Genomic DNA, 72,089 nt, shown 5'->3' with positions numbered 1-72,089 from the left:
TCCTCCCTCACTGACAATACATTCCTCTCATGGAAGGTTCTGGATGAGTTCACTTATTAAAGGCCATAGAAAGTGTTTTGATCTAACAAGAGATATGTTTTGTGTAAAAATAAGACAAACTCACAAAAGTGTGTTTGAACTAAGCTATCTTTGGGACAGGTCAAAGTTAGATGGTTAAAAAAAAAAGGAACTTAATTTTTAAATCATTAACACATACTCCACTGCTTTTTCTCCTGTGCCTGTCTGGGACAAAAAAGAGAAGACTTACGTGCTTTTTAATGTTTTATGTGAGATTTAAGGGAACATAGCTTCCTCTCTCCCAAAGGTAGACATAGCTTGGACGATTGCTAAAATAAACAGTACACACTATGTGGCAAGGTTGTGGCATGCTCTTTTTTTAGGTGCCAAGATTTCAAAGGATAGCTTTACTTTCACCCCTTACTATTGTAGGATCTTGATTTTATTAAACTCTGAATATTGAATTTTGCTCCATGAGGTCTACACTATTAATGATCAGGCTAGGGAAAACAAGACATGGCCACCTCTGAAAAAAATCCAAAGTTACAAGGAACATTTTTCACTGGATTATTAAGGTTTTCCCTTCTCAACTGTAAAATGCAAACAATTGGGGAGTGTGGGTTGCTCTCCAGAGAGAAGGGAGCAGTCATCCCTGGTGAGGCTCCATCCTCAAAAACGGTATCCCCGCACCACATCTTGCTCCCATTACTACTCTCTTCAACTTATGCTGACAGCTAAAGTTCAGAGGTTGCTTTGTTTCCCTTGTAGTTGATGTTAGTTCAACATTAGTCTCTAAAGGTGGAGCAAGCATAGAAATTAGTGCATAGCAATAGGAGGACTTTGGCAGCCAAAAATAACACATGTTTTACACTTGGGGCAAGTATATAAATTAAAAATGGAAAAAGTGGGCAAAAGTGAGATAATTGGCTAATATAAATATCTGTCAAACCTGACTTTCTCACAGAGATTCAGACTGAGAAACAAATAAAATTGCTCACCACCACCACCCCCCAACTCACACGTGGTGTCTTTTAGAAAACCTCAGGGTCCTTTTATGAGTTTTGGCTCACAGAATCTGGCATGGAAGTGCGAAGGAGTTAAGGACTAAGGTTTCCTTAACTATTTTACGCCAAAAATTTGTTTCTAAGAAGAACTGAGAACACAGTATCTTCAACTTATTTAGAAATAACTACGGGCAGTTGATGAGAGCCTAAAAATCATGAGGACATTGCCTTTCAATATTTTGAGGGCCTGCAATCGAATCTGCTACTTAGATTAAATGGATCAGTTTGAGTTGACAACAGTAAATTATGAAAAGTTCACGATGAGTGAAAAAGTTCAAGTTCACTTTATGATTGATACTGAGGAACGAACCCGAAATAATTAGATGTGGCAAACAGCGGTTTGATAAAATCACAGTATACTTCTGTAATCAGGTGCTGAAATAGGTCAAAAGGCTACATCAGATCATCTTATCTTTATCAGCATGCTTTGAAAGCTTTTTGTACTGAATTTTCAGGTATTGTAGGAAAGCCGGTTTGAACTGTACTTCATTGAGATTGTATAACATGCACAGGATTAAGGGCTAAGCTTCTTTTCTAATTAGTCATAGAAAATATGCATTAGGTTTAAGAACATTGTTTCCCCATTAGAAAGATCTGGAACTTTTTTTAAAGGAAGTTTTCTTTTGAGGTTATGTGAGTGGGACTTGTGGGACTGCCTGCATAGTTATGGACTCCAAAATAGCAAAGAGATAACTAAACTGTTCTACATAAAGGGGGATAGAAATTTGACAGTGAAAGGAAACATTTTGAGAAGAAAAGATTATTGGAGAGAGAAGAGACTGAAGAATCTAGCAGTGACCAGACCCTGTTAAACAAACAAACAAAAAAAGCCAGTGAGAAATTTCTAGGACCACTGGTCCAAACCTATTTAACAGGGATGTATAACGGAACATTTAAACTTTTTGTAACAATTGGAACACAACATGGCCCTATCACAAATCCCTATGTGAATGGAGGTGATTGAAGAGTTCAGTAGCCAGAGTTCAGTTAAGTTTGAGTTTGAGAGTTCAACAGGTGCAGGAAATAGGAACTCTGGGTCCTGGGGACAGTATTTTATTTTCCTATTGCATTTTCTCTTTCACCGTGTTAATTGATTTCAAGTTTTTTTTTTCAAAATGTGTCAGAAAATACAAAATGTGTCCACAAAAAATAAAAAGTTGATATTTTGACTATTTTATGCATTTAATAACATTTTGAGCCCCTTTGTACATAAATGACATGGCTTTTATTTTAAACCTTTGTTACATGGTAATAAATTTACCATTATTGAGTTTTAGCAAAAAATACTCAAAACATACTAAGTGGAGTCATTTAAATTTAAGTATAACTAAATTAGAATCTCATGGCATTGATGACATAAAAAATGTATTACAAAATGTTACACAATATGGCATGCCAAACATCTTTGTTGTTGATAGTGCAAGCAACGGGAAAACATATCCGAACGTTGCAGCCAAAGAGATACGGGATAGTCGTTTTAAGTAGATTTTATGTAAAGCCAAGGTGTCTAGGTGGCCTCAGTTGATACTTGGGTTATTTAAAGTACGATGCTTCTATTTTTCACCCTTGTCAGAGGACCATCCAAGAGACCCCAGTCATGATGGGTTATAGGGGACATGACATATGACCATCATGCAATTCATACTTACATAGCATTAAGAGCTCATCAAAATAAATGGGGTTATTGCAGTAATCAGAGGAACTATCCAAGTTATCTTCACAAAATTGACAATTACAGTTGTTACTAAGATAATGAACTCAATTTTGAATAGATTTTAAATATTCTACCTTATCCCCAAGAAGATATTTCCCTAAATGTGTTCATGTTGTTTTAAAATTATTTTAAATGCCCAAAAAACCTTGGTGCTATCAAAAAATAAATAAGCAAATAAATAAATAAATAAATAAATGGTAAAGTGCCTGTAAAATGTGTGAGCAATATCAGAAAACCCTCAGGAATGTTTTTTTCTCCCTGGGGGACAACAAGTCCCTCAACAATGTGCCTGTGTATCCACCACATAACCGTATAAGAATATTTCTAAGATGACAGTACCTAGAAAGACCTGGCTTCCTTCATGTTCCCTCTGTAAAAAGACTTTCCAAGGAGTTCTAGGAAATATCTTATCCTGACAATGCCGTCTTTAGATACCTCAGAGACTATTAGGACCTTTCCTTATGAGAAAGTTGGCAAAAATTTGGACTGATTTAAACCAGTCAAAGATCAGCATAAAATAGAAAATGATCATATCATGGCACTAAAAATTATCAGAGACTTTCTTAAAATAAATTCCTATTTATTTTTAATCAGTTCTTCCTCGAGCTAGCTCATGTCCAATTGCCATACATGAGGCAAAGAATATCTTTTACCTAACACAAACCAGTATTTATATTTTATACCTTTTAGATCTAATTATTTATATTTATATAACTATTCATATAACTATTTATTTTTTATATCTTTTAGAATATCCTGGTGAAACAGGTGGAATTATTATTTTCTTACACTGTGAATGACAATTGAATTTGAACCTGAATGCAAGCACTAAATTGAGTTTTCTACTCCAGAATAGAATTTAAGAAATTATGACTGACCACTGCAAAGACTGAAATACTTTTGCGGGTAAAATCCCTGAAAACTATTCCATCTTTTAACTCCAGGAAGGACATGCTGAAGCATGTTTCAACTGTTTGAAATCCAGTATCTGCAGGTCTAATTTTTAGGAAATCTTATTGAGAATGTGGCTAATTTAAATATAACCATGTCTCTGTTATCCTTAATTTAGATTTGAGGCTTAATATTCACTAAAGACAAAAGTTGTATGCTACAATGCACGTTTAAAAATCCCCAAAATATTTGTTTACAGAGAAAGTCAGAAAACATTTATATGCAGAAATATCCTTAATATCTTATCTTAATTACTACATAATGATGAATTAATCTGAATTGATTCACTTTAAATCCTTCCTGAGACAACATGATCCAGCAAAAAAATAATAATAATTCTACATTTAGGTTCATTTTTAGCACATTGATTATATTATTAAAAAGAATAACACACCCTTTAAGGGATGACATACATTAAAAATTCAAGAATGTCTTGGGCTTTTAATTTTAAAACAATCCTGAATTATTTCCCACCCAGAGCTAGGATAAAGATTTGCTTGGGATTTGAAAAATGAGCTAAGGTTTTACTTGACATGGTCTTCTGTGTTCATTATTAATTAAACACACTTGCAAGGCACAATTTTTTTTTCATAAAAATTATCGCAATTACAATTAAATTTTTATATTAGTTAGAAATTAATTTGTTTAATGATAACCCCCTAAGCCATAAGATCTATTAAAAAATCATTAATATATGTTGAATGAATTAATTAATATTGCTTGGATGAGCATTTATTCTTGTATATAGAAGTTTTTCAAAATGAGAGATAGCCTTATTAGATGTCTCTATTTATTAATTTAGTAGACAGAACTTAAATCATGAAGAAAGCAATTTAAATTCTAAATATGAAGTTAAATTTAGTTTTTATTTTATTGCTACATTCATAAAATCAAAAGTTTTTGTCCATTTATTTGATAATTTTTTTATTGATCAAAACTAAGGCATTTTTTTCAGATCATTTAGCTCACTGAACATTTGTTTTCTTGAATATTTTTGACCCATACATTTCTGAACCTGACTGGTTTTTCAGTGAGTCTGTAACATTGCATATGAAACATTCCTCAGTTGTAACTATCAAATTACTTTAAATTATTTTCCTTGTCAAAAAAAGGTATCTTAGTGAATAAATTATAAGTACTTTTCTTACTTGTAAAACATAATTAATATTTAATTCCTAGAAATTATCATCAATTACAAAGCCATTTATTTACACGGTATTTGTTTTGCTAAATACTGTAATGACTGAATTTAATTACTATACTTCGCTATCAAATACTAAGTACCTCTATAAATTACATGTGAAGTTGCCACTTGTTTTGCAACTGGCAAATATAATTAGTAATGTAAAAAAATTTTTTTTACCTCTTTGAGTTTATATTTCAGATAGTTTCAAGAGGTATATATAATTGATAGTTAACAAAAATGTTAAGTAGTTGTAATAATTTTGTGAAAATTATTTTTAATCATTATTATTAGTTTCTAACACATTTGTAAATTCTCTAATACTGTCTCTTGCTGTAGAGGCAAAGTAAATTTTAATATTTATATAATTATTACAAATATGATATGTTCTTCATCAACATCTTTTTTTTTTAAGTTTGTTGGGGTGACAATTGTTAGTAAAGTTACATAGATTTCAGGTGTACAATTCTGTATTACATCATCTATAAATCCCATTGTGTGTTCACCACCCAGAGTCAGTTCTCCTTCCATCACTATATATTTGATCCCTTTATCCTCATCTACCACCTCCTACCCCCTTACCCTCTGGTAACCACTAAACTGTTGTCTGTGTCTATGAGTTTCTGTTTCTCATTTGTTTGTCTTGTTCTTTTGTTGTTTTTGGTTTATATACCACATATCAGTGAAATCATATGGTTCTCCGCTTTTTCTGTCTGACTTATTTCGCTTAGCATTATAATCTCAAGATCCATCGATGTTGTCACAAATGGTCCTATTTCATCTTTTCTTACCGCTGAATAGTATTCCATTGTGTATATATACCACAACTTCTTTATCCATTCATCTATCGAAGGACATTTTGGTTGTTTCCGTGTCTTGGCCACCGTAAACAAAGCTGCAATGAGCATTGGAGCACACGTGTCTTTATGGATAAATGTTTTCTGATTTTTTGGGTAGATACCCAGGAGAGGGATTGCTGGGTCCTATGGTAATTCTATTCGTAATTTTTTGAGGAACCTCCACACTGCCTTCCATAGTGGCTGCACCAGTCTGCATTCCCACCAACAGTGTATGAGGGTTCCTTTTTCTCCACAGCCTCTCCAACACTTGTTACTATTTGTCTTGTTGATGATAGCCATTCTGACTGGGGTGAGGTGATATCTCATTGTGGTTTTTATTTGCATTTCTCTGATGATTAGTGATGTTGAGCATTTTTCCATATGTCTGTTTGCCATTTGTATGTCCTCTTTGGAGAAACGTCTCTTTAGGTCCTCTGCCCATTTTTCAATTGGGTTGTTTGTTTTTTTGTTGTTGAGTTGCACGAGTTCCTTGTATATTTAGGATATTAGCCCCTTATCGGAGGCACTGCTTGCAAAAATCTTCTCCCATTCAGTTGGTTGCCTCTTTAGTTTGTCGATGGTTTCTTTTGCTGTGCAAAAGAAAAAATCTGAAAACATTTATCCATAAAGACACGTGTGCTCCAATGTTCATTGCAGCTTTGTTTACGGTGGCCAAGACATGGAAACAACCAAAATGTCCTTCGATAGATGAATGGATAAAGAAGTTGTGGTATATATACACAATGGAATACTATTCAGCGGTAAGAAAAGATGAAATAGGACCATTTGTGACAACATCGATGGATCTTGAGATTATAATGCTAAGCGAAATAAGTCAGACAGAAAAAGCGGAGAACCATATGATTTCACTGATATGTGGTATATAAACCAAAAACAACAAAAGAACAAGACAAACAAATGAGAAACAGAAACTCATAGACACAGACAACAGTTTAGTGGTTACCAGAGGGTAAGGGGGTAGGAGGTGGTAGATGAGTGTAAAGGGGATCAAATATATAGTGATGGAAGGAGAACTGACTCTGGGTGGTGAACACTCAATGGGATTTATAGATGATGTAATACAGAATTGTACACCTGAAATCTATGTAACTTTACTAACAATTGTCACCTCAATAAACTTTAATTAAAAAAACAAACAAACAAACAAAAAAACATCTAGTTCTGTTAGCTTTGCCCAAGGAAGTACTTTGACAGTAGTTTCCAAAGCAGATGACACTACTAAAAGTGTCACTTTTGTCAACTTACTTACCCTTTCAGTGTCTTATCTGTCAAATTGAGATAAAAATAATACCTACTCCATAGAGTGGACTTGAGTATTGAGTGAATGATTATTTGTAAGGCGTTTAATACAATGTCGGGTACATAGTTAAGTGTGAGATAAGTGCTTATAAAATAAAAGTAAATATCATCATGTCGAATAGAAGTACTTTCCTTTAGCAATGTTGACTTATTCCACTTTAATAAAGTAATTGTCTCATGTGGCAGATGCAACATAATCAGATGCCAAAGCTCAGGTTGACCTGCATGGCATTGTCTCTGAAAAATCCAGAATATATCTCATTTGTGTATGTTGACAAGCATTAAAAACTGAAAAGTTTTTCTTTTTTCTTGTCTTTCATGACAACACTCATTGACCTACGTGTTCTGGGTAAGAAAAGTGTAAATAAGGCCTGCAACAGAAAATGGTGGAAGTTTCAGAGGAGGAACATCTGAGTCATTTAGAGTTTATCAAGATGTAAGCAGCTCAGGTTTTACATAAAAATGACACCACTGATTAATATCGAGCAGGTTGGTTTTTCAGAATATATACTTCTAAACCATGGCTCCATTTGAAAAAACTCTATCTGTAAAAATGTTGTGAATGCTATGTGACACGCAATCTGGCCAAAATACAAATGCTATTTAGCCCAGTTACTTCACTATTATTATTGACTAAAATTTCATTGAAATGATTATTTCTCTTCCCCATGTCCAACAGAAGTCTGTATGGGCTCAGAAAATGTTATGGTTTATTAAATGATCTATTGTTCCATAATTGAAGATTTGCAGGTACTTTCACATATTAAAATGCCTCTAACCTTTAATGTACATTACATATCAAAAAGTATGTAAAATCTACTTCCTGGGATAGTCATAGAACATTCAGACAGGTTCAAATGCTCTTGAATGATAGATAGTAGAGAGCTTGAATTCACTGTCATTGAAGAAAACCTAATGAAATAATGCCCTAATGAAATAAGGCATTATTTAACACATATTGTTTTGTCTCTTTTTTATCACAATATCATGCAATGTGGATGCATATGCCACTACTTGCCAGTTATAACATCCATCTAAGCACAAAACCATAGCTGGGAGAATTGGGGATTGAGAAAATTTGTTTTTGCCAAGTGGCCCTAAGAAAGCCTACCTTGGATGTGAATAAAAAAGATATGTTACAGGAGTTGCAGAAAACAGCTTTGTCTAAAATTTCAGGAAACCACTTGTTTTGCTTTGTGTAGTACTTAGAATTATTTTTTATTATTGCAGTCATAAAGTGCTGAGCATTAGACTAAATTATTAAATGAGTGCTCTCATCTTGTTGTTAGGGGAGAGAAAAGAGAAAGAAGCCTTTGATGCAACGTCCCAGTTTGATCACTTGCTATGATCAAATAACACTAGTATTTCTTCAGTAAATTCTATTACTCATCACTTAATCTGTGGTATTCACTGAATTGATTAACACATGACTCATCACAAAACCAACAATCACTTTAATCTGATTAATTTATTCTTTTCACACACACTCACACAAAAAAGAACTGTCAGGAATTTAAGGAATACAATATCACTACATATGGAGCATATACAAAAATATACCTATATACTGAGCTGGATTTTAAATATGTATCAGGTTGGACCCTTTGAAATTGCCAGACGTGTAGGTCAAAAACAGTCAAATATCAGCAACTTCAGTTGGTTCAATCTAATATTTATAGATTTTAAACAGAAATTATCAGCTTTGTCTTCCAAATGATTTAAAATATGTAGTATACTTGAAATGAGAAATTTGAATTTTCATGAATAAAATAGAATGATTAATCAATAGAATAAAATAAAGACACAATCTGACATAATCTATCTAAAAGAAAACCCATTACCCAAATGGAAGAGGCTATATGATACATTAAAACACTAGATTGTTGTCTCATTTTTATTGCATTTGACCTATCCTCAACTAAAAAATTCTGTCCCACATATGACAAAGTAAGAGGAAAATAAGATGTAAAGGATCTAAAACAGCAAGACAGATAACCAAGAATATATAAAATGGGACTAATAAGTTATTTTTTTTCTCGTAACATTTATTTTGTATTTTGGTAATGGAAATGGATTTTTATTGTAAAACTTATTCTGTGTACTTCAGGTGAGTATAACCCTATACCCACTCCCTGCTGGGGGAATGGTATATGACCTAGGATTGACCAACCAGGGTCCTCTGATACCCTGACTAGTGGAATGGCATTGGAGACGTGTACATTACAGACATTGGGTTAACTTGACATGTAGACTCTTATAAAAAGAGTATCTCCTTCTGCTGGGATAGCACGCTGTAGGTACAATGTTAGTTTGAAACTGCTGGTGGTAAAATTTCCCACATGGAAGCCCCTTTGCCTGAGAGTGAAGCCAAGGAAAAAAAAGAGAGAGACCCCAGAAATATATTGATGTTGGGGTGAGGCAGTGATGAAGTAGATAATAGAATTCATTCCTTCACAGAAAAGCTTCTCACCTGAGGTATGGGGTGGAAGGAGAATGAAGGTGGGGCTGTGTCAAGTTGTCTCAAGCAGTAAGCATTGGCCATGGGGGTGGGAAGGAAGGAGATAGAATCTTGAAATGGACTGGGGACAACGATACTGAGAAAATGGCTGCGTGGGTCTCAAAGATGAACTTGCCCTACTTTATGATTTTTCTCAGGCCAGCCCTGCTTATGCAGCTGACAGGCATTTCTCTGAAAAATATTTATAATCTGAGTTGTTGTAGTTTAGGCACGTTCCACAGGGAAGTAAGAGAAGTAGGCAGAAAAGCCTGGGGTGCAGCTATCAGGAATGAGCCAATTATTTCTAACCAAAGGCTTTGAGGTTTGTTTCTACAGTTTCTATGTCCTAGCGATTAAAGTATCCTTTCAGTATCTAGCTGACTTACATTTCGAATATGTGAAATGATAGGGTTGAAATGGCTGACACATTGACTATGTCCTAGACTTTGTATTTGAGATGGGGATGTAAAAAATAAACATTAGGCATTGAAACAGCAACTGGAAAGACAACTTGAAGCTGAGCATGGACACTGGTAGAAAAAGATTTGACTTTGAAACAGTTTTTCAAAATTATGTTTCAGAATTAAATGGACATTTTAAAATATGGTGGTCAATGTTATATTGACAGTACATGTATGCTTAATGGTTAAAGTTTTAGTGTTGGGGCCGGGTTGACCTGTGTTCAAGTCTCCACTCTGTACCTTGATATCCTGGGCAGGTTTTTCGACCGCTCGGAACCAATATCCTTGTCTGAAAAGTAAAGTTAGTGATACTAAACTCCATGGTTGTGGTGAGAATTGAATGAGATAATGAATATAAAGTGCTTGGCACTTGAAAAGCGCTCAGTGCATTGTGGCTGTGACTTTTACTGCAGAATTAAAGAGACATGAAGAGAATATCTGGTGTAAGCTCTTGCCTTTGTACAATCTTATGTATACAATATTGAGTATACTGAACGTAGAAAATTGTTTCAACATCTTTGGTGATCAAGAGACTATGGCCGTGAGTCAGAATTCAATTTCTGTGAAGTCCAGAAATTCTTCCGTACATCAACCAACATTCTTTCTAAAATCTAAGCATCCTTTCACATTTTCTCTTGTTTGCGGGATGGTTGTGGGTAGGGAAACAGACTGATTATCTTCAATCTGATATATTTAAGCATTGTTATCATTTTCTCTCCTCTCTTCAAGTTAAGCAATCTTGAATTTTTAAAATGTTCTTATGCCTACCATTTCTTTTTGTTTTTCTTTTAGTGTTTTGACATGCTTGTAGCCTGTGCTTATGTACCAAATTGTGATGATGTTCTTCTGTAGAAATGGTGGGCAAATTCTACAAAAGGTTGTAGAATTTGCCCACCATTTATTGAAGTTTACTAAAGTTGAGGGGATATATTCTAGTAGCATCTATAATGGTTTTGATGTTTCAGTACAATAGAAGTAGAAAATATATACACTTACCCCCATTTCTCCTGTTCAGAAGAAGCAGCCTTTACAAAACCATAAACTAATAAATCAAGCTCACAAAAATAAAAAGTTTTGATTTGGAAGGAAGAACATTTGGGCATTAAAAAAATAACTAAGCAGAGAGCACAAGACCAGGACACACATACAAAAAAAATGGAAACTAAAATTAGTATTGAAGGAAATCTTGAAGCTTTATCTAATTGACCACAGTGCTATAATCCTCAATCAGAAATTGAGCTAAGCAAACCCTCAGACTACCAATTCCTGATTCAGCAACACTGAAAATTTTATTGATGGATCCTCTTGGCTTTGTTTCTCCTTTCCCTGCCACGGAGATCTTATTAATGGAAATTGCACATAAGTTTTCTTGACTTTGTGTCTACAGATTTATTCCTATGTCAGCAGGTAAGAACGGCAACTTCTTTGGAATCAAAAACAGCATTAAGAAAATATAATTCCCTGTTCCATAGCATCTAACAGAATTAGTATATTGCTGCTTTGAAAACTCAATGCCTAAGAAATTAGACAGTAGCTTCTTTCTGGTGGACTGACAAAAATCATGACTTAAACAGTGTATCTGCTGCTTTTGGCTAAACCTGAGAGAGAGAAAACTTTCTTGGAAAATGTGGAGAAATGGTATATGACTTTTCTCTCTGCCTTCTTCTGATAATACTAAGCAGCACATTGGACTGAGTGATAGTTAGAAGAGGGTATTATTTTCAACCAACTACGACGAAACATAACTTTAGCTCATGATTACCACAATTTCTCTGTTCTAGAAGCCTACAGTATATAGAGTAAGTCTTCAGTTGTCAACCCTAGGATATCCTCCTTCCTCCATTAGTTATTAGTAAGCCTAATCTCTTCAAATCATAAGCTATTGCTTAGCAAGACCAAATTAATTACAGTAGAATGAGACAGACACAAAGAGGAGGGACCAGGAACCTGAGTATAGAAGTGCCAAGTTCTAGAAGGAAGTAAAATTTGGAAAAGGAACATGGCACCTGAAGGAAAAATAACAATAGCTAATATTATTAAATACTTAAATAAAATGAAATTTTAGGCCCCAGTTATAACATGATTTTTAAAGAGAAATAAATAACTACCATTTATTAAATATATATTAAATAACATGTGTTTTGCCTATATTAATTGATTTAGTTACAACCATTTCATGAGGCTGACACAATTAATATTGCCCTCATTTTTTGCCAAATATACTGAGTCAAGGAAAGGAAACTAAATTGCCAAAGTCACCTTCTAGGACATGGTGGAATTAGAAGCCCAGAGTGTCTGAATGAAGAGCTTGTGCTATTACCTACAGACACTTGAGCATTAAGACAAGTGATGTTTGAAGGCTCGGAGGGGTATCCAGAAATGAGTGGGTCTGCTGCTCTAGTCAGGTAGGTCGTAGATGTTGATAAATGATTCAAAAGACAACCGGCCCCCAGGCCCTGGCAGTATTTAAGAGCATAATAGTAGCGTCAGAAAATTTAAGGAAGTCCCTAGTCTTACAGATAATTGGGGGATTTGAAATGGTTACTAAATGTGAGACTCAGGCACAGAAAATACACAGATCTAATGCCCTGAATTGAATAACAGGATGGAGACTGAGACTAAGAACCAAAAAAGAAACCACTGTCTCAAGGTCAAGGTTGAACTGGTAGCAAATGACTTGAGGCTAAGTTTGACACTGTTAGAGTGGTGTTTCTTAATTCCAACCTGTGCAGGGTGAAAACTGGCCCAGAGAAGGGTGGGGTGAAGGGTCTATTTCAGTCAAACAGCTCAGTATCCAGGGTGAGCATGGCCGTGCTGGCCTCATCATTTTGGGATGGGCAAGTTATCACAGAGGAGGCCAGAGGATTAGAGGAAAGCCAAAACTAGATCTCCAGCTGCTTTGAGGTTTATTATCTTATTTTCTGCCCAAGCAAAGTCTCACTGGAATGGCCCAGACCTGCTTGTGAATCACTGAGATAAAATGACTCAGGATACTCTATTTGACATTGATGGCTGGTTTCAAACAACACACCCACGCGTGGGAGCTTGGATTTTTTAGCTCTTCCATTTGATGTAGAGGCACCTATCCTGTTGGGGCTGTGCTTGATTTCCCAGATTTTATTGGCTTTCCTGACTGATTCTTTATGTCTCTATCTGTACCATTCAGTCCTTTGTCCGTTTAGAGCTTAGGTCACCACAGTCAGTGGTGGGTTTTAGCTTTTGGTAAATGAGAAACATCTCTGAATCTTTAAGGGGTACATTAAATGACAACATGGCTGCCATCTTCCCCATGCCACGCAGAGTTGGAAAATTGCTTCATAACGTTTTGCATTTCTTCTTGCATTTCTGTTTGGGTGAGCAGAGTCATCAGTAATCACATATCAGAATGAGTGTCTGAAAAACATTTGATGCCATAAGAAATGATTCTACTTATCCAGACATTGTGGATTCAGCAGTGAGGCAAATAAAATTTTTTCATCCCTCACCAACGCCATAGTGTAAGATCATAAAAGCAGTTTGTGCTCAAACCAGTTCTGTATCCAGCACATTACCGAAGCAGAAGAGATAATAGACAGCCTCTCAGCTATGCTATGAAAAATGGTATTTCGAACAGTAAGAAGATAACAAAAATCCATTAATATTATTACAACTACTACTGACTATTCAGGGATGGTTTCTGTGGTTATTAGGAGTCTAAAGAAGAAGGGAATACTATTTGCATTAAAGATTCATATACTATTTGCATTAAAATTTCAGTATAACTTTTCAGACAGTGAAGGTTGGTGTGAAAGTTTCCATGAATTATCATAGGAGGTTATGAAATGTTTTTTGGGTTTTTTTTTTTTTCCCAATAGTATCGTGATTAGATTAGTTGCGCATGGATGTAGAATTGCAGAGGTCACCTCTGCCCTACTAGTGTTATATAATGGATAAGGGAAAACTGGCACCATTCAGATAATCATCGAAGTCTCCTCTCTGGTCTTTAGGACTTGCCTCTTCTCCAAACTTTATATGGGGGAAAAATAGGGTGATTGAGGAATATTCCTTAATCTGAAAAAGAAATACAATGAAAACTGTTAAAAGGGGTATGTTAAGAATTACTTATGAAAATTTCCCAGTAGAGTATCTGATACAATGTGTATGCTCAATAGATCTGTTTATGATTTTTGTCCTGTATAAAGGCAATTTAGTGCATATATTTAAGAACATGAAATTTGGAATCAAACAGGCAGGTGTCAATTTTATTGTTTGTTCCAGCCCTGTGAGCAAGTTACATAATTTCTTTAGGTTCAAATCACCACATATGTGTACTCAAAATGGAAATAATAGCACCTAACTGTTAGGGAGGATAAAAATGAGAACATTTCTGTAAAGCTCTTAGTGTAATACCTAGGATATGGTAAATGCTCATCAAATAGTACCTACTTTATTGTTAGCCTTATTTAAGAAAGTTTCTTTTTTTGTAGAATTATGAGTCAGTTCTGATATGTCACTGTGAAAACATGCTTGTGGGGACATTTCTTAGGTTGGACACCACCCAAAATTAGTAGAGGTAGTTTCAGATTTTTGTGTTCTTTACTTCTCAAAGCCACACAAATGTTATAGGCACAAGTCATAATCTGGTCTTCAAACCTACTTCCGTAGCATTCCAGCTGTGTGATTCTGGGCAAGTTTCTCAATCTTTATGTACCTCAAAGTCTCCATATGTAAAATGGGATAACACTAGGAACCCTATAGATGAACTGAAAGGACCGCAAAAGATTAACTTTCTGAAGAGCTTACTTAGCACGGTGCCTGGTACAAGGTTGTATGAGCTGTTATAGTTATCGACCAACGTGACTTCATTTTTGGAAGCTGCTCCTTGAAGAGGCTTTCAAAAAATTTAACTGTGAGAGTTTTTAAAAGATGGTTAAAAATAGAATATATTTTTCTTCTCAAACTGCCACTCTCTTAATGTATGTTACGTTTTTTTAGATCGTCACGTTTTACAATTATATCCCTATATTCTTTCTTCTGTGGCATGTCCCTTTGTGTTTGCCTCTCAGCAACGTAAAACTGAAACTGGTCTCAATGTGAAGTTTACCCTCTAATCAAAGTGCCAGTTCCCTTCAAAAATCCTTTGTGTGTGTGAGAGAGGTTTACAATCACAAAAGACTGGGACCCTTTCTGCCTTTAGATGTAGTAAAGGAGCACTCGACAAAACTGTGTTTTAAAAGACAGTATTGAGATTTAAATTATTAAAAATTCAAAGATGCTCTTTTCAAAAGCTGAAACCACGAAAGCCTCAGGCCAATCTAGACTTGGTAAACTGCAGCCAGCCACGCTGGCCAGTGGTATTACTGTGGATGAGTTAAAGGAGGAATCTCCCCCAAGCAATGGTAGCTCTCAGGAGGGGGCCTGCCCTTCACAATTTAAGCTCTTTGAAGCCGCATTTCCTTCAAGCAATGAGAAGTCTTTGTGGTGATGGGAAACATACATTTATAATTATAGAAGAACATAGTGTACACTAGACATGGTAGAAAAGAATGCAAGGGTTTGAAGGGAAGTCTTGATATACACACAGCCTCACTCACGCAGAGTCTTTCCTGAAACATTGGGTATTTCAACTTGTACCTAATTAAAATGGCCAGGAGGCAGCATTCCTGCATGGCCTCTTCTCTTTCCAGCTCCCATTTGGCCCTGAACCCACCATTCTAGCATGGTACTATAGTGTGCTTTGTGTAAATCCAATTCCCAAAATAAGATGTATAAAAGTCATGAAATAATTTCAAAATGACATAAATATATATTCACTTATATAGCATCTGAGAAATGGAGCAAAATGGAATTATGCCTATAATATTTTTAACTCCTGTAAGCAGAGCTTGAATTGATTAGCTCATCCTACCTGAATCATTATTTTTTAATATACATGTAGAAATCAACCCTGATATCCCTAATTTTTATATTCAAACATCCTTGGATATGGAGTAAGAGATACTCGTGTTCGATTGATGGAATGAGAAAAAGGCAAAATGAGCAGAGATGTCAGAAGAAATGATTCTAGTTAATTTATTAAAACATTAAGTTAGTTCTATATTTCTTTAATAATTATTATAAATAAGTATACATTGTACTTTGAAATCTCAGTGGAGAATATACAAAAAGATAAACTAAATAATGAAAAATGTAAGTAAAGCTTTCACAATGGACTTTAAATATAAAATAGATGGGGGGAAAAAAGAATTCCACAACTTATCCCACAGTGGGAAGACCAAAGTAAAAGAAAAAACCCCCAGAAAATTCTAAGAATTTTCAGTTGGATGTCATGTTGTCGGTAAACTACTAGAGATACAACATATTTCTAAAGCTTTCATTTCTAAGCTGATAATCAACTCCAATCTATTCAACAACAATAACAACAACAAACCTCTACAATTTTATATTAATGGTTGGTCATCATTACACAAATGGTGTAATAAAAGTGTGGGCTTTGAAGTCAATTAAACCTGAGGTATATATTCTGGATTATTACTCACTAGCTGCATGAATTTTAGCAACTACCTAACCTTTCTGAGCTTTGTAAATTCCTATGTACATAAAAGCTATCACAAAGCATATGTGACATTAAAATATCATAATGATCCACATAAAAGCATAACTCATGTACTGGAATATAGGGTAGTTGGCACTTCAATGTTTGTTCTGTCTTCTCTTTCTCTCTCTCTCTCTCTCTCTCTCTCTCTCTCTCTCTCTCTCGTTTGTTTCTTTTTTCTAAAATGTGAATATACTCTGAAGAGTAGAGAATCCTCTCACCATGAGAGCCACCCTAGGTCATTTGAAAGGCCATTCTTTTTTTTTAGCCATACATTTCTTTATCTCTTCTTTCATGTGTGCATGTGCATTTGTGCATGTGTGCACATGCACACACACCCAACAAACTGTTTCTGTGTGTCTCCTTGCCGTTCATGGGTAAGCTAAGTTTGGGGCACAGCAGAGTTGGTTTTGTGTATAAATTGTTCTAAACTTCAGTAGGTGGTGACAATATTTAATCCTGGCTCTAATAGCCTTTGTAGGCCACAGGAGGTAGAACTCAGAGATAATGAAGCAAGTGATTAATTGAATGACAACATTATTATATTCATATATTTCAATTTCATTATGATGAAGTAGGTGGCACATTTGACTAGAAATTTTGACTAGATTCAATCCTTGACAATACTATTGATTTATTATATGACTATAACAGGGATGTGTCAATTTCTTATCCAAAATAGAAGTCACAGAATCGTGTCTCTCTTTCCCACAGCAATTTTTTATGTATAAATCCTCCTTATATTGGAGTAATTTGGAGACCCCCTGATACCAATTCCCAACAACATTTCCAATGTACTGTAAAAAGTACCAGTCTCTCTCTGTGCACTGCCTCCCTCTACTATGTTATACTAGAAATATGGTGAACTGGTCTCTTTGAAAATGGTGGAAAACAGAATAAAAAGACAAAAAGTAGTGTTGCTCTATAACCAGGAGCTTGGGGCGGGGAGCGGGAGGGAGGAAGTACGCGATCAGCATTTGCAGGAATACTACGCTTTGGTTTAATCACTCCTGAACTTGGTACCAGAAACCACTGAAAACAAGTGGCAATGTCACACAGTGTTTGGAAGAGTTGACAGTAAAAGTAGAGGCGTTGTAAAGGTACCAGGTTATTTTCTAGGTTATTACCAAGGTTGGTGAAGAAAAACACAGAGAAGAAATGGCTCACATTAGGAATGATGATTTCTCAGTTGGAATCAAGCCATGATGATACAAATATAGCCTGTACTCATTTGCCTATATATGACATACCCAGTGTGTACTTTGGGGAAAATTAATCGTAAAATAGTTATAGGGATCATGGATGGGAACTCTCTGGAGTATCAGTCATAAAGGCAGTCCAAGGGAACAGACTTGATTGGAAACTCTATGAGGGAGGAAGACCATAATTCTTCTTTTCCCCAAGGTGCCTAGCATAATGCGTGACCTATAACAGGGGATCGGTGAATACTGTACTTGTTGAATGAAGAAGCAGCATTAAACAGGAGGTAACTTTCAGACTTTCGGTATGAAGAAGCTGGTGTTCCTACAAAAATGACAGTACACATAAATTGAAGGACATTCCTTTATAAGGCTTCACTCTCACATAGTAACCCCAACTCTTATGACCAGAGGAGATGACACATCAAAGTATGATTAATCGATTTCAAACACCACCCTTTTCTGCTTCGTGATTTCTCGGACACCACCCCGTCGCAGTCTCACGTTAGCTGACTTCAGTTGTGGCGCTCTCCCTGAAGCACTTACTGTAATTGGCAGCTACCCCTCCCTTCAGCCTTAGGTAGAATACACGAGCTTAAATTATATCTGTATATTGTGTCATTGAAGAGAGTGAAACTGACTGGAAACATGCTCTTGTATCGCTCTCTCAGCAAGGTTAATCAATAACAATGACTGCCATTGATTTAGCATTTACTTTGTGCCACACACTCTCCTGAGAGCTGTCCATAGGTGGCATTTTTTACCCTGAATGAACTCTAGAAGTTGGGTAGTATTTTTGTCTCATTTTAAAAATCAAAAGAAAAAAAAAGAATGAAAAAAAAAATGGAAATACAGAGGTCAAGTAACTTGCCCAGTCAGTCATTTCCGAAAAGGCAGAAATGAAATTTGACAGAAGTGTGTCTGACACTAGATCAACTCAGTATTTATAATCATCTGTCCTTTCTCTGAGAATCTGTGACAGGTGTACCTCTCAGGACAATTAAATCCTCTTCATCTCAACAAATCACACCTTTTCTCTTATACCTAGTACCCTCTTGAACTATTTGCCCCTCAATTTTTATTTTATTCTTCATTTTAATGAGAACAACCCTATTGAACTAATATAACAGAAATAATAATTATATTTAAAGTGTCCAAACTCTTCACTCGATCACAATTTGAACTGTTGTTGACTCTTCCATGAATGTCTCATACTCTCAACAGTCAAATGTGGCACAACTCAGGCACAATTAGAAGCAGGACACAGAGAACCAGGACTCCCTCCTCTACTTCCATCTCCCCTTTTCTGTGGAGAGTTGACTTCAATCTCAGCCTGGCCCCCTCCATGTTGTAAGGAACATGCCCACTGGAAGGGGGCTTCCCGTCTTCCTTTAGGTTCATTTGAAAAACATGACATAACCCTATTCATCTCTGCCTGACCTTACATCTCAAACCATCAACTGTGGCCTAGATAGCAGTTCTCAACAGACCACATAGAGTTTGGGGAAAGAAATAGTTTCTTCAGGGAATGAGGGGGCTAGGCAGACAAACGATAGAGCTTTGTCAGTCTCATTAGGAAGTATGCTTAGGTGATAAACATTTGTAGACACTTCTAATGAAGGCAAAAGGAAAAGAATAGAAATATTTCATTCTGCAGTCAAATTAGAAAGGTACAGGGTATGACTTTGCTACTGTCTTCTGCAGTCCCTCCATTCAGGGAAAAAATAAATAGCTGGTGACATAGTTCCTGGGGTCAAAGAAAGGATCTCACCTAACTTTCCTGGCAGAGTGCTGTGCATTTAGCTCTTACTTAATACCTAAGGGAAAAGAAGAAAAGGAGAGAAAGGAAAGGGAAAGAATAGAAGAAAAAACAATAGAGGGAGATAGAAGAAAAGAGAAAAAAAAATGACAAAGAAGGTTAAAAAGAAAATCCTATTGTCTTATAAATCTACTGAAATTTGACAGAAAGTAAAGAAACAAGAAAGGTATGTATGTATACAGATGGGAAATTTTAATCTACACCTGCTCTTACTGATTAGATATTATGTAAGCGTAGTTTTATTTATTTATTTATTTATTTATTTATTTATTTATTTATTTGAGGTTAAATTCCACGTCATTTGATAGTGTTTTGGGCTCTTCCAGGGAATCAATAATGAATGTTAAATTGTATTACCTCCATCCATCCCTTGTAGTCTCTTTGTTCTAGCTCATCCACTGGCAAGCAGTTGCAAAAGTCCACCCAGGAACCCAAGCTTTGAACAGGAGTTGTCTTTATATTCTATATTTACCCTGCTTGTTCTTAAGAATACAAAGTAAGAAGTGTCACTTTGAGAAAAATGATGTTTTCTAAGAGTCCAAAGTTATCTGAACCTATATGAGCCTAAAAAAAGTCTTGGGTTGGGCTTATGGTTTGAGGTTTGAATTAAAGCTTAGGTTATTCTTATTTTATCTGTACTAGTTTTCCATCAGTAATTATACTGTTTCTATATCTCTCTCTTTCAAAGGAGGACATTATCATGGGTTTGGATACAGTAAGAATAAACTCACAAAGTTTTCTGCCCATATGTCAAAAGGAACCTGGGCTAAACATGTCTACAGGTTCAAAACCCTTTAACTATGTGTATATTTGGTTCACTTTGGTTGGTTTCCATTTCTTAGTTTTAGGCAGGCCATATTTATATACCAGAAATATACCAGTAAGATACCAGGATCTTTCAAACCTCAATATTACACAAATAGCTAATCATAGGATAAAGTCACTGATGCATGTACTTCAAAAAAGCATATCTTCTGGATTCTTTCTTGGTGAATGAATTCAACATGTGAGGTAAAGGCTGTTATACTCAGAGCTCTTTTTAAGTGAGACAGCCCTGTCTGAGGTTTCTAGTAAAGAAGGAAATTTATAAGACTATATTTGGCATTAGTTATTGCATCTTTACCTCTACCTCCCTCCCACAGCAATTAGGCCGAGACTGGATAACTGACTCTAGGATAGCCAATCTTTAGGCTAGCTATATACCTATAAAGTGTAGTCAATAGAGTACTCTCCTGGGAACATAATTTGGGTAATATGGAAATAATAAAGAAGTTAGCATGGAAGCCACGGCTTCCAGCTAATTCTATGAGTCAACTGAGGACCACGATAGTCCTTAGAAATAGTAATAAAATAATGGTCAACTGTACTGACCATTTCCAACAGAGCAACTATTTTCTAACATTATCTAATTTCATTAAACTTAAGTTAGGTACTATTTTTATTTTATCCAATCGATCATGAAAACACAAATTAAATGAGATGAAGTATATTACCAATTCCTGATCAGTTAGCTACTTGTAGAGCTTACATTCAAAACAAGATCTATATCACTTCATAACCTGTGATCTTTATTATTATGCTGTATTGTAAGCTGAAACAATAAAGAAACAGAAGTTAAGAAAAAACATACAGTGAAGGAAAATACATATGCCAGTTGGTACTGAGAGGAAAATGAAGCTGCATGGTGGAAAGTTATGTTAATTTATTGGTGGGTCACTGTCTTGAAAGTCCAGATTTTACTACTCCTGTGGTTGCTGAAACTAAAATTGATATCCTATATTCATGAAGTAGGATCTTTCTATGGCTCCCATATGAGGATGGTGGTAAGATTCTATCCCTCAATTATCCCTCTGAAGTATTTCTAAGGAAACTCCCCACCATCTTAAGCTACCATAAGTGAGTGTCCAGTCCTCCTAATTGAAAAAAGCTAATTCAAAGAGAGGACTACCATCTTAGCAAGTTCTACTTATCTACTTGTTCAAATGTAAGTTTGCTTATTGATGAGCAAATTAATAACTATGTATAGCACTCTGTAGCGTAATAATTTCTCTGCGGAAGAAGGAGAGATAGTCTTTTAATTTTTTTTAATTTTTAAATTACAGTTGACATTCAATATTATATTAGTTTCAGGCGTACAGCATAGTGATTAAATATTTATATAATTTATGCAGTGATCGCGCTGGGAAGTCTAGCATTCACCTGGCACCATACATAGTTATTATAATATTATTGACTATATTCCCTATGCTGTGCTTTACATCACCATGACTATTTTGTAACTGCCAATTTGTACTTCTTAATCCCTTCACCTTTCCTACCCAGTCACCTAACACCTTTCCTATCTGGAAATCATCAGTTTGTTCTCCATATCTATGCATTTGTTTCTATTTTATTTGTTCATTTATTTTGTTTTGCAGATTCCACATATAAGTGAAAATCATATGGTGTTTGTCTTTCTCTGTCTGACTTATTTCACTTAGCATAATACCCTCTAGGTCCATCCAGGTTTTTATAGATGACAAGATTCATTCTTTTTTTATGGCCAAGTAATAATCCACTGTATATATGTACCACATCTTCTTTATCCATTCATCTATTGATGGACACTTAAGTTGCTTCCATATCTTGGCTATTGTAAATAATGCTGCAGTGAACATAGAGGTACATATATCTTTTTGAATTAGTGTTTTGGATTTCTTCAGATAAATATCCAGAAGTGGAATTGCTGCATCATATTGTAGTTCTATTTTTAATTTTTTGAGGCACCTCCATACTGTTTTCCATCATGGCTGCACCAATTTACAATTCCACCAACAGTGCACAAGGATCCTGTTTTCTCCACATCCTCGCCCACACTTATTAGCTGTTCTCCTTTTATGTAGAGAGGATTTGGAGAAACTCCACTCTATTTGTGCCATTTATTCATTCAACTGGAACTGCTTCTCTATTTAGACAAGTATTAGTGTGTAAGAGACTGACATTGCTAAAGGAATGTCCTTAATCACATAGGAACACTTTAAGTATATTGCAAAGTATGTTAAATACAGAATAATATGAAATTAACAAAGTAACTGCAATTATTTTGTAATCATATAGTCTAGAAGAGAGATTCTCATAGATCACGACATAGGTTTGTACTGACCCATGAAAGAATGACAGAATAGGAAAGTAAGGACAATGTAGCAAGCTATTCATTAAAATAATATTGATTTATTTTGGGTTTAAAAGTGTCTTTGTATTATTAAAAAAATGATGACAATAGTTGTGGTTATTTTTATAATGTGTGAATTTAGCAAAATCAAAGATTACTAATTCTGTTTATCCCCAATTTTTATTTATTTATTTAATGAAGTATTTTTTGTGAGTAAAATCCCAGACTGGGAATCACTGGTATAGAGAAGGAGTATTATATTAGATTGGTGCAAAAGTCATTGTAGTTTAAAAATGACTTTTGCACCAAAGCAACGTTGCACAAGCAAAGTTATGGGAAATGTTGGAGATTAGGAAGGAAATATGTAGACAAAGAGGGAAAAATGGCTTCCACTGGATTTATTATCTGAGAATAATAATAATAATAATAATAATAATAATAATAATAAATAGATAAGAAAGAGAAAGGTTTTTAAAAACTTAGAAGCTAAGACATGCAAAAAAATGAAGCTAGACTGCTGTCTGTCACCATATACCTAAATTAACTCAAAATGCATCAAAGACTCAAACATAAGACCTGAAGCAATAAATTGCATAGAAGAAAGCATAGGTACTAAACTTATGGACCTTGAGTTTAGAGAGGATTTTATGAATTTGACCTCAAAGACAAGAGAAGTAGAAGCAAAAATAAATGAATGGGACCAGATCAAACTAAAAAGCTTCTGCGTAGCAAAAGACACCATCAACAAAACAGAGGCAACCAATGGAATGGGAGAAGATATTTGTAAATAACACCTCGAATAAAGGGCTAATATCCAAAATACATAAAGAACTCATACAACTCAACAACAACAAAAAAATCCAATTAAAAAATGGGCAGAGGACCTAAACACACACTTTTCTCAAGAAGACATATAAACGGCCAACAGATATATGAAAAAATGATCAACTTCACTAGCTATTAGGGAAATGCAAATCAAAACCACAATGAGATGCCATCTCACACCTGTTAGAATGGCTGTTATCAACAAGACAAGGAATAACAAGTGTTGGAGAGGCTGTGGAGAAAGAGGAACCCTCATGCACTCTTGGTGGGAATGTAAATTGGTACAGCCACTAAGGAAAACAATATGGAATTTTCCTAAAAAAAATTAAGAGTAGAATTACCATATGACCCAGCAAGCTCTCTTCTGGGTACCCCTATGCAGCATTATTCACGGTGGCCAAGACACGGAAACAACAAAAGTGTCCTTCAATAGATGATTAGATGAAGATGTAGTACATATATACAATGAAATATTACTTGGCCATAAGAAAAGATGCAATAATACTGCCATTTGTGGCAATGTGGATGGATCTTGAGATTATCATGCTAAGTGAAATAAGTCAGACAGAAAAAGTCAAGAACCACATGACTTCACTCATATGTGGGATATAAAACTGAAAGCAACAAACGAACAAGACAAACAAAAAAATAAAATCTCATAGACACAGACAATAGTTTAGTGGTTACCAGAGGGTAAGGAGGAAGGAGGTGGTAGATGAGAGTAAATGGGATCAAATATATGGTGATGGAAGGAGAACTGACTGGGTGGTGAATACACAATGTGCTGTATAGATGATGTAGTATAGAAATGTACACTTGAAATCTATATAATTTTACTAACCAATGTCACTCCAATATTTACTTTAAAAAAACGTTAGAAGCTAAGAACTTTTAAATGTGGAAGCTTTTTTTTTTTTCTTATGCACCCAAACCTTGGGCTACATATCTATAATGAACTTTAAGAGTTTTTGAGGTTTTCTCATTGTTGATTGTATTTATATTTATCTGTATTCCATGTGAACGAATAACTGAGTGACTGATAAGGCAGCACCCATAAAGTAAACTTCTAGAGTGATTTTCATTAAAAAGACAAAGCTAATCTTACCACAGAATCTCACTGGCAGAATAGGGAAATATTGCAACTCACCACAATAAAGTAAATATTTCAACAAGACTAAAATCCATTTGAAAATGAAAACTGCTGAACCATGGCAAGTAGAAGCCACTAATCATTTTGACACATGTTTCTACCAGGTTCTAGCCAAACCACCGCATTGTCCAGTAAAGTTATGGGCATCAAGCAGAAGCTCAGAGAGGAAGAGGGACTGGTCCTGGAACGCAGGAGAGAATAGAAATGGGGTTTAGATTTCAAAGGTAACCCAGTAAGTATTGTGGTTCTTTCCAAATGCAAAAGGATACTTTCCCACCTGCTTTAAGAGCTCTTGGGTTTTATTTATATTCAGGTCGCTTTCTTTTGCTTTGCTAATGGCCCTTGCTTGCTTTCTCACCAGTTTTGAGTAGCATCCTTTGTATGCCTACTTTTCCTTTCCCTCAGTCATCTTCGCTGTGAACTTGCAGTTCACACTTTGTATAACAGAGAAAATGAAGGATGTGTCTGATCTTAACACAATGATTCTCACATTATCTTTATTGAGAAATGAGGAACCATATGAAATGATTCAAAATTGCGTCAGGAAACCTATCACTTATATCGTCTTGGAAATAAACGCCTAAGAAATAAAGTTCAAATCTGACTTTATTCTTAATACAAGTTAGTAATTTAGTCAGAACTACATTTGAAATTGAGATAATTCTATCAGGGTAAGACCTAAAATTTCTCTCCTACTATCCTTAATGCGGGAGAATTCTACACAAATGACAGTAAATCTCAATAAGAGGAAGAGAATCATAGTAATGATGTTTAATCTTCAGAGAGAACAAATGTAAAGGACCGAAATTATTTGTATACAAGTAAATGCCAAAGATGGTTATCTCTTCTTTCAAGCACATGATAAAGACATTTTCTTTATTCTTTATTTGTGATGACTTGACCCTAATAAAACTAAATTTTATTTTGCTATTCTTCAGTTTGGATGTTACTGAATCAGGATAACAATTACCTTCATTAATCCAAAATAATGAAGATTTAGTACACAAAAACATTTAATTAAAAAAGGAAATAATGGAATCAGTGTTGCTCTGGCTCACAAAATATACTATACTCACTTAGGGAACTTTGCATATTTTAGGTCTCTATCCGAAGGAAACAAAATCAGTATTTCAAGAGATATCTATACTTCTATGTTTATTGCAGCATTATTCTCAATAACCAAGATATGGCAGCAACCTAGGTATCTATCAAAGGACGAATAGATAAAGAAAATGTAGTATACATATATAGAGAGAATGGAATACTGTTCAGCCACAAAAACGAGGAAATCCTGCCATTTGTGACAAAGATGGATGAAACCGAAGGGCATTATGCTAAGTGAAATAAGCCAGACAAAGAAGACACATACTCTCAAGGGCTGGAATTTGGGAGAAACGGGGATATATTGGTTAAAGGGTACAAACTTTCAGTTATCAGATGACTCAGTTCTAAGGATCTAATGTACAGCATGGTGACTATAGCTAACAGTACCATACTCTATACTTGAAATTTGCTGAGAGAGTAAATATTAAGTGTTCTAATAAAAATAAAAGTAACTTTGTGAGGTGATGGATGTGTAAAGTTAATTGTGGTAATCATTTCATAATGTATAAGTATGTCAAATCATTATATTATACACTTTAACTATACAAAGTTTAAAATAATTGCTTCAAAACATCTATATAAGTCTCAAAGCACCGGCATTTTGATGAGTAATTTTACAGCATAGCTGATCTTAGTGAGACTGGCACATTCATTATCGATGTAGTCTTTTCTCCTTCTAAAAGTTTACATATAAGAACTCCTCCTATCCTTTTCTGTCCTACACATCATTCCATCACAAAATATTGGAACTAGGACTATTTGATCAATCTATTTAAAAAAATAAAAGCCAGGAGAGTTGACAAATTCAACTTATGTCCCATAGGAAAACTAAGAGAGGACATGAGGCAATCCACTGTCCTGTTAATTATCCTGATAAAAGAATGGGGGAAACCCGTCTTTCATGTCTTTTCTCAGAGAAATGCAGACTGTTTGTTACAGGTCTCTAAAATGTTCATGTGAAATAACTTCTAGCAGAGACCTGCTAAGGTGAAAGGGACACTTTATAAACCTGGAAATGTTTAGCTTTGAGGAAGACACTGAAAATCAGGTCTGGTTCTTCAGACAAACTGGCTTTCCTGTGACCTTAGAGTGCTGGGCCAGTTCACTAGGGAAGGCATATTATGAAACTGGATATTTTCTTTTTAATTATACTGTCTGGAAAAACCTATTTGTATGCATGGGCAATGAGGGTCATAGAGGAAAGATTTTCAGATTGGTCACTGAGATAGCATTGGAGCTGTCTGAGAGGAAAGTGAAGCCTTAGCTCTGCTCCACCTTCTGATGGGGTATAAGGCACATCGCAACAGGAACCAGATGGCCAATATAAGCAAGTATAGCATTTGACCCTGCACTCCAATTTCCTTTCGGAAACAATTTCTCTAGTCAGTGTACCGCTCGCTCCATGTGACTAGTAAAGGGGTGACCTGCTGGAAGTTTAGGTGCCATAGAGGCTAAGCCCTGTCTTTCAAAAATGAGAGTCAGAAGAGTAAATACTGAGAAGGAGGTTTGCTTTTCAGGTGTCTAGGACAGGGAAAATTGTTCCAAGAAGATTTAAAGGTAAGTTTGCCTTACTATCAAAGTGAAAAGGGAGAATTACGTGAACGCCAAAGAGATGAAAAAATCTTAATGTGTCTGAATTATCCAGGTGGTTAATATGTGGCAAACATTTTGAATATCTATACATTTATTAGCTAGCTAGCTAATAAACCTAATATAAATTTGGGTTTTGAAAAACCCGTACTAATATTGGAGAATTAATAGAGATTTCATTGTTGTTATGGGGGAGGAAATGAACAGTGAGTGAGCTGATGAGAGAAGACCCGGAGGAAATACCAACAATTTTGTTCTCCACATTGTGTGCTTCACTCCCCGCCATCCCAGTGGCCTGGCAGGATCTCCATATTCAAGGTCCATTAGTGGGACCACGCGACTGAGAGCAGAGAGATGCCTGTGTCTCACTTTCAGCGGGTGAGCCCTCTCCACCCTTCACTCTGCCTCTGGGCTAATGCAGATGATGATGACGACCTTGGAAGATGGAGGAGCCTCACCGGTTTGGGGGAGAGCCATCTGCTGATTAGAAACAGGCATTTGGACTTTACATGAGCAATAAAATAATATTAATTTCCTTGGGAGAGTAGCTAACTCTACCCTAAATCAATCTCTAAACTATCTTTTACTTGAAATTAGAGTTGGACTGATTTGGGATTGAAAGGGAACATTTAAAAGAAATTTCCCTTGTAGTCAGAGAACTTTCTGCCACCAGAATTCCTGCAACAGCGACATTTCTTGCTGTCTGTGGTCCCCATTCCTACTTCTCTGAAGTGAGCACCGCATGACACTATACTGTGTGTTCCACACAACAAAACAGATAGGAGTCTTTGAAGTTGCTGTTGAAATGTCAAAAAATTGTTTACATTTTGTATTTATAATAGCAGGGTATGAGATATAGGGAAAGCTGATCTTCGTGGGGCCTTGTTAACACCTTTTCTTTATACTTTATTCTTTAACTTTTTTGTGTTTTTATAGTTTTTCTCTTTAATTTGATTCTTTTATTCTACTAAACTTGTAATGAAATTGTGAAAATCAAAACAATGAATAAAAATAGATTTACTACTGATACAAACACATGGCAACAGCTATTTCAACAGCTATAAGACCATTGATGATATAAAAGTCTATAGTTAGGAAGACAGTTATCTAAATTGTGCTTTCTGTCAAGATTTATTTCCACAAAGACTATAATGAGAATAATCTGATTCTCGACTAGAGAAGTACACACGTCCTGTAAAATGAGTGCACTTTAATAGCCTACTATGGGAATAGAAACTTCTGTATTAGAAGATTAGAAATATCATGTGTTTGTAGTTTAAACCATTTCACTCTTGAATGCAGTGTCAGAGTAGGTGAAATCAATTTGATTTGGCATTAGCTCATTCCCTGATCGTCTGTTAAAAGATAAACTGAGGCATATGAAAAATTTGAAGACTAACAAATAGAAAGGAGCTCCAAGGAGCTGTATAAAATGAAACTTTTATAGCCAGAAGGGAGTGGGAACAAGGAAGTTATACTTAGCAAAAAAGCAGGTCATTGCGATTTTCCTTTAGGGGAAGACAAGGGTCTGTCAGGTAGGTTACCTCACTAGTGATGATCAAGCCACTCCCGATTGACTGGTTTAAGACTCCATTTGTGGGAGAGCTGAATATGTAAGTAAGTTAAGTCTCAGTTTGTTGACATGGGACTTAGCCTAAGTGACTGTCTTTTGGGCATGTTGTCCTGTTTTTAACACTTTTTTTCTTCCTGGCCACACACGTTTTTTTCATTTTGTTTTGTTTGTTTGTTTGTTTGTTTTATTCTCAGTGAAATCGCTTTCTTACTGCTCACTACTGATGAACCAAAGCCTTAATACAGCAATTGCCCAAGGCTGCTGTGCCCTGGCCCATGTTTAAAACCACCTTACTTTTCTTCTCCTTCTTATCAAATGGTCCTTCCCATTAAAAACTTGTATTATCACAGAGCCAGTTATTAGGAGGAAAACTATTTGATATGGAAGAGAGTTAATGGTTCAGAATTTGTGATTAGATCCTAGATTTTTCTCTCATTAGCTGCATGCCATTTGGGTCAATCTGAAGCCCCAAATTATTCATCCGTAAAATAGGGATAAGTCACAGAGAAAACATTTACCTTGGCGACAGTACATAGTAACTCTCAACGAATGTGTGCTAGCTGTTATTATCATTTTCAGGAGGTTTTGCCATATAGAAGAAGACCTTTCTCAAAGTCCAAATGAAACCCTTCTTGGTTAATTGTGTGTGGTTGGACGTGGGGGTGAGGGTGGAAAAACACTATGATAAAGTGAAGTAAAGAAGCTTAATTACAACTGGAGAAATTTTACTAGGCAAGAGGATGAAAAGAAGGGAGACAGGTCATATAAGTGATGACTTAAATTGTATATTTAAGCTCTTCTGTTACCAGAAAAGAAACTTTGTGGTGATCAGTGTTTTAATTATTGCCTCTCAATTGTCTTTACTCTGTGATTGGGAAAACTGGTAAATCTGCCTGGGACACTGCTTGTTTCTTCCTTGAGTAGGTTAATGTCTATTCACACCTTAACATTTAGCTTCAAGTCAGTTTTACACAGGCCTCCAGTAACCTCTTAAAAGCAGGTGAGCTGTCCCTATCGCCTGCCATGGGGTCCTCTCCTTTATGTTCTAGGACAAATCACATTTTATTGTAATTGTTCTTAGTCTCACACTCTGTGGTATAAGATCCTTGAGAACAAGGGATTTTGTTCAACATTGTATTCTAGTGCAGTTCTTAAGTCATAGGAAACACTTAAAATATGGTTGAATTAATATATAATTAATTCAATCTTCAATCTTCAATCTTCAATTAATTTAATCTTCAATCTTCTAAGTGAGTGATTGAGAAGGACAGGCTACTAGGAGAGACATGTGTAGGACAGCAAGTTAAAATAAGTAAAAGTAAGCTTAAAACATATTGTCCCAGAGATGTGAAGACTATGAGGAAGCATCATCCTTCTCTTTAAGTTTTGGAAGGCTGCAAACTCGTTGCTTTATACTTAGTAAATTATCAAATGGTAGCTGACTACTTCTGATAGGATCTCCGAATCCAGCACAAACTGGCTGCATAAGGAAGAGGATCAATGTATTGGCTCACAGAACTGAAGTGTTTGGTGGAGACTTCCGGAATGGTTAAGTCAAGAGGCTCAGACCTAACCATGTCTTCAGGCACTTCTCTCTCTCTCTCTCTCTCTTTCTCTCTCACTCTCTCTCTCTCATCTCTAGCTCTAGCTCTAGCTTTAGCTCTGTCTCTATCTGCTCTGTCTCTATCTCTATTTCTATGTCTATCTTTATCTCTATCTCTCTAGATCTACCGTGTTTCTCCGAAAATAAGACCGGGTCTATATTAATTTTTGCTCCAAAAGACTCATTAGGTCTTATGTTCAGGGGATATCATCCTGAAAAATCATGCTAGGGCTTATTTTCCAGTTAGGTCTTGTTTTCAGGGAAACACGGTATCTCTATCTTTCTATCTCTAGATCTCTATCTCTCTATCTCTATCTCTATATCATCTCTATCTCTGTTTCTATCTCTATCTCTCTATCCATCTCCTGGCTCTCCTTTCACTTTGTTGACCGTTTCTTTCTAGCTTTTTACTCATGGAGATGAGACAGTCACCAGTAGCTGCAGATTCTCCTCCAGGTTACCGTCTCACAAATCCTAGTGGGATGAGAAAGCTCTGCCTTCCTAACACTAGCACCAGTAAAGCCCTCAAACCAAGTCACATCGGTCTGGCTCATAACATGCCCATTTCTTGTGTCATTTGTCCACCTCTGGAGTCTAGGGCAAGGTCAAGCCTGTCAATACACATGGCCTAAGATTGAGGAGTTATGTCAATGCCAAAATGAGGGAAGGAGTTAATGCTGGACCAAGGCAGGGATGGACGGACATCAGACAGGCAAAAACCACGTGCTCATCACACACACACACACACACACACACACACACACACACACACATACACACACATATATACAGAGAGAGAGAGAGAGAGAGAGAGAGAGATAAACCAATGGATCTTACACAACATCTCTTCCATAACAAACTTATTATTAAATATTTTACTATTACTCTTGTACACATATCCTTATATTATAACATGCACTCAGGTGCATGAACACAAACACACATGGCAACTCACAAATTTTAAAACATTAAAATTTAACAATAAATCAATAAAAATTAATAACAAAAAGAGATATTTACATAATGCCACAAATACCATTATACTTTTTGTTAAATCTATACTAGCTGAAGTGTTTTAGACTTTGATTATTCACTACTTACATTACCATCCCTTACACCCGGCCTACAGCTATCACTGTTACGTGTGACATGGACATGGCTTATTCTCTGCGTGGTTGTGAGCATTCATTTCATAGGAATCACTGTAGTTTTTTAAACTGGGAAAGGCCTTACAGACCATATTGTTTGTCCTCTTACTCCATAAATAAGAAATTAAGTCCAAAGAGGTTCAACACCATGCAAAATTTTGAGATTTTATGGTGAACTAGTTTCCTTACATAAGACATCAAATGGCATTTCTCAAATATTAAGATAATTCTGAACCAAACCGTGTCCTCATCACTTTCTGCACATGAAAAGTACCAGTAAAGAAGAAAAGTAAAGAAGAACCATGTGCCCCCTGTTCTGCTAATGTGAATACAATCCATGAGAAAACACTTAAAATTCTATATAGATGTAAAACACACAAACAGTTTACTTTCATTGTTTTAAAGCAAGAGACTTTCTTTCTTTCTTTCTTTCTTTCTTTCTTTCTTTCTTTCTTTCTTTCTTTCTTTCTTTCTTTCTTTCTTCCTTCCTTCCTTCCTTCCTTCCTTCCTTCCTTCCTTCCTTCCTTCCTTCCTTTCTTTCTTCCTTTCTTTCTTTATTTCTTTCTTTTTCTATTTTCATTATGAGTTAGAACAAGCTGTTGTCATTTTAGGGATTCTAACGAGTAGCCATTTATGGGGAAAACTGACCATGTTAGAAAACAGGGACGTGCAAATTCTTGAAGAAATGTGACAAGGTTTTCATATAATGTGTTTCTACCTCTGCTTTAAATACCAGAAGAAATGAGTGAATAATTTAAATTCACCATTCGGTGTCCATGTTTCAAAACCTAATCAGAACATTTCATGTGACTAATTCAAATAAGGCTCTACACAGAGATATCGTTGTCCCTGTGATCTTAGCCAGGAGAGAGGAGACGCAGCTTGGTAATTTACATTTATTTACATTCATTCCAACATAAAGTGGGAAAATGTAGGGAAAAAGGAAAAATCATTGCCATATTGTGTCCACGAAAGCAATAGTAGAACTAATATCAGTAAAACAAATCAAAATAATAAACTAACTATGTACTTATTGCTTTGTCAAGTTATACGTACGTATGTAAGTTTTGCTATTTAATATGGCTACTATACTACCAATATTTCACCATTAAAAAATTTAGTAACATTTTCTTTTTCTCCTGACTATATTTTTGAGCCCAAGAAACTATCAGCAAAATAATATCAGATGCTTATATCCTACAGAAAGTAATTCTAAAAGTAGTATGAAATCTTAGATCTCTTTTATTTCTTGTGAAAGCTTCTAATTCTTGAATCCCTGGATTATAGTCCATCCTACTAATATTCCTCCCTCTTTCTGGAAGTCATTTAATGTTCCTATAGTTGACATAGATGATAGGCGTAAATTGATATGATAAATAATCATATTTTTATTGGGGGGTTTTCTTCATCCTTGCTCAGCAATAAGCCATTATGCTTTGAGATATGCTTTTAAGAGATCTTTGTTCTTCAGTCATTTTTCTTTGACTTTAGTATACTCTCAATATAAAAAAAAAAAAAAAATCCCTGTAGGTATTCAGTTATATTTTACTCTAATTACGGAATTCGTCAGCAGTATACAGTACTCTAAAACTTTAACTTTCTGAAATGGATGTTTTAGGGGTAGATTAAGGTGACAGCTATAACACTGGGTAGGACTTTGAAGTGTTTAAAAATTCCTCCCCACAAGATAAGCCTAAAGCTGAATTTCAGCCAAGAGTCTGTAATTGCCTGAGAGTGTGATGCTTTCCATTTGTTTCTTCAAAGTTTCTTTTATTTTATCCACAGAGGCAGCATTTTCTTATTCCAATACTCATCTTTTCCACAATGTTTTCCTACCCTAAAGAGATTTTTGAGGGTCTATCTTAGAGAAGGTAGTATATTATGACTGGAATCAGCCAGCCAATCACTATCTAATCGTTTATTAGATGTATTTATAGTGCTTTTAGAGAAGTATGATTGCCACAGGTTAGCCATCCCTAGACAAGGTGAACCCCCATGAAACTATTAGGAAACAATACAAGCTTAATGTGTTCTTAAAAGTTAAATTGGAAAATATTAAATGAAGTATAATGATTGCACTTGCATCGAAAAATTTAGTTGAAAGTCAACTATAGATGATAATAATGATATTTTTAGAAAGCTTTATTGAGGTGTATTTTTCATATTACAAAAACTACCCATATCAAGTGTCTAAGTTTTTTTCCTGAGTGGTACCACCATCACCATCAATCAGTTTTAGAACGTTTTCATCCCCTCAAGAAGATCCCTCATGACCACTTCCAGTTAATCCCCATTCCACCCCAAGGCAGCCACTAATCTTTCTGTATCTAGTAACTTGCTTTTTCCGGATATGTCATATAAATGGAATCATACAGAATGTGGTTTCTTTTGTCTGGCTTTTTTCACTTAATAATATTTTTGAGATTCATTCATAATGCAGCATCTGTCATTATTTATTTTTTTATTGATAAACAGCATTCCATTGTATGGAACGATCTTTAATGGTAATGATTTTACAACTGTGTTTTTCACAGTGCCTTAAAAGCTGTAAAAGTTGGTGAATGAATTAATTCTTGTTTCCCCAACAATCAGTTAACACAAGAGAGCTGGTGACTAAAAAGGGGCTTGGCAACCATCGATCTGTGGGATGCTGCACAGTTCACTCACTCAGTAATTCAACAAATACCTATTGAGGTTCTATTATGTAACAGATACTATGCTTCCCACTGAGAAGATGGTAGGGAATAAGGGAGGTGTAGCCGCTGTGCTTATGGCCCCCCTTTCATGGTCCTTTAGGGGGAATGGCCCTTAAACAAATATTTAAACAAATATGTTTTGGTTAAAATTGAGATAAGTGCTCCTACATAAAAGTACAGGGCGCTGTAAGAATGAGTAAGAGTGGCATCCAGCCTAGTCTGAGGCTCAGGAAAGATTTCCCTGTGGGAGTTGTATTTAAATTGAGATATGAAGGACAAAATATTTGGACAGGTTTACTAAAAATAAAGGAGAGAGGTTTCTGCTCAAGGAACAGATTTGGGAAGGATTGATGCCTTCAGGGAGCTGAAAGGACGCCAAGGTGGCAGCAGTGCAGCCTTGGAGGTAACAGGGATGAGCACGATGCAGCAGGGGGCTGGGGAAGTAGCAGAGGACAGCCTATGGGGGCTTCATGGCCAGTGAAAAGATTTGGGATTTCATCTTGATGGCAAAGGATGTCATTGAAGTGTTTGAAGCAAGAGAGTGATATGATTGCGTTTGTGTTTTCCAAAAATATGACCCTGACTGTTGTAAGGAGAATGGGTAATGGAACAGCCACAATATTGTAACAGATTGGTCGCATAAGTGCCCTATTAAGGGGTTTTGCGTGTAATTTATTCCTTGATAAGGAATGTATTCCCACCCCCACCCCCCCAGAACTGTGCCTACCACATAAGGAGCTCTCCTAGGTATTTTCCAAAAGACTTGAAATCAGGATCTTAAAAAGATATCTCTGCACGTCAATGGTCATTGCAGCAGTATTCACAGTAAACAAGATTTGAAAACGATCTAAATGTCTATCAGTGGGTGAATGCATAAAGAAAGCGTGTCATATACATACAGTAGAATATTATTCAGCCTTTAAAAAGGAGTATTATTCCGACTTAAAAAAGGAAATGCTCCATATATGACAACATGGATGTATCTAGAGGACATTTACTCTAAGTGAAATAAGTCGGTCACTGAAGAATAAATAGTGAACCAGTCTACTTACATGAGTTATTTAAAATAGTCACTCTCATAGAAGCAGAGAGTAGAATGGTGGTTTCCAGGGACTGGGGGAAGGGGATATGAGATGTTCTTGTTCAATGAATATGAAGTTTCAGTTATTCAAAATGAATTAGTTCAAATGATCTGCTGTATGATATTGTGCTTATAGTTAACAGTAATGGATTGTACACTTAAAATTTTGTTAAGAGCGGTAGGTCTCCTGTTAACTACTATTAGCACAATAAAAAATAATTGTTGAATAAATAACAATAGGAAGCATTCCTGAATTTAGGAATAACTTACTTCTCTTATAAATTAGAAGGGATTAGCTTAGCTGTCTTATAAATTAGAAGGGATTCTTGATTACCTCAATACTGAAATTACTTTCAATCATTTTCTTGCTAATATATGTTTTATTGAGTCGAAGAGAAATGAGAGCTATCGTGACAAAAATAGTGACTAACCCTGAGTTGGGAAGGGAACACATTCCTTTTCCATCTTGTGTCACAAGCAAGAGAAAGGGTGAGGATTTGGGGGATAATTCATGGTAGCTCTACCTCACCTAGGATAATGCCAACTTCTGTTCAATTAGAAGTGCAAACCCATTCTAACCACAAAACAAAACAAGCCGACAAAAGAAACCATTGATTATTTGAGAAAGAATACAGAGAATCTAGTAGACTTTGCTCATGTCAAAACGATTCTGGGCTTCTGACTCTTGCTACTGGTAAAACTCTATGGAGGAATGTTATTACATCATGGCTGCTCAACACCTGCTGAGTGATGTCTTCCTTCATCAACCTTGAAATTGGTTCTTTCATCTCCAAACTCTGCACAATGTAAAAACATTTCCCTCTGCTCTGGCCTCTCTGGTTGCTGGAAACAGATTCCAAAATCGACTGCTGACATATTTACCAGGACCACTAGCTCTCAAAGCAGAGAACTAACATCCTGAGATGGCAAACCTGCGATGACCTTTATTATTAGTGCCAGTTTTCATTTTTATTTTAATCATTTCAAAGTCTCTTCTTTTGAAACATCCATGAACTATTTTAGAATTTATTGTGTGAAAAATCTTGGCTACCTACTTGCCTCCATTCATCAAAAACTTGGAATGAGTTTATACCAGGCATGAAATGTCCCTTTGGAATTTTACTAATGGATTAATGATGCTAATAAACATTCGGGGCAAACCAAGAAAAAAATGGTGGGACGTTTATTAGACTCTCTCCTAAGAACCTGTTAAAAATAAATGGAATCATTTAATGATTGAATGTGCTTGTTTACATTTCAAAGCTGATTAACTTAAGTTTAATCTTTGTTTTCTTTCATTAGAGGCTGTGTAAATTCTCTGTCATTACTTTAATTAGATGCATTAATAAGGTTTTAAGACCCTTCTGCACAGAACTATATGCAAATACAGGAGAATGAACCTGAATCTGGTTAGGTAGTACAGTCCTATTTCTAATGTGTTAACTGAAAGCTGGTTACATTTTTTTTTTTTAGTCTTTTTAATATATTTTTTTATGTATATATGTGAGTATTTAATCGAATCAATAAGAAATCTTCATCCATTTTAGTTCTTCTTTGGATCTCTAGAAATGTATGGAACCTCCCAAAAGAAATTAGAGATCTTTATTTGCATTTCGTATAATGAAACAAAACGTAAGGTGCTGAGAATAAAGATAAATTGAGCGATCATGGATTTGCTCCTATAGGAAATAAAGAAGGGTGCATATATATCTATAACATAAATTCCTTTTGAAGTAGATATGCATTTCTTATGTATCTCAAGCGAACATAAAAGAGAACTGGAAGTTCATTTTGGAATCAGCTGTCTCTTTGAGAACTAGATGAGTACCTAGAAGCTCTTGAATTGTAAACCACAGTTGGCCTATCTAAGATAGAAGGGGCAATGGATCCTCCAGATTACAATTTATGAGAAGTGTGAAAACTTTGCTCAGCTACATTTGCTGCCTAAATTATATTGTCATTGACCAATCGTTAATGCAAGAATTCACGTGTTTACATGTAGTAATAATAGAGATATGCAAAAAGCGTTTCAGTATTTGGTGTTTTAAGGTTGGTCTTGAGCCTTAACTGAGTTTCTAACTTTTGTTTTATTAGTGACAATTTTATATGCATTGATCTAATTTTCTTTCATTTAAGAATTACCTTTGCCTTACACACCTGCATAACAGAACTTGAACACATAAACTAAGATTTATAAATATGTAACTGGTAGCATATATCAGCATGAACTATAAGGTTCTTTCTTAAGAAGCATTATTTAATAAATGATACCTATTAAAATGGTCTAATTAGTTTTAAGTATTTAACCAGCATTAGCAGAGAGATTGAAAACCCAGCCTACCTAGACTGCATATTAGCTTATAATGACTTAGGAGTAATCAGCTTTCCCAGATGGCTTCACTAGGAAGAGAGGAAATAAAATTAAAACAGTTTTAGAACCAGGTAACTAATTATACACAGATTATTTGTAAACAGCCTCTCTCCTTTGAACAAAAGAATTAAGCTTGGCTGAACTGAACTGAAGCTCTCATTGCCAAACCCACAACAGAACCATTTTCTTAGAAGAATAGTCCTATATTGTGGATGTAGTGATGAGTAAGACAACAAGCTGGGCAGTGATGAAAAACAAACTGATATTTGCTCGAGCTAATTTGAATGGCTAGGCTTTGGGGCAGCTGGGATAGAGCTGTATTTTTTTTTTTAAGAACAGAGGCCTTTGTGTAAATTCCCAAGTGTGATACTGGATTGCAAACAACTACATCCTTCTTCACCTCCTTTCTAGTAGCTACAGATTTTCAAGGAGGTCTTTGCTTCTGTCATTCTTTCCTGTTTGAAGGGTTCTTGGAATCCATAATAAATGCACTTGGAGATATTGTCTGAAAATTTTGTGCCACATTCCATGTCTTCCTTGGCAATAGATTCTGTTTCAAAGTTAGTTTTGGAGGAAAAGCAGACTCGTGTTTTCTTGGAAACTAATTGTATGTTCTCTGAGTCCATTTTGTTTCTCATTATCATTATATTAATTGCAGTTCTATATTAGTCAGTAGTGGCAATGTCAGGTGTTGAGTTGGTGCGTGGCCTGGCTCTCACTTATCACAATACCCTTATGAAGGATATATATTACCCACATTTTAGAAATAAGAAGACTCACACTAGCAGAAGTTAAGAAATTATCCAAGTTAAACAGCTAGCAAGTAGAAAGGCAGGGATGGATCCATGTTTGCCTGACTCCTATGCTCCATGCTCGTAATTATTATGCTACAGAAGAGAAGACATTTTCTTGATCCTCACTTATTCCACGAGTAAAAAGTTGACTACTCCAGATGGCTGGGATTCTAACTCCAGTGAGAGCTGGTTATATGAAGGCCAAAATGCAGACGGTCAGACCAAGGGCTTAAAGCTGTTCTCCCTGTACTGTGTCCACAATCTGTACTATAATCCACAATTGTGTTTATCTTCCTCAACATATGATAGATAGATAGATAGATAGATAGATAGATAGATAGATAGATAGATAGATGATGTATGTCACACATCATAAAATCAAAAAAAAATAGCAAAATATTTTGTTAATTAACCACTTCACATACATCTTTAATAATTTTTCCTACTCTTTTTTGGCTGCACTCTCTTTGATTATCTTTTTATTAGACAAGGATTTTATGTTTTCTGTAGTGAATCAAAATATATTTGAGTCTTTCCTCTAGCATGACTGATGTTTTCTTCTGTTGATAGTTTAGAAGATTTTTGTCTCAGTTCCGCTACTTGATATTGCTTAACATCAACTACCTTTTAGTATATATGTTAAATTTTAGAAAAAAAACTCGATCAATTGTTTTTTCATATGTAAGCTATAAGATTTGGAATAATTTTCCATAGACTATCTTCTGGCTCTAGTCAATTATTTTTATTTGGGACTGTTTGCCCTGTATTATCAAATAATAGAGCCCTGAAATGCACATTTTATGTGAAATTTCCTGACTAAAATGTTAGCAATGAATTCAGGCTTTTAAGAAACCTAATGAGGACAAGCAAAGTTTGTCTGTTGGTCTACACAAAGGAAAATTAGGACATCACATTTAATTTAATTTTTATTCTCTATTATGTTTATTTCTAATTTTATTTATTTTAATTTTAATTTTCTTTCTTGGCATTTATAGCGCTGTAGTTTTTTCACAACTTGATACTAAAAAAATTTTTAAGTAAAATTTTATTACTTTGTACTAACATGTAATTTACAGTGTTCATTTGATACATTTATAACACTCATAATTTGATACCAAAATGGAAATGTAGAAGGAATAGAGAGGGGTGAACTATTGTTTCAATTGGAATGTGGCCAATATATTCACCTACAGGATAGAATACAGCTGGAGAAAAACAGAATGAAGTCCTATAGAGCTTGGGGAAGAGCTGGGGTCCTATTTGTCAGTGTCTAAGAACAGTACTAGATTTCCACACCTGTTTATGAAAAAATATTCTTAACAAACCAAAATGACAGTCCCAAATGTGACAAAGAGTATCTACAAAAAATTAGCCCCAAACATCATGCTGCCTGTAAAATATTGAAAGCTTCTCCCTGACATTAGGGTGTGGGGAAGGATATTTTCCATCGGTTTTTCTATTTACCAGTGTATGATGTACTTTTAGTTGGGAGGCCCATTCAATTCCCTTTTCCCCAGTCTTCTCCAGTTTCCCCTCCATTTTTTTCTGAGGCTATTAAAAGGACATATTGGTTACAATTCTCTATCTCAGAGTTCCAAAAACAATCTTCATTTGAAAAACAACTTTCTTAACCCAAACACAAATACAAAAACATAAAAAATCTTCGAAACTAGTGCTCCGATTGCCATTATTATAATGTATGCCTTTTCTTGGGACTAAATTATCCAGTCGTTTTTATTTCCTTTATCTGAATCTTATCCTCTTTTTCTATATTCCTTTTAAATTTTAGTAGTTAAATGTTCCACTAAGGCCCCAAATAATTCCATAAACAAACAAAATTCAAAAATTATATTTTATATTTTAGAATTACTTTTAAATACTAATGTTTACTTATTATTCGGTGTGGCCCATCCACTGCAGGTTTCCTCTCTCTCTCTCTCTCTCTCTCTCATTCTCTCTCTCTGGCTTAAATAAAGGATGAAGAATATATAAATGATAAATCAAATGTCTTTATTCCCTGAATTACTAGTTATTTACTGCTACATAAGAAATTACCCAAAAATGTAGTGGCTAAAACTACAAACATTTATTAGCTCGTGGTTTCTGTGGATCACAGATTCAGAAGTAGCTTCACTGCGAGGTTCCTATGAGATTGCAGTCAGGATGTTGGTATGGGCTGCAGTCATCTGAGGACTTGACTAGAACTAAAGGATCTGCTTCCAGGATTACTCACGTGGGTACAGGAGGCCTCAGTTACTCAGGTCTGTTGATTGGAGGCCTCTCTTCAACACATGGCTGTTGGGTTCCCCTAAACAATTCATACAAGAAATAGAGTAACATGGAAAGCAAGCAGAAAACACAGTGCCATTTATGACCTAGTCTTAGATGCCATTTATGACATCGTGGCTCCAGGACTCTATTGGTTACACAGATTTAGAAGAGAACTACACAAGAGGATGAATACCAGGCTGGCTACTGAATCTGAGAAAAGGAATTCCTTTCATATTTCATCTCAAATGCTCATTTTGTCTTGGACACAGTCAGTGAAAACTAAAATAGGTGACCCCAAAAAGTCTGTTACAATTTATATCATAGTCAGTTAGCCATTTTCAACAGTGATTTTCCAATTGGCAAAATAAGGCAATATTTACATTTGAATACATGTTTAAGTATATTTAGCCAATTAAAAAAAATAGTTTTAACATTAGAAGAATTTGATACTAGATTCCAAGTAATTTTTTTTTAATTGACATTAAAAAAGGAATGGATGCAAATTTTATATTATTTCAGAATAAGTGAAATCTGTAGTGGACCTTGTGTAAAATTTTGTCACTTTGCAATTCAAATGAAACAAACAAAAATCCAGATTTATTTTGAGTTAACTCAACCTGAGCCTATAGCCCAGCTACTGACTCAGCCATAATTAAGTGCTAATAACACAGGTATGCTGTTTTGTGAGGCAGTAAACCAGTTTCCTGAGTGGATAAACAAGGAGGTTGAAAGCCTACAAGATTAACCTATCAAAGAACTAAAATTTTCTTGTAGAGAAAGAGCAGACCAACCTGTTTTTGCTATTAGAATAAGAGTGAGATTTCCTGAAAAGTGAAGGAAAGGGTCATTTTCAAAACTGGCTAAGCAGAGGGGGCATTGCTGAATGTAGAAGAATGTTTCATATGCCCACCATCTCTAGGTTAAGTGTCTTCTGTAGAATTCAAAATTAATATGTTTGTCTACTTTTCAAATACTTGCTACATATAAAACGTGTTTTATATCAGCACTTAAACTCTTAAGTGTTAGAGCTGAAACGAGCTACAGATTTCATCTGGTCTACCACCAGTTCCCCATCCTACTCATATTAAGAATTGTATAGGTGAGCAAAACAAAATTTCAAGTGGTTAAGTAACTTGCCCAAAGGCAAGTATAGGTGAGTGATTAAAACTCAGACTCTGTGTTCCAGTTAGCTTGATACTGAATTCTTGTTACATACACACTGTTGACCCTAGGAGATTTAAAGTCTGTATAGTTCAAATTATTCATGAGTAAACCAAGAAAATAATCCTTACCACATTCATAAATTTTATAAGTATGAGGCAGGCATTGGGGATATATTGTCCTCAAAGAGTTTTTGTCTTTGAAGAAGATAAAGGCAAGTGCTGTGGGAACTGAAGCCCCAAATCTAATTTGTCATGGTTATCACATATGAATTTTACGTAACAATGGCAGTTGGAAGAGGAAGACAGTGGTCTAAGTAGAGAGTACAGCATGTGCAAAGGTCTAGAGATTACAGTGAACATGAGATGGCAAGGAATGGCAACAGTGAATGAGGCTGGAATATAGATGGCAAGCTGAGGAGTTGTAAGAGCTGAGAAAACTAATGTAAAAGGTTTAGCATAGTGCCCAGCCTACAATAAACACTTGGTAAATGATAGTTGCTGTCACTAATTTTAATATCATTATTATTTAACATTAAACTACAATTGGAAATCTAATCTAAGTTGAACTTACCTCCAATGTTTAGTGTCTTTTATGAATATATCTGATGATTTATTGTAGATGCCCTGATTCTGCTCTAGGCACTGGGAATTCAGCAAAGAAAAGAGTAGACAAGGCTCTGGCCTTTCCAGAACTTGCATTATAATGGGGAGAAATAGGTAAAAAATAGGGAAATAGATAAACAAATGAAGTTTTGGTCAGAAAAGTGCTATGAAGAGAAGAAAACTGAAGGGATAGTGAGAATGAGGTGTGACAGAGTGAGAGGGGAATATGGGGGAGGCCATGCTTCTTTAGCTAGGTAATCAAAGGGTCTGAGACCTAAGGGATGAGGTGAAGCCAGCCTTGCAAACACCTAGGAGGTCCCTCTTGCGATCTAGCTAGACTTGAGAAAAGAAGCCTTGCCTGAAGTGAGTGGGAGACTGGAGGAAGTTGGGAGTCAGAGAGTAGATTGTAGAATTCCAAGGATATGAAGAGCTTCTATGCGGTATGGTGATTGTGTTTTATTTTATTTACACTGAAAAGCTTTAATCAGAGGTATGATGTGATCTGATTTCTACATTAAAATAGAGCTTCTCCACTGTGTCACTATTGGCATTTTGGGTTAGATAATTCTTTGTTGTGAGGGGGTGGCTGGCATGTGGAACTATAGGATCGTTATCGCATCAGTGGCCTCTCTACCCATTAGATGCCAGTAGCAGTACCCAAGTGGTGAAAATCAAAATTGTCTCCAGGTAGTAGTAAATGTCCCAAAATGGGCAAAAATTTCTCCCAGTTGAGAACCACTGTCTTAAATTTATATCTTTGGTCACTGTGTGAAAAATGGGCTAGGGAAATGGGGCCACGGGAAGGGCAAGAATGTAAGCAAAGAGAATGAAACTATTGCAGTAATCTAGGGAGAAAAAGCGACTTGATGTTGGAGAAGTAGAGACTGTGAGACGGAGGTAGCATGAGGGATCTATTGTGAATATATTTTGGATAGTTGGAAAATATTTGGGAGGTTGAACCACCACAACTTGGGTGACAGGTTGACGGTACATCTTGATGTGAGCCCTGAGAGAGAGACCTGGTTTGCCCTTATTTTCCTAGCATGATTAAGAATATTTCCCCCTCTCAGTGTTAAAAGTATTTTCATTTGGACAGTAAATTACATGCTTGCACTAGTAATAGTTTAGTGACAGGTCAGAGATATCTACTGTATTTTCCATATTATCTTGTCCATTTAAGTGCCTTTCATTTTTAGTCTTTTCTCACCTGATGAAATAAAGAGAACACGATCAGTAAATATTTATATAGAGTAAGGAACAGAGAAAGATAGAAGGGAAATATTATATACACTAGCCTAGTCATTTGCAGTGTGTTAAATATAATTTTAAGGTTTAATAAGATGATTCTCTCAAGGTCCCAAAGTCAGTTGGTGAAGCAAAGACTAGAATGGGAGTCATGTGATTCTTAGTCCAGTTTTTACCATAATATTTAGATGCTGTGCATTAAAATCCAATGAGTTACACTAACACTTTCAACAGACTAGAGTAATTTTTGATGATTCATTTTTCTCAAATAGTCTCAGTAAATTAAGAAAAATATTTTCATACAAACCAAAGGAAGAGGAATAATGTTTAACACCACAACAGAGATACTGGAGGAGTATTTATATGCTATTTTCCATTGTTGTGTATTAACTATCTGTGTATGTTCTGTAGTTTGAAGCATGAGTTGGAGATTTATAGAAAACTTAGCTCTACCATGTCGCCTCTGTAATTAGTAATCTGGAAAGAGTGCTCATAATTATATGTTGGATACACACACGAACTCTGGAGTCTGAATAGTATGGGGTTAAATCCTGGCATGTCTCTTGAACTTTCTAACTCTATAACTGTGTCCAGTTTGCTTAACTACAAAATGGGTGTAAAACAATATTTAGATTAAAAGATTGTGTTGAGCACTAAATAAGATTTTGCACAGTAAGGACTCACTAGATATTAGCCAATATTATTTACTAAGTGTTCCAACAAAGCACCATTTGAATACCTGGCTTCTGGGCAACTTTTGATGATGACAAGTCTCTTTTGGAGTTATCTTGACCACTTGTTTCAGGATCTTCCCTTTTACGTATAAGTGGAACAATTATACAGAGTGTGTAAGGACTTGCCCAAAGTCTCACAGCGTATGGCAGAGCTGGGACAGGAACCTGGCTTTTGGTTCCTGGTTCTTTATTCTCTCTCAGCAATACCATGTTCTCCCTGTGTGATATGTCCAGCTCATTTATTTCTCTAATTTATTTTTTGGTTTCAACAAAACATAATAGAGCAGAAACAGCTCTTTTTATTGCTGTGGTAGATGGAGTTAAATGGTAACTCAGATTTTAGAATTATCTTGTTTTTGTTTTGGCTACCCAGCCTTTCCCGGATTACCTTTAAATATGTCAGGACTGCAAAGTGTATATCGATACGAGTAGTAGGTTTGTCTAGGGGAGATTTACTTAGTTCATTCTAATTAGCCAAACACTTTCGATTTATTTCTACTAAACAGGCCTTTGATATGGAGAGATTTATTGCTTCTCTTTTTTCCATCTGGAAGATAAATACAGTGTGAGATCAGAAGAGACTTCTTGTAAACCCAAGAAGGTTTCCAGATTGATGGGTTTTTATTTGTCCTGACTTGTACTGGGCTGTAGCCCTGACCCATTCAGTGTGTTTCAAATATGTTTTTATTTTACTTTTACATCTTTCTTTGGGCAACTGACCTGTGTCTCTGTTTGTTCCTTTACTAATTTGTGTTAACTGCATATTGTTTAAACCAAAGGATTAAGTGGGGAGTCTGTGTTGCTTAATCAATTTGCCAGAAATTGGGTAGGCCCAGCTTGCATCTGTTCATGGAAAGCATGAGTGTTTTACAATTTATTCTGGGAAAACGTATGAAGCCATACAAAAGAATTACTTGCTGTCTTAGACTTTGGATACCACAAAGGACGATTTAATTAGAGCTTCCATTCAGTTATAACTGAAAACAGTGTTGGGTGAAAATATGCAAACTTGCAAATGAGTCGTTGGATAATAGTCTCTTGATAATCCCTTTTTGATCAGTTCTGTATGTGCCTCATTTTTAAAGTTCTGTCTTTATTATTTTGCTTTATTCATAAAGTCTAATTGTAATTCAGTCCCACACTAACAGAGATCTTTTGAAGAATCCCTTTTCTTCCCGAGGGTCTTGACCAACTGGGTTTCCACTGATTTCTATACTCGTTTCATGTTTAATATTGTATCTGCTTAGCTTCTTCTGCATGTCTCTCCTTTTTTCCCTGAATGATGTGAATTCCAGGTAATGAGTTATTGCCGTCCCCTCCCAAATATTTCAGTTCTCACTAATGTGAACTCATATGAAGACTATCACAGCCCCAAATACCCATCTCTATCTCTACACCTCTACCCCTACCCAGTATAAATTAGCATATTTTCTACCTTGGCCCATGAGAACCTGACTAAAGGTATTATTCATCCATTCAACAAACCAAGCATTTGTCTCATACGAGGCACCATGAATGCAACGATGAACAAAACAGTCCATCTAGCATAGGAGACATGTAGCTTACTAAGGATGGAGATAAAGCTAGAGGAACCTAGAAGACCAGAGATATGTGTGCCGTACATTGTAAATGTAGTTGATTTGCATGTATCACCTACTTCTTTGCTAAATGTCATTCATAGTCAATTCTGAGACTCCACTGGGTGAAATGTGGAGAATTATTCTTGTTGTGATCTCTGGCCAAAATGTTAACACATACCAGATTGCTAAAGATTTCTACATTTATCCTGGGGAAATCATATCATTAGAAAGGTTTGTAAATTTGCCAAGCATTTTGCAAGTGATACTATTCTTTGGATCAAGTGAGCTCCAACCAATATAAAAGAGGATAATATTTAAAGAACTATTAAAACAACTGTTGGCACTGAGCCTTCCATTGGTGAGACCTAGGGAATTATGGTAATGAGAAAGTAACGTACTGTCTTATTTTCCTATTTATTTTTGGTTTAGTTTTTTTAGTAAATAGAGTTTGTATGTTCCAGGGAAGGTGATGTAAGGTAAGGCTTCTCAAAATGTTCCTGGGGACTGAGTAGGGCTTCAGGGTTAACTGATAAACAACAGTTAACTAAGTTAACTGTTAACTTAGTTAACTGATAAATAAGCTTTAGGCATTTCCTGAAGTTGATAGTTGTTTTTACAATTTAAGTTTTGCATGAGAATTTGAATTATTTTTTCTGAATCCAATCCCGTATTCTCTTTATTTAAGGTATTATTATTCAACCAGTAAGAATGTAGTTTTCCAAGTGACATCAATAATCATGCCACCAAGAGTTTAAATGTTGTAACTATTAGGCAAAAATGGGATTAAATCTTTCTTGCAATGACCAAGATCATTTTTAAATAGAGAACAGTGTTGCTACAACTCTTCACATTTTCATTCACTGCTCCTTTTGGTCTTAGTATATGCTTTATTTAAAAAATTACATTTACTATAATTCTTAGATCCAAAATCCCAATTCCAGGATATTTTAGCAAGTTTAGACTAATCAAAGACTAAGGTGAGCTATTTAGGGTCATATCATTACAAAGGAGTCTTTCTAACAAAGTTTTCCCTCTCATTTCATTTATTCCAATTTAGTTCTTACCAAAGCAAGATGAGTATCTTTTAGAAATATAAAGATAGGGAGATAAAGTAACAGGCTTCCGATAATTTTTTATAGACCTTCCCTTTCATATGTATGGCTGAGCCAAAGACTTCTACTTATCAAGAATCCAATGACCACAAGATTTGTTATATCACATCTTATAGCAAGAATATTTAGACAATTTATATCTTTCAACATGTTTTAGCACAGTAGGATTTTAAAAGGTATCATAGTTTACTGGAATGGATGACGAACAGAAAAATGAAATATGGATTAAATCTTCCAAGTTACTTTCTGAGTTATTTTCATGTTTAAAGAAAAATTAGCAAATGGCTTCTAAATTGCTTCTGATTCTTCAAACATTGATGAGCGTTTGTGATTAATTTGGTTGTATATTTTACCTAGCATAAAAAGTAATTTAAAAATAAATTTAAGTCTTGCTTACAAAATAACTGCAAAAAAAAGCTCTTTGTAAAGCTAGTAATCAAGACATTTATTGATGACTCCTAGTAGCAAATGATGTTAACTTGATTCAGCTTATGCATAAGGTTTCATTGGCTCATCTGATCAAAATGCAGGCAGGGCCTAACTAGGTCTTAGAGACCATTACAGGCAAAAATTCCTCCCAATTTCAAACCATTTTTTTTAATAGAGCAGAAAATGTTAGATATCATGACTATGGTGATGATTTTCCAGATGAATACACAGTTTCAAAACAGTTCAAGTTATACAATTTAAATATGTGCAGTTTTATTACTTTGAGTATATATCTCAATACATTTGGAAAACGAAAAAGGAAGGAAGGAAGGAAGGAAGGAAGGAAGGAAGGAAGGAAGGAAGGAAGGAAGGAAGGAAGGAAGGAAGGAAGGAAAATAGAGGAATAAGACAGGAAAATTCTCACTTATATTTCCCAATTTTGCCTTCCAAAGGGACTGAGACCTGTATCCCTTGGCCTAAAGTCCAAATGCTCCAACTCGTCCAGCTTTGGTCAGAAGTCATTGCTAGCCCATAATTGTGACTGGAGAGGTGAGATCTTTGAGAAGACGGCCACTCCAATCCCATCCATACAGTTAGGAAAATATTTTCCCCCTCCTCCTTCAAATAAAGGAAGGGTTGTTATGACCAGAAAAAAATGTGTGTGTCCTATGTTTGAACCCATGATTTTCATGGGCAAAATATCCAAGTAAATGTCAAGTCAGCAGAATTAAAGAGTTTTGCTTAAAGGAAGGTCAGCAAAAGTTATAGCTTGCACTATTTTTAATATCAAAGGATTCAAAACTTACGGTCAGGATTTTTAAAATATTACGAAGGTTGTTGGTGAAAAGCTGTCATCCATTTTCTCAGGGCAAGACAAGTTGTAGGAAGGGAAGTGGTTGCAGAGGAGGGAAAGACCAATGTTAATTATGAAAATATTTTCTTCTCAAGATTCAGATTTAAAGATTAGTAAATTGTTACTTCTTATGGGTCTCAATAACCTATGTAAATATTATGATTTAAGCAATGGATGAGCTTTCCTGGAAAACTGAGGAATTCAAAGCTGCAGAATACATAGATGTACAGTGTTTCTATCTTTTCCTGACTTGATAAATATTAGTAAAATACACTGAGCACTAATTTTGGAGGGAGATAACCATTCACTTAGTGCAATAACTTTGGTTTCTTTCCATTGTCTTTTCCTTTTCACTCTGAGTCATTAGCTGGTAAAGGCAAAGAGAGAAAGGGAAAAGATAAAAGAGGGTAAGTAATGTTTTTTGATCTATTATGAGACAGTTTAAGAGTTTATTTATGTCATCTTCTTTAATACTGATGACCCTATAATTTATCCTCATTTATAAACAGAAACTGAGGCTTAGAGAAACAAATCCAATTACCCATATTTGATCAACATAATGAATGCTTAATCCCTCAAACTTCAAAGCCCATGTTCTTTATTTTACACCAAGGTGTTTACCATTTACAATTGATATGAGTAAAGAAAAGATAAGGCACCATTTGAGATCCTTATTTAATTCTACAATTGAGGGTATAAAAGTCCTACTTTTCATTACTAATAGTGTCTTCTGTCCCTTTTCTCTCCCTTTTCCAGTTTGTTTTACATCTCCAGTTAGCCAAAAGCTTCAGTAGGTGAACATCAGAATTGTGGGAAATAAAACTCTTCTTGATTCATTCTCACTGAACTCCAAGATCACTAATTGTAAACATTTTTGGACAAGAATAAAACCATTTACTAAAATTCCAAAACTATAAGGTGAAGAGAATTAATATTTAGTGAGTTTCTGCTAGCTACACTACAAGCAGTACCACTGAGGGTTTTATCTATATGGTCACATTTCCTCTCCACCACCCTTGAGATAACTATTATTATCCCAATTTCATGTAAAAAACACAAGGCCTAGAGAATTTATATGCTTATGAATTGAAGGATTCAAATTCATATCTAACACCAAAGCTCAGACTTGTTCCATCTAACGAACAGTGGATAATTACATGTGTTTCATATATGACAGATTGTATTATAAGAATTTGATGTGTAACCCACTCTAAAAGCTTCAATTTAACAAATGTATAGTAAGGTTCTGATTTAGACCAGTCCCTGGGTTAAGTCCTTAGATAAAAGAAGATAAAGACATTCTTTATCCTTCAGGAGCTCATAATCTTTTATTATACATATCAGATGGTAACACAGTTTTCAAATAAGACAGGCATAAACAAATTAACACCAAAGTGTCAAATCTTGAGAAACACTTTCCTTGTTGTAAAAATACGTATGTATATATCCACTTCCTGTTTTGGTTTTTAAACTCCTACTAAATAAATCTGCTTTCTGAATGATGAGGGCCCAGGTTTCCCAAATATCTTTGTGTACTATTCATTTCAAGAGTAAAAGTTTCCCTATAAATCCCTTTTAAAATATTTTGAAACTTTATATTTGATTCAAAGCTTTTTCCTAAATGTTTTGTCACTTCAGAGAAGCCTCTGGTTCTGAAGCACCAATGTTTCTTTAGTATTATGTTAACTTACGTATTTTTCTATAATTTTAAACAAAAGCTAAGTCTTAAATGAAAACATAAAATACATACGAATTTCAAACAATTTAACCAGAAATGTCTACTCTATTAGACTTGTGACAAATCTGGTTAAGACCTTATGAGAATAGTATAATTCATTTCAGAATGGAAAACATTTTTCATTAATATAAACTAGCAAAAATATTTTTATGCTTTCCCATGTGCCAACATGCAAATCCCCTGCAGTCTTGCCTCACGTTACAATGGGGATACATTATGAGAAATACATTGTTAGGTGATTTTGTCATTGTGTGAACACCATTGAGTGCATTTACACATACTTACATGGGATAGCCTGCTGCACACCTAGGCTGTATTATATAGCATTGCTCCCAGGCTTCATGCCTGTACAGCATGTTACTGTGCAAAACAACATGAGATTAAATCAAGCACAAGAGAAAATGATGCAATCAAGAGATGAGGGAACCATGAGATATGTGAGGCTATTGCCGGCATAACCCAGCCAGCTATTTTATAGCAAACTTTTTTTTTTTAAGTAAGTAGAAAGAGTACATGCTAAAACAACGATAAAAAGTACAGTATAGTACATCCATACACCAGTAACACAGTTGTTTATTATCATTAACAAGTATTGTGTACTGTACATAATTGTATGTGCTATACTTTTATATGACTGGCAGTGCACTAGGTTTTTTTAGAGCAGCATCAACACAAACACATGAGGAATGTGTTGTGCTACAACATTAGAGCAGCTGCAATGTCAGTAGGCGATAGGAATTTTTCAGCGCCATTATAATCCTTTAGGACCACTATCACATATGCGGTTTGTCCTTGACTTAAACATCAGTGTGTAGTGCATGACTATATAGACAAAGCTAAGCTGGCTTTTGATGTTTCCCATGTAGTTTAGAAGGTTTCCTTGACACTCAAAATTCCTCCCTGACGCTTTAATTTTACTATTAAAGTTTACTCTTAAGGCTTAAATTTTATTAACCCTTATTGAAATGTAAATATTCCAGAGAACAATCCATATCTTAAACTTTGCCTGTTCAGTATTTACTAAAGCTAAATATATGCCTATCCTTTGATACTACAATTGCTCCAGTAGATGTACAATCAATAGAAATATTTCATATGCTCATGAACTAAAATGTTCTGAGAGCACTATTTGCAATAACACTGAATGAAAACTATTTATAGTTATCAGTAGAACAGTGGATAGATAAATTGTGGTTTATTCCACAATGGAAAATGTAGTGATGAGAATGAATGAACTGCAATTACTGTAACCAAATGGGTGACTCTCCCAAACATAACGATGAGTAAAAGAAGGTAGACTCAAAAAGAGAATATATAGTTGTCCCTCGGTATCAGTGTGGAATTGTTTCCAGGACTCCTGTGGATACCAAAATCCATGGATGCTCAAGCCACTTATATAAAAAGGCATAGTATTTGCATGTGACCTACACACATCTTTCCACATACTTTAAATCATCTATAGACTACTTATAATTTCTATTACAATGTCAGTAGTATGTAAATAGTGGTTATACTATATCGTTTAAGGAATAATGAGAAGACAAAAGAAGTCTGTACACGGTTAGTACAGATGCAACCCTCATAGACCTAACTACTTAGTACACATGAATAACAATGTACACATGAATAACATTTTTCCCAAATATTTTTTGTTTTAATTAAAGTTTATTGGAGTGACAATTGTTAGTCAAGTTACATAGGTTTCAGATGTACAATTCTGTAATACATCATCTGTATATCACATTGTGTGTTCACCACCCAGAGTCACTTCTCTTTCCATCACCATATATTGGCAGTTGGTTAAATCCATGGATGCAGAAGCTGTAGATACAGAAGGCAGACTGTACTCTATGATATACATGAAGTTCTAAAAGAGTTCAAACTAATCTTTGATATTAGAATTCAGAAAAATGGTTACTCTTTGTGGGAGTGGGGCAATGAGCAGAAGGAAATCTAGCTGCTTCTTCACTGAATACAAATATTTTTTCTATATCACTAAATAGCTTTAGAACAACTTTTAATGAGTACATTTTATTCCAACTTTCAGACTTGCCTTCGTTGATTTAGCTGAAACGCTACTGTTGGATATTGAAATTGTTTTCAGTTTTGCTTCTATACAAAAATCTACATAGGTGTATTTTGCACACATTCCTGGCTATTTCCTTAGGGTAAATTTTTAGAAATAGAATTACTAAATCAAGGGTTATGTGAATTTTAAGGGACTGAACATGTACTATTAAACTGATCAGAATCATTATTATTATTATTCAAGTTTTCCAAAGGGATTCATTTGGCTTTAAAAGAATATCATCAGTCATAATTGAATTCTCAAGTGCTTCTCTGTAATGAATGGAAAAAAATGTTAGCAAAAATTTTTTTTAGAGATAGAGACTGTAACATTGAAACGTATTATAAAGTAAGAATCCTTAAAGACAAAATAGATGATGGTGCACTTAGGATTCATAAATGATTGAACCACTTCATGGCTTAACAGCAGTCAATATCAATCTATACGTAGTCTAAAGTAGCATGTCACAGGAGGCTGTAGTCAGTTCTGTCTTGTCCAAGAGCTTTATTAATGATTTGGTGAAGAGCATTGTCTTGTGTGTTTGAATATTATTTGTATGTTTAGTTGACAGTTTTGAAAAACAAACCTCAACTTTTGGAAGATAAAATTCTAAAGAAACTCAACAGACTGGAATGATGGATAAAACTTAACATGACAGTCAACTGTAATAAATTTACAATTATGAAAAAGAATAGAAATATATTAGCATGTTTAAAAATGAATAAGGGGTTTTATTTTACCAAAACTGCATAGAGGTCATTGTGATATAGATGATAAAGGTATTATGACTTGAGATTTTATTACTAGATGTATATTCTGTAGAATGAGGGAGGTGACATAGCAAATCTACTCTGTGTACCCCATACCAAGGACATTGGCAGATTAGAATTTATTTAGAGGCGAGTGATTATCTTTAACGTGAGTCCCTAGAAAACATGTTAATGTTTTATTGGATAGTGTAATCTCTGGGCAACCAGAGTGATGGAAAATGGAAGTGAGGCAGGGAAAGAGGGAAAACTTACAAAGCTGCCCAGGGCCTCATCAGAAACATATTCAGTTGTTCAGTCTTATGGAATGTATTCCGAGAGACACATAGAACTATCAGTAGGGGAGAGAAAGATGAATTTATCTGTGAGCTCCTTCTCATCTCTTGTTTGTAGTGGGTTAAAAGTTGTCCTACAAAACGATCAAGTGTCCTGTGTTTCTAACCAGAATTTATCACGGAGACAGTGACTAGCGTCAATCTCCTAAAAAGACTTCACTAAGATTAGCCCACCTACCCACAGCCCTTCATTGATGTAGCTGCATCAGGGACTCTTAATGTTTATTAACACCCTCCTTTATTACCCTTTCTAAATTTCTTTACCTTCAGCCAATATTTTGGCTGGTCTAGATTGTTTTTCAGGTGGAGTGGCACAAACCCTTCATTTTTCAGGAGTCTTCATTTACCTATTCACAGTTATCATTGAAAACAAGAGTTTTCCTAGTGAATATTCTGGGTCCCAGATACAATTTTTTCTGCCCCTGTTGGGTAGTACCAAACCTATTCCTTTATAATAATCAGAAGGGATTATCCCAACCAATACCCATTTTCCCTTCTTTGTCTGTTTGTTCATTGGTATGAGGTGTAAAAAAAACCACCAGGTGGTCGTCTAAACTTCTGCGTCAGTAGAACTTTAATTGTGTCCCCCTGTGAATGTATTCTCCCTGGGTAGTTGGACCCCTAACTACAGGAATGGGATGCACCAATTGTACGAGGAAGACTCTCAGAGTGATGGCGACAGGGGCTACATATCCATTGTCACCACTTGGTTCCTAGACCTTTATACTTTGTTTTCCTTTAGGATATAGCAGCACACACACACACACGTACACACACACACACACACACACACACACACACACACAAAGGCATGGTCAGATTACCCCATAGCATGTTCATTCCTAGCACTTCTGAATTTTATTACCAAGGCCCTCTAGGCATTCTGGGTCAGCCAGAGTCTCCATGGCTCCAGGAGGATTGAACCTGGGCCTTGGGGTTAATGAAGATAATAAGAACTAGTACAGGCCACGTGAGGAACTTTTGAAAGTGCTAAGGTTCCTAAACTCATGGGACAGAATCCTCCTTGATGAGTTTCACATATTTAAGATGTTCAGTCAGAAACCTGACCAGTATTTGCTAAAGGATTTTACAGAAGAATTTCAATAATACCTTGGAACTTCTGAGACTGTGATTCTTAGGACAGTAAAGCTCTATTGATTAGGTAATTTTTCAACAGTTTCAAACGACCTAGAAATCCTAAACAATGCACCCAGCATCTTTGAACTATATCCACAGCCAGTTAAGTCTGTTCCTTTTAAATGAGATAGGACATCTGATTTTTTTCTTCCCGGGACACGGAAGAAAATAGATTATGAAAGGAAACCTGACTGGAGCCATAGGTTGAAAAATGATAAGTGATGCTAGATAATCTGAACATCAGTACCAGCAATCTTGGTAGCTGGTTACTTCTCAATATGGAAGTAACCAACTCCTGTAACCTTCACAATATGATTGACCCTAATGCGCCATGAAAAAAAAGAAATTTATGTTTGGTTTACTCTGCTTCTGTGTGATAGTGAATATTGCAATATATTGTAGAAAAAGTCTTTTTACCATATATATTTAAGCTAAAATTATTTTTCGGAAAAGACTAATTCAACTTAGCAATTATTTATAGAGCACTTACTTTGAATGAGACCCTGTTGCTATATGGAAAGCAGGAGACAGAAAGGTGCCCAAGGTGTACAATAAATATTTGTTAATTGATTGTGGATTCACTTATGGCAAGATCTACCCAATGGTAATACTCTTTTTAAAATAAAGACTCACTTACAAAACAAAAAAGGAATATTTTCTGCCTGTATGTGACCTTAGAAGTGCTCTAAAATTGTAAGAGCCAATTCTAAAAGTATCTACCATTGTTTCATTTATCTAATTTTGCATAACTCATCACACAAGAACTTGGTGGCTTAAAAGAACAACAATCGTTTTATTATCTCTCATGGTTTTTGTGGCTTAGAAATTTGGGCAGGGCTCTCAGCTGGGCAGTTCTTGCTAAAAGTTTCTCATATGGTTACAGTCAGACATTGGTTGGAGCTAGAAAAGCAGAAGGGTCGGGCCTAGAGTATTTGGAAACTATCTTGGCGTTTTTCTCTCTTCATGCAATTTCAGAGCCTTCCTAAGTGGTCCCTTTGCATGTGCTAGTTTTAGCTTCCTTATAGCGTGGAAGCCTGAGGATAGTTGGATTGCTTAACATTGCCGTTGAAAGGCTTACCGAATGACTTAGTCCTAGAAATCATATAAGGTGGCTTCTGCCATAATTTATTCGTCAAAAGCCCATCCAGTTACAAGAGCAGAAGGTTGATTCTACCTCCTGATGGGAGGATTGTCAAAGTCACATTGTAAGAAGGGCATGTAGGATGGGAGATATTGTTGTAGCCATCTTGGGAAGATGCAATCTACTACATACACATTCGAAATATCAAAACTAAAAATTATCTGCTGAATCATAGGGACAATAATGTATTATTATGGATTTCCATTGTTGCATTCCATAGGAAAACACCAATACACCTTTAAAATTTCAATGGTGCCTTTAAAATGTGACAATACCCAATTTAATATACATATTCATTATGCTCATATAATTCTGGATGTTGGGCATTAAAATAGCAAAGCGATAACTGAAACCTGACATTCTTTTACTTTTACTTTTCCATTTCCAGTTAGAGAATCAAATAAATTTCCTTCTAGAGAAAATGGAACTTAATAATCACATGCTTTGTTCCTGAGAAGTTAATCTGAAAAGCAGCAAAGAACTCTTGGCAAACTTTTCTTCATATTATGCGATCAAAGCAATGACAAGTGTCTCCAAAATGGGTATATTTATTTCAGTATATACTCTAAAATTACACAATGATGCATCAGAAAGCTCTAAGGCTTCCTCATAGTTGCTGGATTACAAATGCACCAAAGCAATCTCAGAGATTTGTCTGGGGCACTTATATTTTTAAAAAAAAAGATGGAGGAGGGGGAGAAGGAGTAGAAGAGGAGGAGGAAGAAGAAGAATTGCTCAACCTGTAGGTTATTTGGGAAGGAGAACATCAATAAACTTTCTTGGGTCTAACTATCTGAATGGATTCGGTTAACGGATCAAATCAATATCTTCGTTTTAATATATCATCATTCTTTGTAATACATCCAGCCCTTAAGATGTGCTTTCTTTCAGTTTCCCAAAGTTGACTAGCATTTGCCTTTTAGCGATGGTGGAATTTTATGGATAAAAAAGGTAAAAAAGAAAAAGAATTTTTGTTTCATTAAATTAACTCTTTTTTGTGTGTTCATATAACAGGGTTTTAGTCATGGAAAGGTTTTGCTTTCTTTTTCATCTATGAATGAAGGGTGCAGTCTCCAGTTTGAGATTTTATCCGTTTTTTCCTTAGGATCAAAACATAAAAAACAAACGTATTACTTCATTTACAGGGAAAGATGTAAATAAAGCACTAAAAACTTGAACGACTTGACAGACTCTTTCAGACTTCTTATTTCTGTGAGGAAGACAGTGCGAATATTTTCTGCAGGATATTTTTTAAAGCTTAAGTTGTTATCTGGGGACCATTTCTATCTATTGTGTGGTGGGAATCTTTAGAGCCTCGTTAGTTTGAAAATTTGATTTTTGTTCCACTTTGGTAAAGTAAGTCTCAGCCTTGGTATGAACCAGTAAGTAAAAAATTAATCCTTTATGTAGATTCCTAAAATAAGCCACTGAGAATCCCAAGTGTCAAAGTAGGAGAATTATGACTTCATAATGTAGCTGTAGTGTTGAGGAATGATTCCTAAGGCAGTTTCAATCTGCAACACCTTTAAAAAAAAATTAGTAAGAAAAATGACCTCGCTTCTAATTCGTTTTCCCAACACTGATGTATTTGACTTAGCAGTGTCTGGATCTAAATTAAGATTAGTCTCTAAAGTACCTTTTGGCGAAGGAAAACTATAATGATTTTATTACTCTTTTACATGAACCAGGAAAGGGAATTTTACAAGCATGAAGAGGTTTTTAAATAGAGCGGGTAATGGAGAAAAAGAAAGAATGAAAAGAAAAGGTAAAATCAAGATCCTTTTCCATTGCATTGTTTAGCTTCCCACATCACAGAAAGAAATAAGGCTGTTTGCTCTCTTGGTGAATCGCATTTTTCCATTATCAAGCCACAGGGTGCGTTTACCCCCAGTTTTAAGTTGGAGTTGTAAAATGGACTCTAGAGTAATGTGAGTGAGAATAAACAAAAGGGGCTATTCTCTCATCACTGCCTGGGTGTCACCCCCGTTAATGTCAGTGGGGATTATGTACTCACATGTAGGGAAATGTCTGTTTACACCTGGAGTGGGTGCATTACTCTCCTGGTTACCACCATTTCAATTCATTGAAAATGGAATGGATTCGTATAGAGTGTTTGTATTTGTTTCAAAAAGGCATTCGTTTAGAATGGGCCACTAATGTTGCAAACCTGACTATGTTCTTTCTTCCTCCCTATATGCTAAAGTAATACAGCTGGTTTTTAGTATTCATTCTTCCTTTGCTGTGCCCTACCACCTAAACTTAAAAAAACAAGCAAAGCAACTGTTCAACTTCTAGCTCATTTACATTATTATTTTTAAGGCAAGCAATATGGTTGAGTGATGTTAAACTCAACAGATTGTAAATGGAACCCAAAGTACCTTGTTAAGACAAGATGTGTTTGCTGTCCACTTAAGCACTTCTTGTGGCTGGTAGATTTTCCAAAATTATCTGGGTGTAAGTGATGTAGACAGTGGCGCTTGTACCATGGAAATCACTCTGACCCATATTCATGCTTCAAATTAATTCTTATTCTTCTTAGGGTGCTGATATCCTTCAGTTACCCTGTCTCATTTTTTCAAAGCAGGTACTCTTGGCAGAAAACAAAGCAAGCTTTCTGCTAGCATAGAAACTGCAGATATGTAAGCCTGCTGCAAAGATCTCTAGCTAAATTTTGAACAAAAAAGGTTGGTGTGATTAATATAATGCTAAACCTATTGGACCCCCATGCGTGCTTCAGTTCCTATCAGTGCACCAGTCAATAAGGCTAAAATTATGTAGTCAAAGGTTGTTTACTTTAAAGCTGCTTGCTAAATATCAGGAGACTCTTCACAGCGTTAGCCACCAGTTTTTGAGAAAATGAGTGGCAGAGGGTCAGAAGGAAATATTTACTTTGGAAGGTCAATTGAATATTTGAAGAGAGTAACAGGTTTCGTTTCTAGGGTCATGTTAATGTATCTAGTTGTCTATTTGATCCTAAATAATTAAGCTGTAGAAGCAGGAGGTCGCAAAGTTGTTGTAGATCAGGTCCCCAGCAGGGACTATGCCTTAACACGGTTTGAACAAAAGAAGGGCTATGTCTTCTATGTAAAATATGGTTCGTTGCTAGGGCAGGTCACATAGCCTGCTGTCCTGGATCCTTAGTCTGGGCAGCTACACCAGAGATTCGGGCAGTCACATACTCTTCTGTAAAGCCTTGTAGGCAACATTTGTCCTCGGATCTGTATTTTATCTGTTATTTCCACACATGATACTACGTCTACAAATGTGACAGCTTCAGGGAAATATATAATGCAGTGGCTTTTGGAAGCTGAGTATCCCCAATCTTTGAGTCACACATACATTTTAAAATGCTTGACTTTCTTAAAATTGAAGTACAACCCTTCATTTTGTTCGTTAATTGCAATTACAGCACTGAAATTCTATCCATGATAAATGAGCATGGGCTTCTATCAAATTAACTTTTTTTAATAGAAGAATTTGTGTCTTTTAAAGTGATTTTGTTATCTGCAAAAACATTTATGTATAAAAATAAGGGGGTGGGAAGTGGGAAAAAGTTGTGCTTTTCCAGTGGTAATTTTACTGTGCTTATGGCAGGTATAATTCTCACAGATGGATGGCTTAGTTTTTCCTTTTACACATCACGTGCAATGAATTGAGTGGTCACAAACTTAATAAAGATGAAAATAAACAAAACGCTGTACTTTCTATTTTAATATTAATTTAATTAGGGTTTTAAATGTACCAGATCCAAATCTTCTTTTCTTGCATTATCCAATTTAAAAGTCAAGTGTTCAACATTTCAAATATTTTTTCAGCCTCCATCCTCTTATTAAAATAAACTAAAACCAAAGGATTATTTAGTTCACAGATTTGATTTTTAATATTCAAATTATATTTTTTGAAGGAATTTTCATTGCTATTTCTATGCTCTGTACTGATTTCTTTTAGAAAGTTCAGGAAGAAATATAAGATTCTTTTCAGATACAAATCTTGTATGTCCTTACCATGAATATTGAAAGAAAAAAAAAAACATTTCTTTGCAAACTGATATTTCTGCCCAAATTTTATATATTTTAGAGCTTCAAAAATGAAGACAGGGTTAATTTGCCAGATTAACTTGCTTCTTTTTGTTTAGTAAATTTGAAGTATGCCAAGTTCAAATTTGCATTAATGAGTATAATTAATTGTGGTTAGATTGGTGTATTTGGTTTTTTATAAAACAAATAAAAAACTCTGCTGACCTCAAACTAATTCAGGTGAACAAAAGGAACTATATAGGGTTGAATGAAATGATCTTAAAACATTTTATTTTTACCTACTATGGATGACTCTCAAAGATGTTTCTGAAATGTTAATATTTTAGGTGTCGTCCTCACTCAGATATACTTTAGGTTTTTTAATAGCAGTTATTGTCAGCACATAACAGAAAAAAAATCATCAGCTAGCCTGGCTCTAGTATAATCATAACGTAAAATATATTTGACATTTAATAAAGGTAAATTATGTGTCGAAAGGTAAAGCAACCTATAATTAATAGTAACTTGGCTTGTGATAGCCAAAACACTTCAAAGCAGCGTGTTTCTTATTCACTAATGTATGCGCTCTGGGCAATCCCCCCTGCCCCCACCCCCATCAGTTGGGATCTTTTAAGTTTAATAATGTAAGATGTCCATGGAAAAGTTAATTTTTTAAATAAAATGTCTGCTTGTCATTAAATATGGGTGCTGGATGATTATTCTAATGGAATTTTAACATATGAGAGAAGAGATGTGTGTGTGTGTGGGGGGGGCAATTTTGCAACCTTCACTTTCAAGATCAACAAGGGCACAGATGCCTTTTATTATCAGAGATTAAGAAAATACACACTTCTCCTTGAAGAAAAATTTGGGCTTTGTAAATGGAAATTATCCCCATGTTGCATTTGGCACTATTCATGCCGAATGGAGGGGGACAAAATAGATACATTTAAGATATTAAGAAATATATATTTATTACTCCTGAACATTCCCTCCTGTTAAATTATCAGAGTAGAATGCTTCATTAGCCTGAATTACTCCTGTTTGTTTTCAAAGCACTTTAGAAAGGTTTGCATTAAGACAAGATATTGAAAGCTTCAAAAACTGGGAGAAAATTATATCCCTCTCATAGGAAACCATAAAAAAAGGTTTTTCTAAAATCCTTTGCCTGCTTTGAAATGCTGTCTAAAGGAGACTGGAGAACCAGACTAGAATTTCTTACAACGGTCTTTTTAAAAATGGAAGTCATACTGAAACTGCTCATTTTATTGTTTTTTCTAGTTGTTGTTGCTGCTGTTGTTTTGATAGAGTGGAAACTCACTGTAACTCAGTCCATTGGAGAATTGCATTTGCTGAAAGTTCTGTTACCTTTCAAAGCAGAGATTTGATGAGTTATGCTGCAAGCGGGGGTGGCTTGTATATATTCCCATTTTTAGAAACCGTGTGAGAAAGGGTTTGCATAATTAAAAGTTGCACCAGAAGTCCTTGCTTCCCTAAAAGTCTTGCTTCAATTCTACCCAAGTATCTAGTACAACTGTTTTTATTGGGACACAAAAACATTTTCCCTAATTTCTCCATATCGATCTAATCTAGATAGATCTATTCCAACTCTTACTATTAATAGTTGTTTTGTGTAATGTCTTTCTTAAGTTTTGTTTTATGATTAATAACACGGAAGGTAGACAGAACGAAGGTACTAAGTTGTGTATTTTAAAATCATCTGCATAATCTCGAATAGAGAATCACATTTGGTCACAGAGCTATTTGATTTTTCCCCCCAAATGCTATTTTCTTCCAGATGATAATCTCTATATATGTCTGAATAATACCTTACTGCTTACTGAAGAACTTCCAAAAGCACTGAGAGCAAGGCTTCATTTTCTATACATCATCACAGGGCAAGGGATTACTGTAATCTCCATTTTATAGATGAACCACTTGAGGTTTAGGTAACTTGGCCAATGCCCGGCAGTGAGTTAGACACAAAGCCAGAGAGTAAAACTCAGTGTGTGATTTTGATCTCAGATGAACTTCTCTGTCTTTCAGCAAGTGAGCTTGTTTTCCAGTTTTCTAACTTTAAAGAACTAGGTTATTTGGTGTGACTTCTATCAGTAAAAGGCAGAACTGAACTCATAATGTTAGATCATTTCCTGACCCAGTTTTAATTTTCCTATAGCCACTGATATAATGAAATCTTCTCTTCCAGTTTGCACTTTAGTTTTCTTATTAATCAAAAACCAAAACAAAACAAAGCAAAACAGAAAAAACACAGCTTAAGTTAGATGTTTGCAAGAGCCAAATATACCATTGCCAAAAAGTCTATCACTGAAAGAAGTGCTGAGTATATCACTTTTTTCTTCTTGTTTAATTAAATGTATGGATGATAATATTATACTTGCATTACCGCCCTCCTAAAAGGTAGTATGCGTAGTTTAGAATGTGCTTGAGATTTTTCTTAAATGATGGCTTTTGGATTTCTAGACTAATAACGTAAGCATGTCATCAAGACCTCATGATCACTAGGCTGAAATCTGACTCTACTGTACTAGAAATATTTATTTTTAAAAACTAATTATGCTTTATTACAGTAATAGAATTTATAAGCCTGTGACATAAAACATGATTTTTTTTTTTTTAAATGGGGGGAAAATTCATGTAATTGAAAGAGTTGAAGAGTTAGTTTAAGCTTTTCACACACACACACAAAAAAGGCTCTGAAATTTTATAAGAAAATAGTCTGGTATTTCTAATGTCAGTTACAATAGTTTCCAAATCATAAAATGGTTTCTTAAATAGAAGAAAAAATTTTTTAAATAGTAAAATTAAGCTTTTTCTGGAAAAAAATAAAAGTGCTTCATTTTAATACAACTTGAAAATTAAAATTAGGATAAAAAATAGATACAAGCTTTTTCTATGTGAGACTGCAGTTGTTACAAAGTTGACCTAAAGATTCGCATTTATAAGTCTAATTTCTTGCACCCTCCTGAATAATTTTCCTTTCAGTCTAAAAGTTTCCATCATTAATCTCAAGCTAATAGCAACTCTTTGTATTTTAAAAAATACTTAAGGAAGAAATTACTGAAACTATTTTGGTGATTCTTAAAGGGGATTGACATATCTTCTTATATCTAAGATATTATTTGAGGGTGGCCGGTTAGCTTAGTTGGTTAGGGTGTGAAGCCAGTAGCACCAAGGTTGCCAGTTCGATCCCTGCATGGGCCACTGTGAGCTGCACCCTCCTTAAAAATAAATAAATAAATACATACATACATACATAAATAAAATATTATTCAAATATTTCAAAAATACACCTTCAAAATGTCACACTTCCCTAATGTCTAGTTCAACACAGAATTATTTCTCTTTGAAATTTTAAACATATAGCAAATTCATTTAAGTGCTAGAAGTGTTTTAATACATATTTTTTTTGTATTTCTACAAATCTCTAATCTGTTGATTTTAGAAGCATACACTTAAGCACTGTACATTCCATAATTCCATAGCACCATAACAGAGGATGTTACAAATCTAGAAGACAGCATTGCCTAAAGGTAATGTAATTGGAGAAAATCATAATTGTATTTCACCAACTTGACGTTCTCTGATTAAAAAGAAAAAATTTTAAGTTGAAACAGTTAACATTAAAGGCAATTTTACATTGCTAGTTTTAAGTGAATAATATGAAAATCAGAGTTGAAAAAACCTTCAGTAACAGACACATGTAATATTCTCCCTAATATTATTGTAAGTCGGCTAAATGAAAGACAGAAGGTAATAGATTCTAATGTATTTGAGGTTCAAATACATTGCATAGTTGCATAGTCTTGCATTGAATGTGCACAGTATTCACATTCACATTTTGTGCAAAACTAGTTTGAAACAATGCATGTCCTATTTAAATAAAGTTCCATCAAGCACCTTGATTGCTACATAGAAGTAAAGCAGAAAAAAAAAAAATCAGTAATTAAAATGCAAGTTCCAAGGGGAAATACCTTTCAGAAGAAAGCCACAGAAACAGCTGATTCTAAAAATGTCAAGCAGTTTTCATAACCGTGAGTACCATAGAGGTGCAGTTTTTATAACAGCACTTGCCTGTCAACAGCTTCATTATAAAACTGATAATTTAATTAAATATTTCAAAGAAACCTATTAGAACAATTGCTTACTTACTCTGGGGGCCACCATTTTAATCACTGCAAAACATGTCCTTTGGTGATATCTGCTCCCTCAGTTCTTCAGCATTTTTAAAAATTAGTGACTTTTCTAAAGTGTGTCTGTGAAATACTGAAACTAATAGTTAGATGGAAGCCATATATAGTTTTAAAAGTATAAAAAGACATTTTACATGAATGTATGTGTTACGGAACAATATATCAGGATTCATAACAATAGAAACATAACAAAATATTTCAGTTTTTATGAAAAGTGGTCTTTTCAGCCTAACTAGTGTATATGACAGCAATTTAAGGTCTCCATTTGAAGGTAGTAAAAAAGCAGAAAATAGCATTTCCTTCATTGTTATTGTGAAACCATTTTAAAAGATGAAATAAAATGTCTACTTCCTGATTTATTTAGTCAGCATTATATAAAATATTTTCTAAACAGAAGGATAGTTTAAAATGTACTCTTCTCTACCTAAAAGTGCCTTTTATATTTAATCTTCCTTCTCTCGAGTAATGACGTTATTATTAGAAATCTCCAGGTTAATGTTAGTTTATCCTAAGCCAAAAATAAACCTGCAGAGCTTTGCTCATTAGCTTTGACATTCCCCGGGTTTGTTCTAGGAAACTTCGCCTTTAACTTATCTTAGTAACTTCCCCAAAGCCTTCACCTTTCTCATGACTGAACCTATTTTTATATCCTCCCTTCCTAATGCTTCTTGTTCTTTAGGAACTCCTGTAAAGGTGCTGTAAGTACCAAAAATAGTTAGTAGTTGCCCATAGTTCATGAGGGCCAAGTGTACACTTCTGTTCTCAAATCTTTATTGAACATCTGTTGTAAGGATTTAAATGTATGAACCTCTTTGCAATTTACATTCATGCCCTTGCCGACAAACCTCATATAGACAAAACCTTGGCCGTTTAATGGATGAAGAAATTGAGATGTACATACTGAAAGTTATACTTGAACTATCAGTTCTTTGCTCTGTACTAAGCATTGCATTTGATACTCTATATACGCAGAAGTGCATGAATTCCTCACAGTAATCAAAGACTTTGCAGTTTTTTGTGAGCCCTCTCTCATCTCATATTTGATTCCTCAGCAAATCCTGTCTGTTCTGCTTTCAAAATATATCCAGAAGGTGACTGTTTCTTACCACCTCCACTGTTACCATCTTGGTTCAAGCCACCAATGTCTCTCACATGAAATATCTCAATAGCTTTCTAAGGAACATCCCTGCTTGTATTTCCTCCACCGCCATCCATTCTAACACAGCAGCCAGACTGGTCTTGTCAAAACACAGGTCAGATTGTATCACTCGTTTGCTCACTGCCCTCCATTGGTTGTCCGATTCACTCAAAGTAAAAACCACAAACCATTTCTCTGATTTACTAGATCCTTCATCATTATCCATTCCACTGGCCTTTTCCAATACACCAGGCCTTCTCTCCACACTCACTCAGTCTCTGCCTCTTGTGTTCTCTTTTTCTCATAGTTCTTTCCTCAGATGTCACCTCATCAGTGATGCGTAAACTGGGCTCTCCACCTAGAATGCAGCCATTTTCCCCATCCTGACTCTTCTTGTTGCTCTTAATGTTTTAGGGTGTTTTTTTTTCCATAGCACTTAACACTATCTAACATACCATATATTTTGCTATACATTTTAACATATATTAACTATGTCCAAGATCTGCCTATACTAATAGAATATAAACTACATAAACTACATACCGTATTTCCCCGAAAATAAGACCTAGCCGGACCATCAGCTCTAATGCGTATTTTGGAGCAAAAAATTAATATAAGACCTGGTATTATATTATATTATATTATATTATATTATATTATATTATACCAGGTATATTATATTATATAAGACCCGGTCTTATATTAAAATAAGACCGGGACTTATTAATTTTTGCTCCGAAAGACACATTAGACCCGATGGTCTGGCTAGGTCTTATTTTGGGGGAAACACAGTATATAAATGTTTCACTTTATGGACAAGAATGGTGCCTGGCATATAGAAAACACTCAGTAAGTATTTGATGAATGAAGGAAGAAACACCTGCATGAGGTAAGCTATATTACAATCTATCTTTTAGCAAGAAGTAAATATGATGCTTAGAGTGATTGAAAAATTATCTGGGATCAAAAAGCCAGGCTTCTCTAACTCCCAGCAGTGCTCTTAATAACCATTATTCTATTCAGCCTGTTAAACTAGAACACTAATTCCTGAGACTGGTGCTTTTCCTTCTTTACCATGCAGTCTCCTACGTGGCATGTCCCTGTCAGATAAGAGTCCAGGCAAATAAAAAGACCAAGGTAGCATTCTGGCTGTGCTGAATATAACGACTTGCAGACAGTGAACATGTAACGCATACTTAAGGGCATGAGATAACGTGAAGGATTAAGAATTATCATATGGGTATTTGCAACTCATTTGAAATTGAAGAGGTACGGTGTTTATCAGCAAATGACTTTGTTCCTTCCAAGCTGGGTGACTTAGGGGAAGTTTCTCTGTGCTTCATTTTTCCATTTACGAAATGAAGATAATGAGAAGGAATAGATGAGATTGTGTGTAGTGCTTAAAGCAGTGACTAGCACATCTTAAGCACTAAGTGAGTTCCCTCTTGCTATTAGCATTATTATGGTTATTGTTATTCTTTTAGGTTGAATGCAATACAGACTCCCTACTGTGGGCTAAAGTCTCTAGGTGATCTCACTTCTGCCCCCACACTCATCTTCATTTCTTCTCAATCCCCACATGCTCAGCTGCAGCCATCAGGCTTTCTTGCTTTTTCCAGAACAGCTAATTTCCAGCTCAAGGCCCATCAGTGGGCTGTTTCTCCAAGAGAAAAAAACACTGTCACTGCCTTTTCACTCACAAAGTCTCAACACATGTCACTTGCTTAGTGTGGCTTCTGTGAACAACCCAAACTAAAGAAGGTCACATCTCCTCTGCCAATCACTCTATCATCATCCTTTCCTGGTTTTTCTTTCCATATTTTTTGAGTTAACTTTTTCACTCTTTTTTATCTTCAATTGTCTGTCTGCCCATAGGAATAGAAAAACAAGAGAACAATACGTTATTTTTCTCTTTACCACATCTTCTTAGTAACTGAGGCACTATCTAGAACAGATATTGTAGGTGCTCAGTAAATATTTACAGAATAAACAAATAAATGAGTGAATAAATAAACGCATAAATAGGATGCCTGGTTCAGATTAGGACTCTGATGTAGTACTACATGAAAACGCACCTGACAAAGAATAGTCTGAGAGGTAGAAATGAGGGCTCTAAAGGTAGGGACAACCTTTGGGCAAAGAGATGCATTTTTTTTTTTAAACTTCAGGTACAAATATTGTCTCAAACTCTTCAGATACAGCCCTAATATTTCCTCAATAGGATTAAAATGTGGTATTCAAAAATGGTCCAATTACCAAACATTTTGAGACTCGGTTTCCATCTGTGTTGAAGGGTATTATTTTGGTACCTGGCCCACTTTCACATACTCTTTTCTCTAATATAGGCAGCATATCATTTGACCCCCTAATTACTGAAGAGAATCTGAATCCCCATGCTTTTGAAGTACCTACAGGTACTGTGAATCATTAGAAGCATATGCCATTAAAAACTGAAGACATTTTTCAAATCACTTAAATTATAATAATTAATTTAATATGCTTCATATGTTTAAACTATATTTAGTTTCAAGCCATATGCTTTCTTACATGAAGTGGAGTTCCAGATTTTTCTATTGCTTTTAAAATACAATACCCAACCTGTATTAGATATCAAGAGTTTACATGCTGACACTAGAGAAACAAGTATTAGTAACTGTAGTATTAAGAATTTTTAAAAACTTGCTTTCCAAAGAAAAAAAGACCCCGTTTGAGCAATACCACATCCTAAGTCAGTTACTTCTACATTGGTGAATGCATCCAGCATTCTGAGCTTTCTGTTTCAAAGCCTGAGCTGCAAACTCTGCTAAGAATATTGATGTCATAGCCTGAGATATATTATTGTCACAGGCTCTTAGCTCTATTCTGCAGACATCATTTATTTTCTCCCAAAGAATCTGTTTTTCAAAACATTTTTGAATTTCAGGTGGTTGTTTGTTTTTCGTCCTTACATCTTTTTAGTTACTCCCCATTCTTTCAGAGGTGGGTTAGCTATTTTAAAGTTTATCATTGCCTCTGTTTTATGTTTTCCTTAGCTTACTTTTCAACTGTTACCATCACAAAGCCATGTAACAGTTAAATCATGCCATTGTGGCTTCAGTGATGAATCAAATACAAAAGAATGTTTGCTGACAATTTACACAGTGGCAAATAAAAGATTTTATGACATAAATATAGCTTGAAGTGGAAATACTCATCAACCAGCACTGATTTCTCTTCTTAGACTTGAAATGCTTTTTTCTTGTAAAAGAGTATTTAACTTGTGGCTTATCTGGCAAATGCTAAGAAGTAGATTCATTGTAATTTGCTCTCCCTATTACTTTCAACAATTCTTGGGTAACTGGGCTGCTGATGGGATGAAATGAAGAAAGACCTTGTGGCATGACAAGTCATGATTACAACAGGTATTAGTGTTTAAATTCTACGGTGTCAGTTCTTTGACTTTAATAAACTTACATGTAGAGAAACAATGACATCATTTTAGGAAACAATTTTTGATAAAAATGTTTTCCCCTCTGATTCAGGACTTCTAGTCATTCTCTAGTTTATTGAGACAAAAGGCCTCTTTGTTTCAATTTGCATACTTTGGATTACTTCACTAATGCAACAACCTGTTCCACTGTCTATTGTCAAATAATTGTGCATAGAATCACCCTGATATTAATCTGGGGAGATGCTGGCAACCAGAATTTACCACCACCTACATAGCTAGAATTTGAAGATTTTTGTTCCAAATACATGTGAATACTTGTTATTATTTTATATACATATACAGACAAGTAGTTTGGCCACATGTGTGAATCCCAGGGAATCTAGTTGACAACATATGATATTCCCTATTCGATGTTTGTAAACTCAAATTAGCTGCAGAAAGAGTGATTTCCAGGCCAGTGTGTAATGTTGCTAACCAGCTGCATAGACAGCACTGGCTATTTGCTTCTGGACTTGCTTTAGCTAATGTCCACTGGAACATGAGAAGAAACAAAAATAATTTTTCTTTTTTGCAAAGACTACTCATTACAGGCCAGCTGTAACCTTAATGATCAACAGCTGTAGGTATGCATTGGCCAAAAGCTGAGAATTAAGCATAATGGAGATTTAGGAAATAGACAAATTGACAGGTGTTGGAAGGATGCATTCTTGCTTTCAGTAATAGATGATTTAAAGTAGAATATTCTGGTAAAATGTTTATAGGAAGAGCATTCCTTGTATTAAAATTACTAGTAACCTGTACTTCAGTGTTAAGAGTTGGTCCTTAATGTTTTATTTCCACTTCTAACTTTCATGTGGTACTTTTCTACAAATGCTGTGCCAACCTGGTTGGAGACTGACAATGCATGAGCAAATTTTGATTTTATTGTATGTTCATTCTGGGGAGGGAAGTACACTGCTTATTGCCTTTCAATTATTAAATATTTTTTGAAAAATAATTTCTGGCCCACTTTATTCTTAAAGTTTTATTTACTAATTAATTACATTTGTCTGCCCAGAAAATTAAAATTAAGTTACAACTATAGCTTTAAAAGCTTTGATTATTTTCAAATAAAAGCCAAATTAATAATTTTATGGTATCCCTCAGGATATCTGTTTCAGCAAATTTTGAATATTACTAAACACTTTTATGACACATTTAAAATTTTGTTGGGCATTTTTTCCACTATACTAATTATTTAATTAAAGAAATTGGGTCCAGAATATCAAGTAATTAGAGCATTGTTTTCAAGGATTAATTTCAACTCTACAAATGATTTTCTTTCGGACTTTAAAAATGTGATATACCCACAGGTTCTCCAAATCACTGGATTCCTTAAAAGATAATTGCTTATATGAATGCGCAGTATGCAAATCTGTGCACTCTAAATTGTTGCTAGTCAATAAATATTGGGGAGTTATTTTATATAGCCCACTTAGGTTTGTGCAACAAACAAATTATGTGGCATAATTTCAAATAGCTCTACGAAAATAATTATTTAGGTCAAAGCTTTAGGTATAAAGTATTAACATGTGGGGAGAGGTAGGAAGTAGGATGGAGGCTAGCAGGGAAGAAGACTTTGGTGATCAACTCACTGCCCATTTTTATTCTCAGAACTGCCAGGTGATGATTTCAACATGTATTTTCTTGTAAAACTACAATTCATTAACTTCCTTGAGACTTACAGCTCTGAAAACTTAAGTTGCATTAAAGCTGCAGCACCTGCTTGAACTTCTTCTGTAGGTTCTTTGCTGGTCTCTTGGTCTCTTTCTGCATACCTTCTGCCGGTAGAAATGCCAAAGCCTGCCTTCTGGCGCTCTAATGATGCCATGCTACCTTTTTATAGCATATTGAAAACACATTATACACTCAAATTTCCAAAGCAGCAATGTGACCAGACAGCATGACTACTCTCTTTGCGTTGATGGTTTCAATTATAGCATCCTACAGAAGTACCGCCTCCCCCAAATATTGTTCTTCTCTTCCTCGAAATTGTGTTCTGCTTTTATTGAAAACATTTTCCTTTTCACTTATTTTTGCTAACCAAATTTCACAATAAAATAAATGATAGAAGGCACACCGGATATACATGAACATACATTAAAAGCATATCCATTTACCTCTCCCCACTCTTTCTTGTCTGTGTAACGTGGTGCAGAATGTCTTCCTTGTTCTTGCTATTTAAAAAAGTTTACAATTCATACTGCAAAATATTCTGGTAAAGCCTCTGACAAATGCATACAGTAAATCAGCCCTGCCCTCGCCGAAGTTTTAATTTGCATGCCTGCGTCTCTGGAAACATTCCGGAGTCTTCTAAGAAAGCATTCCAGTGTCTGCCTCCGTAAGAGTCCATATGACAAATGCCTCTGAGATCACAGAACTTTTCTTATTTAAGGACAAACATATCCCCTTTATGTTTGGAGTTCTCAGTAGGAGCCTAACAAAGATTCTGGAAATTATGGGGAGAATCAAGTCAAAGTGGAGTCAAGAGAATGTAGGAAAGTATATTGGAAGACAAAAACCTATATGTGCTGATTAAGCAGCATTCAAATAATGCACATCTTGGAACAAGGCACACTTCTTGCTCTTTGCTTCAGGAAACGAGAATGGAGAGGGCATATTTCAGATGATGGAGCTGATTAGGTTAGCAGTTCAATTAAAATTTTTAAGTGATCCCTCCGATACATACTGATTTACATTTATTTTACTCAAGGGACACCTGCCATAAATGTTATTTAAAACGAAAGAGCCAGAGATTTTAAGAGCATCTGATTTTTTGAATGGGGCACTTTTAAATGTCATGAGTGTGCAAACAAAACTTTTAAGTGTGTGCTCACCAAGCCGGTCCCTAAATGTAAAAGGCAGTCATGCCTCTGGAAAAAATCAATCACAACATCAGCTCTGTTTCTGAAATGCAAAATTACAACTTTGAAATCACATTTAGGACCTTGTGCTAACAATGAAGGAACTTAAAAGGAATAATGAAAGGGAAGATCTGTTCAAGTTAGTCGTTTCCCCCAAAGACTGGTGGTGTCCATTTATTCCACAAACATTTACCCACTACTTTCTCTGTGTTCAGCACTCCATTGGGGGCTGTGGAGAAAGAGAATTACACCACATTTTATCCCCTTAAGAAACCCACAGTCCAGTGGGAAATACCGGCTTGTCAGATGATTATAAAACCACAGGGAAGTACATGACGAAGATAGCTATGGAGTTAAATTCCTCTTCCCACCACCACCACTAACCTGGTGGGGTCAAGAGTTGTGGAAAAAGTAATTACTGAACTGAGTCTTAAGGCTAGGAGTTAGCCAAATACATTGGTCTGGAATTGGGGTAGCAAAGAAGAGAGAG

This window comes from Rhinolophus ferrumequinum, chromosome 14, assembly GCF_004115265.2.
Source record: "Rhinolophus ferrumequinum isolate MPI-CBG mRhiFer1 chromosome 14, mRhiFer1_v1.p, whole genome shotgun sequence".
Taxonomy (NCBI): Eukaryota; Metazoa; Chordata; class Mammalia; order Chiroptera; family Rhinolophidae; genus Rhinolophus; species Rhinolophus ferrumequinum.
This window is presented reverse-complemented; position numbering follows the sequence as displayed.